General features: G+C 42.5%; 1 protein-coding gene and 1 pseudogene across 1 annotated transcript; one reads left to right on the top strand and one right to left on the bottom strand.

Annotated features, from left to right (window-relative positions):
• The window catches only part of LOC110507078, a 3,469-nt pseudogene extending 1,039 nt beyond the window's left edge, over positions 1-2,430 (top strand).
• A 3,298-nt stretch (positions 2,431-5,728) lies between these two features.
• LOC110507616 (transmembrane protein 255B) lies at positions 5,729-42,301 on the bottom strand. The gene is made up of 9 exons (XM_021587716.2): positions 41,988-42,301; positions 40,765-40,907; positions 38,038-38,100; positions 26,923-27,012; positions 24,230-24,310; positions 23,946-24,031; positions 17,768-17,927; positions 8,652-8,768; positions 5,729-6,240 (listed from the first exon to the last, which is right to left on the bottom strand). The coding sequence occupies exons 1-9, from the start codon at positions 42,046-42,048 to the stop codon at positions 6,094-6,096; spliced, it is 948 nt and encodes a 315-aa protein (XP_021443391.1). The 5' UTR covers positions 42,049-42,301; the 3' UTR covers positions 5,729-6,093.
• Positions 42,302-66,458: the final 24,157 nt, after the last annotated feature.

The raw sequence follows: 66,458 nt of genomic DNA, 5'->3' as shown, positions 1-66,458 counted from the left end.
ATTGTGCGCCGCCCTATGGGACTCCCAATCACGACCGGTTGTGACACAGCCTGGGTCACTCAAACACACATGCATGCATGCCCACACCCACACACACACACAGCAGCAGGTCACAAAGAAGTCTCTCACACACACACACTCCTGCCTCCATGGAGTCTGGGAACTGACTTGATTAGCCCAATGCTCGCATGTTGTGATGTCATGCCAAACATGAAGAGGTCAAACTTTCCGAAAGAGGCTTTGTTCAAATGATGTCACTGTCAGCATGCCATACTTTAAGATGATTTAACTCCTGGAAATCCAGCCACATATATACATGAACAGATCTCTGTTGGACTTCAACACATATTCTTTCTGCTGTGTGGAACAAACCCTGACTTTTACCTTTTACATCTTTTTAAGGCACAAACAGATGTGTTGCTGTTTCCTTTTGCAGGTTGTTTTGTTGATACCGATTGTTGATCTGGCATTCGCTGTCTCTGTTTATGAAATTTGTATCCATTTGACAATGAGTTAACAATTTTTCTGGACCAACGGAGATCCTATTAAACCCAAATGAAGCATTACCTCCAATCCCTATCCGAACACAGCCTTATGGGGTGATATAAAGCAAAAACAATCTCTCCTGGGTAAGTTTGTATTCATCCATTGTTAGTGTTTCCTGTGCCCTAGGAACTGATGTTGCGTTTGAGGGGGACTCTATTCTAGTTGCACAGCTACCCCCAGGCCCTCTGCTCTGGTGAGAGTCAGTTCCTGCAGCTGCAGGTGAGGCCAGGACAGCTGGTGATTGGCATGGGTGTAACCAAGGCAACCATGAAGTTGACAGAGGGGACTATGAGCTCCTGAAGAGGGTGTTGAGCCAACCAGGGAGCATGGTATACCTGGGGGGCGGGCCAGGTGAGAATTGAGACTCAAATGACACCCTACTCCCTAGATAATGTACTACCCTAGGCCAGATACTTTCTCTTCCAATCCTATTCACACTGTCTTCCCATAACAACTGATCCTATTCCTCTTACTCTTTCACCATTCTACTCTTACACACTTAAGAAGGCCCCAAAGCCGAAACATCTGTGTACGCTATCCCTGATGCAGTGAAATGAATCAAATCTAAAATAATGTAACCTTTATGCAGCATATTTTTAAGTGTGGACCCATCACACCTTTTTACTATTCTACTCTTCCCAGACTCTCTCACCCTCAACCTTTCCTCTTATTTTCAGCTCTCTCCTTCGTTCCACCTCATTCTTCTTGTTTCATTCTTTCTCACATACCATGTCCCAGAATCATTCTCTCTATCTCCTCACCATCTATTGTCCACTACTACTGCCCTCCCACTTTGCATAATTTCAACCCACATCTCCTCTCCATTATTTTCATCTCGCTGTGTTCATGTTTCCTGGATCACCTCACAAATCAGATAAACTAATTATCCACGTTTCACCCCAGAATGACCATATGCTTCCTGGTCATGTGGTGACATATAACCAATACAAAAAGGGTGACTACAGTACGTTCAGATGTCAAAATAAATAGAAAGAAAGTGCATTCCTTCCTCCTTTAAATGATGATTGCAAGTTGTGCTCTACAGTACCTGTCCAGTCATGTCTCATCAGTGATTACTTCTAGGAAGGAAGGAAGGAAAGATGCACAACTCAGATACTTGAACAGGGCCTCTCTTTTACCTTTGACTGTGTCCAGAGGGGGAGTCCAGCTTCCACGGCTGTGTCCAGGCCAAGATCCAGGGTGTCAACGTCGACCTTGACATGGCAGAGGTCAAACACAGGGATGTCCGATCTCACAGCTGCACGGCCGCCCTCGACATCCGAGATGGGAAGTGGAGACGCTGTTACACAGCACTGCTTATAAGACGACATGAGACCACTTAAACCACTGTTTACTGTTTGGCCATTGTCTGTCTCTCAACGTTTCACTCTGTCTCATATGGCTATCTATGTAACATCTGTAACACATGTTACTGCAGAGTGCATTAATATTGTATTTTCTAATAGTTGTAATTTTATTTGTATTGAAGCATCTCTAACATGTGAGGGATGTTCATTTGAAGAACAAGCAAAGGATTGCATTTTCTTTGTGTAGATCGTTTGGTATAACTTTTTTGGCAAACTTTGGTACGTTACCACAAAACCACAGCATGGCCTCTCACTTTATTTGCTGCATATGTTTCTGTCATTTCCAGCAGAATTCCCCTCTGAGGTAAAGCTAAACGGTACAGCTGAATTACCATGTCCACTCTTAAGTCTGCGAATGGCAATAAAGCATTTGCTGCTTTTTATAGCTATTTGAGTAGCATTGCATTTTTTACAGACGTGCTCAAATGTGTTGGTCTCCTTACAGCTGATTGCATTGATGCTTAATTCCTCCTGAAAATTGATTAAATTAAAAGCTATTTTATCATATATACTTGCATGCCTTTGGTATGTCATAGAATAAAGCAAAGAAGCTGTGAAAAGAGATTAATTGCTGTTTATTCTACAAATACATTCTAAAATGGCCTGGACACATTTGTTTCTTTAATTAGTATCACACACACGTCTCCAATCATGTAATCAGTCATTCAGCCTATTTAAATGGAGTAAAGTAGTAACTGTGCTGTTTGGTGTCATTGTGTGCACCACACTGAACATGGACCAGAGTAAAGTAGTCACTGTGCTGTTTGGTGTCATTGTGGTCACCACACTGAACATGGACCAGAGTAAAGTAGTCACTGTGCTGTTTGGTATCATTGTGGTCACCACACTGAACATGGGCCAGAGTAAAGTAGTCACTGTGCTGTTTGGTATCATTGTGGTCACCACACTGAACATGGGCCAGAGTAAAGTAGTCACTGTGCTGTTTGGTGTCATTGTGTGCACCACACTGAACATGGGCCAGAGTAAAGTAGTCACTGGGCTGTTTGGTATCATTGTGGTCACCACACTGAACATGGGCCAGAGTAAAGTAGTCACTGTGCTGTTTGGTATCATTGTGGTCACCACACTGAACATGGGCCAGAGTAAAGTAGTCACTGTGCTGTTTGGTGTCATTGTGTGCACCACACTGAACACGGACCAGAGTAAAGTAGTCACTGTGCTGTTTGGTATCATTGTGTGCATAGCTACTACAACAATTGGATACCATGAAAAAGGGGTAAAAATTCACAACAAAAAAAAGTTAAGGTCCATGGAACTGCAGCCAAAACTGCAGCCAACCTCCCTGGGCGCGGCCGCAAGAGGAAAATCAACCCCAGATTGAACAGAAGGAGAGTGCGAATGATAGAAAAATAACCAAGGATAACTGCCAAAGAGATCCAAGGTGACTGTTGTCACAGGAACGTCAGTTTCTGATCGCACCATTCGGCGCTTTTTGAGTGAACGTGGACTCCATGGAAGAAGACCCAGGAGGACTCCACTTTTGAAAGAAAAACAAAGCCAGACTGGAATTTGCTAAAATGCATATTGACAAGCCACAATCTTTCTGGGAGAATGTCCTTTGGACAGATTAGTCAAAACTGGAGTTTTTTGGAAAGTCACATCAGCTCCATGTTCACAGATGGAAAAAATGAAGCTTTCATAGAAAAGAACACCATGCCTACAGGGATGGTCTGTGGCTGTTTCGCTGTGCCTGGCACAGGGTGCCTTGAACCTGTGCAGGACACAATAAAATCTCCAGAATGCCTTGATAGTCTTTAGAGAAACGTACTGCCCAGTGTCAGAAAGCTCTGTCTCAGTTGCAGGTCAATGGTCCTCCAACAGGATAATGTCCCAAAACAGGATAATGTCCCAAAACAGGATAATGTCCCAAGAATGGATAAGAACAAAACATTTGACTATTCTGAAGTGGCCTTCTGTGAGTCCTGATCTGAATCCTATCAAATATATATGGAAAGAGCTGAAACTTGCAGTCTGGAGAAGGCACCCATCAAACCTGAGACAGCTGGAGTAGTTTGCTCAGAAGAGTGGGCCAAACTACCTGTTAACAGGTGCAGGGGTCTCATTGAGAGCTACAGAAAACGTTTGATTGCAATGATTGCCTTTAAAGGTTGTGCAACAAAATATTAAGTTAAGGGTCCCATTTTTGTCCATGCTCTTTTCATGTTTAATTATTTACAATATTATGTTGAGTAAAAAAATAAAAAGCAAAGTCTGATTTCTATTAAATATGGTATAAACAATGGTAGACCACTGTGTTGTTATTTGACCCTGCTGGCCATCTATGAACATTTGAACATCTTGGCCATGTTCTGTTATAATCTCCACCCGGCACAGCCAGAAGAGGACTGGCCTGGTTCCTCTCTAGGTTTCTTCCTAGGTTCTGGCCTTTCTAGGGAGTTTTTCCTAGCCACTGTGCTTCTACAGCTGCATTGCTTGCTGTTTGGAGTTTTAGGCTGGGTTTCTGTACAGCACTTTGAGATATCAGCTGATGTAAGAAGGGCTTTATAAATCAATTTGATTTGGATGCCAATCACTTTTGTCAGTTAAGTTATTTCAGAGAATTGTGCATTCTTGTTTTTTGTGGCTGGGTGCCAATACATTTGAGCACGTCTGTATATGTTGTAATTTCCCCCAAAGCTGTCCAGATGGTCAAAAAACATTGTATTCTTTCTCACACTAAGTTCCTGAACCATTTCTTAATGTACTGTACGGATGAGATGCAAGTGTTCTGTGTATTACCTTATACTGCCTATGAAACTAACTAAAGCAAGACAGAAGCGCCTGAGACAGAACAACTACTCTATATTCTTCATTGACATGAGAGTGACATGAACACCAAAACACAAGGCACTCATCTTCTTACCAGACAGAAGCTCTCACATCCAGTTGCAGACCTGGATTCAAATTTAAATAATTTCAAATGCTTTAGCTGAGCTCGATTGAGCTTGCCTGGCGCAATGGAACCAATAGAATAGTCACGAAGGTGCAAAACCTGCCCACCTGGCACTCCAAGCAGGCTAAAGCAAACGTGCAAAGTATTTGAAATATTTCAAATAGTATTTGAACCAAGGTTTTCACAGTTGCCTGAGAAAGGGAGGAGTCTAAACCAATGTTCTTCTGTTTTATTTTTGTCCTGCGAAATTCTTTGAGCCCTGGTGAGGAAAGAGGTTTTTTTTATTTGGAAAGAAAAACCCCAGATAATTACTCCATCCATCTTCTGTTTGTACATTTCCACAGTAGTTTCAAGTGGAATTGTGCAAGCAAATTACATTTGGATTTTGGGTTTATTGGTTTTTAGCCCTCACGAGTGGAACGTTTTATGAATCTGTCTTCGCTCCTTAAAATCAAAGGTGTATGTGTGTGAGTATGTCTGTCTGTCAATCGGAGGGGACATCTTGGGGAATTTTGGAGAATTGTCTCAGCTCTGTACCTTGTGTTTCTGTAACCAGGGGAAGCACATGGCAAACAACATGTCTAAAGAAGGAAGAAAAGACACACAGAAGTTTCAGTTTGTGAGGTATGCATTGATTGGCTACGGGCTTGATACTTCCGGACACATCCCCCTCTATGCCTATTGGGCTCAAAGAAAGAACAAAGTTCTTATCACTTAACGAGTTTTGGGCCCTAATGAAATAAAGGTCAACAATGTTACGGCAATGAAGAGGCCAGGCAGGCAACATCAAGCAGCATCTCTAATGAATATGAGTGTCAGTGGGCAGCACAGAAGAACCTAGAACAGTATGGCTGTCGGTCCATTAGTTAATTTAATCAGAAAAACAGACTTAACTAACATGACTTGTTATTACTTTATTAGCAGATACAGTTGATTTTAAGATGTAGTATAAAAAAAGTACATGTATTTTGTCAAACCACACATTTCACAAAAGGTCTTAAATAATGAGCCTTTTCACTCGTTTGTAGAATGCACATCATAAGACCAAAATAATTGACAAATCATTTGAAATAGCTCAACGTATTTACATTTCATATACAGACATTTTACACCATACACAACAACTATTCTAAAATAAACTCCAAAATACAGATCCCCCTGGATGTCTTGTGACTGTCATGTCTAGGGCCAGGAGTGCCTGGAGGAAACTCCTGGCCCTAGTTGTATGACAAGTTGGCAACGGAACGCTGGAATAGGGAGGTTCATTCAGACAGAAAAGCTCTGTGGTTTGTAGGGCAGCAGGTTATAGAGCGGGGCGAAGGGAGGGGGGTTGGGGTCGGGACGGAGGGGTACTGATGGATCACTCTGGGGGAACTCCTTCCCTGCCGCTGGGGCAAAGTATAAGGAGGCTCTCTGAAAGACGGAACAGAACAGAAAACACAAGCTTAGTTGGATTCAGCTTAAACAATATTGTTCCATTTGCTAATTTGCTCCATTTATAACTACACTCTACTTCTAGGTAAAGAATAGGTACAAAAATATTTAGAATTGAAACCCATGACCAGTTTGAATGGATAAGCAAATAAACGTAATAGATGCCAAATCAAACTAATCTTCATTTTAGGGAAAAACAATATTGTTCTATTTGTAACTGCACTAAACTTGGGAATAATTACAAACAGCAGGCTTTGAACATCACCTCTTTGAGTGGACAAAGGATAAGAAAGAAAACAAAGTTTAAAAGATTCCAAATTAAAAAAATTAGATTCCAAATGGAGGTAGGTCTAATGTTTCTCAGACAAGTTCTTGTTTTCTGGGGGTTTAATGGTTGGACCGTGTTCTTGTTGGATGCATGAACCTGGTATGATCTACTAGGGCTACTTGGTGCTTTCTGCCTTTCAAGCAGCCAGTAGTTGCAAAGCTGGGTTTTAATTCAGAGGGTAAGGTAGACAGACGGTGGGCAGAGGAGGGGAGGGCAACAGGACAATATGGGATGGTAGAGGGAGCTGAGTCCTCCCAGAACATCCGTGAGTTTCCATCCAATGTACTGTATCTCACTCCTTTCTCTCCCCTAGGGTTTTACAAGACCAATTACCAGTAACAGGACGACTTGAGCTCAAGACCGAAACATAGTTGCTGTTGAAATATAGTGCATTTGGATAGTATTCAGACCCCTTCACCTTTTCCACATTTAGTTATGTTACAGCCTTAATCTAAAATGGGTCAAATAAAAAGGGCTTGTAAGTAAGCATTTCACTATAAGGTCTACACACCTGTTGCATTCGGCGCATGTGACAAATACAATTTGATCTGCAGAGAAGAATGGAAGAAACTCCCCAAATACAAGTGTGCCAAGCTTGTAGCGTCATACCAAAGATGACTCGAGACAGTAATCAGTGCCAAAGGTGCTTCAACAAAGTACTGATTTAAAGGGTCTGAATACTTATGTAAATGTGATTTATTTTATTTTTATTTTTTATACATTTGCAAACATTTAAAACATCTGTTTTGGCTTTGTCCTTATGGGGTAGTGTGTGTAGATCGATGAGGGGGGGGGGGGGGGATTCATCCATTTTAGAATAAGGCTGTATCGTAACAAAATGTGGAAAATGTCAAGAGGTCTGAACACTTTCCATATGCACTGTACATCTTTGGCGTCCTGGAAAAACCTTGGCAGGCTCTATTTTTGGCTGGTGTTAAGGCGGAGCTAGTGCCAAACGCATGCTCTTTGGCAATTTCGCATGCTCTATTTTCCAACCCTTGCACCAGCGTTGGTATTTTACCCTTCTTATATCAGCTTGCTTGCTCTGTGGGAGGAGTGGAGATATTTGAGATGTGCCAATTTCAAGCAGTGCTACTGGTGATACTTAAGACTCACCAAAAGCTGGTCTTAGCGGTAATGCAATTGGTTAAGTCAATAGACATTCCCGTTTTTTCTTTCTATTGGATATTATTATATTTTCTGATTGGCCAGTGAGTGGCCAAGTCTCGACACACCCACAACTTGTTTACTTACCAAAACTCGAGCCCGTTAGCTACTGCGCCAATCATTCTGATTGTGAAAATGGAAAAAATACAATCGGACACACCCTCAAACTTATAATGCTACTGCCAGATCTACCATTGCATTAGATGTATTAAAATAGAGCCCTGTATCTCCAGAAAGGAAAGTTTTCACAAACTGATTAGTTAAATATATTTTCAGATTGATTACCATACAGTCCCGGATATTCACAAGGTGTTTTGAGTGACTTTGATTAGTCTTAGAGTCATTCAACTTTCACTGCACATTTTTGTTTCTGTTTTTGTTTTTTTTTACACACATTGAAAGTAGTCATTCGCTTGAAAAAAATCTAAAAGGTTACAAGGAGATACAAGGTTTATCCAGGATGGCAATGATTTATTTCTACAACCTCCGCTTCAGTCTTGGGCTTAATTGATCTAGCAAAATCATGGCAGAGAAATGGGTCCGATTCATTATATAGAAACAGCAAATGTGTGTCATAAGCCTTACCTGTGTGGGTAGGCAAGCAGGGTTAGGGATAGGGACACACTTTTTCAGTAAAAGTCACTTCAACACTGAAGATTCAGTGGAAGCAGCAATTTTATTGTTGTGTTTTGCAATAAATAGGTTTCATGGTGTGTTTATCATGCAATTCATGTGGAAATAGTTTTTTTATGTGTTCAATATCTGTGAGAGATGTTTGCTTTGACACTTACCCAGTGGGGTTTTGCTCTTATCTGTTCCAATACTACTAACAGGAGTGGAGGGTGTGAGCAAACAGAATTACGAGTGTGTGTGTGTGTGTGTGTATGTGACTGACCGGGTAGAGGTGTTGGTGTCCTTTGTTGGTGTTGTCCATCAGCAGGGGGGCAGTGGGGGAGGAAAGACATCCACCCTCTGAGAGATGAGATGACAACAGGGTCACTGAGCTGCTCCTCTGTCAAACACATACACAAAGAGAGACACACACAAACACATTTTGGAATGTTGTGAAATGTGTTGTGATCCTCTTGTGTGTATTCTGAAATACACACACAATCACAAACACACATTACGGGTTGTGCTGGATATCTGAAATTATGTTGTCACCTGGTCTGGCATCAGCAGTCTGCCACATGGATGAACCCCCCCCCCCCCCCCCCCCCCCCCCAAAACACAAACGCACAAACAACCGCTTGTTCACACACCCTGACACGCTGCTCATCAACCAGAAGTGGTGGGGAGAGAGATTTATAGCGATGCCGTGTTGTTTGGATAAGACAGGAAGGGTTGGGGGATCCTGGGGTGGAAGGGGAGAGCTCAGATTTCCAAGAAACAATTATCTCTGACGTTGATGTGTGTCTTCCTGGGCTATGCCCTGCTGTGTCTCCCAGCTCTATCGTGCCACAACACAGAACATAAGCTCCTTCTTCTAATTCAATCAGGGCCGGTTAGCTGTTCTCTTTCTACTGGGGACATTTAACATAGGATGATCGCCAGAGAGATATCTTTCTTTCCTCTTAAGTGAGTCGTGACATTTCTAATCTGGATTGCCAGGAAACTAAAAGACACACTTTTGTATTCGATTTGATCATCAGAAAGGTATGAATATGTCTTTCCCAACCCCCATCCACTCCTTCAAAGCTTTGCTCGGATATGATAGCAGACAGACCTGGGTTCAAAAAAGATTGTAAATACTTGATCTGTGCTTGATTGAGCTTGCCTGGCTTAATGGACCGATAAAATAGTTCCAAAACTGTAAACCCTGCACATCTGGCACTCCAGGCAGGCTAAAAACAACACTGACAGTATTTGGACGATTTCATAGCAGAAGAACAATGATAGCAGAAGGTCTTGTAAAGTTTAACGGCTTCCCGGCCCACACCCCTACCGGCTCACACTGTTCCATCTTGACACCATATGTCCATAGGAGTCCTCCTGATACATCATCTGGGAGATTGTCTGTAATTTGATACCTCTGCTACTCTCCACAACTATCTCTTGCTGTGTTTGTCCTCACCAGAGGCTTCACCTCCACTCCTCTGGAACACAGTACACCTTGTATGGACTCACTGTACTCTACTGTATCAACACCAGTCTCAACAATAGCACTATAGGTGTCAGGTGCGTGAATGAGGACCCAAAAGCGAATTAACAAACAGAGTTTCTTTAATGATGAACAAACGTGGGCTCAGATGGACAGGTAGATTCCGACAGGACAGGACAAGGTTGCAGCAAACACGATGATAGTCTGGTTCAGGCATGAGACACACAAACAAGAATCCGACAAAGACAGGAGCAGAAACAGAGAGAGATATAGGGACCTAATCAGAGGGAAAAAGGGAACAGGTGGGAAAAGGGGTGAATGAGGTAGTCAGAGAAGACAAGGAACAGCTGGGGGAAAGAGGGACAGAAACGGTAACCTAGTACGACCAGCAGAGGGAGACAGGGTGAAAGGAAAGGACAGAAAGACACAACATGACAATACATGACAGTACCCCCCCACTCACCGAGCGCCTCCTGGCGCACTCGAGGAGGAAACCTGGCGGCAACGGAGGAAATCCTCGATCAGCGCACGGTCCAGCACGTCCCGAGAGGGAACCCAACTCCTCTCCTCAGGACCGTACCCCTCCCAATCTACGAGGTACTGGTGACCACGGCCCCGAGGACGCATGTCCAAAATCCTACGGACCCTGTAGATGGGTGCGCCCTCGACAAGGATGGGGGGGGGGGGGGGGGGGAAGACGAGCGGGGGCGCGAAGAACGGGCTTGATACAGGAGACATGGAAGACCGGGTGGACGCGACGAAGGTATCGCGGAAGAAGAAGTCGAACTGCGACAGGATTAATGACCCGAGAAATACGGAACGGACCAATGAACCGCGGGGTCAACTTGCGAGAAGCCGTCTTAAGGGGAAGGTTCTGAGGGGAGAGCCAAACTCTCTGACCGCGACAATATCTAGGACTCTTAGTTCTACGCTTATTAGCAGCCCTCACAGTCTGCGTCCTATAACGGCAAAGTGCAGACCTGACCCTCTTCCAGGTGCGCTCGCAACGTTGGACAAAAGCCTGAGCGGAGGGGACGCTGGACTCGGCGAACTGAGATGAGAACAGCGGAGGCTGGTACCCGAGGCTACTCTGAAAAGGAGATAGCCCGGTCGCAGACGAAGGAAGCGAGTGTGTGGGCGTATTCTGCCCAGGGGAGCTGTTCTGACCAAGACGCAGGGTTGCGAAAAGAAAGACTGCGTAAGATGCGACCAATAGTCTGATTGGCCCGTTCTGCTTGACCGTTAGACTGGGGGTGAAAGCCGGAAGAGAGACTGACGGAAGCCCCAATCAAACGGCAAAACTCCCTCCAAAATTGAGACGTGAATTGCGGACCTCTGTCCGAAACGACGTCTGACGGAAGGCCATGAATTCTGAAAACATTCTCGATGATGATTTGTGCCGTCTCTTTAGCAGAAGGAAGCTTAGCAAGGGGAATGAAATGAGCCGCCTTAGAGAACCTATCGACAACCGTAAGAATAACAGTCTTCCCCGCTGACGAAGGCAGTCCGGTGACGAAATCTAAGGCGATGTGAGACCACGGTCGAGAGGGAATGGGAAGCGGCCTGAGACGGCCGGCAGGAGGGGTGTTACCGGACTTAGTCTGCGCGCAGACCGAACAAGCAGCCACGAAACGACGCGTGTCATGCTCCCGGGTGGGCCACCAAAAACGCTGGCGAATGGAAGCAAGCGTACCCCGAACGCCAGGGTGGCCGGCTAACTTGGCAGAGTGAGCCCACTGAAGAACGGCCAGACGAGTAGGAACGGGAACGAAAAGAAGGTTCCTAGGACAAGCGCGCGGCGACGGAGTGTGAGTGAGCGCTTGCTTTACCTGCCTCTCAATTCCCCAGACAGTCAACCCGACAACACGCCCCTCAGGGAGAATCCCCTCGGGGTCAGTGGAGGCTACTGAAGAACTGAAGAGACGAGACAAAGCATCAGGCTTGGTGTTCTTAGAGCCCGGACGATAAGAAATCACGAACTCGAAACGAGCGAAAAACAGCGCCCAACGCGCCTGACGCGCATTAAGTCGTTTGGCAGAACGGATGTACTCAAGGTTCCTATGGTCAGTCCAAACGACAAAAGGAACGGTCGCCCCCTCCAACCACTGTCGCCATTCGCCTAGGGCTAACCGGATGGCGAGCAGTTCGCGGTTTCCCACATCATAGTTACGTTCCGACGGCGACAGGCGATGAGAAAAATACGCGCATGGGTGGACCTTGTCGTCAGAGAGGGAGCGCTGAGAAAGAATGGCTCCCACGCCCACCTCTGACGCGTCAACCTCGACAACGAACTGTCTAGAGACGTCAGGTGTAACAAGGATAGGAGCGGATGTAAAACGATTCTTGAGGAGATCAAAAGCTCCCTGGGCGGAAACGGACCACTTAAAGCACGTCTTGACAGAAGTAAGGGCTGTGAGAGGAGCTGCCACCTGACCGAAATTACGGATGAAACGACGATAGAAGTTCGCGAAGCCGAGAAAGCGCTGCAGCTCGACGCGTGACTTAGGGGCGGGCCAATCAATGACAGCTTGGACCTTAGCGGGATCCATCTTAATGCCTTCAGCGGAAATAACAGAACCGAGAAATGTGACGGAGGAGGCATGAAAAGTGCACTTCTCAGCCTTCACAAAAAGACAATTCTCTAAAAGGCGCTGGAGGACACGTCGAACGTGCTGAACATGAATCTGGAGTGACGGTGAAAAAAATCAGGATATCGTCAAGGTAAACGAAAACAAAGATGTTCAGCATGTCTCTCAGGACATCATTGACTAATGCCTGAAAGACAGCTGGAGCGTTAGCGAGGCCGAAAGGAAGAACCCGGTATTCAAAGTGCCCTAACGGAGTGTTAAACGCCGTCTTCCACTCGTCCCCCTCCCTGATGCGCACGAGATGGTAAGCGTTACGAAGGTCCAACTTAGTGAAAAACCTGGCTCCCTGCAGGATCTCGAAGGCTGAAGACATAAGAGGAAGCGGATAACGATTCTTCACTGTTATGTCATTCAGCCCTCGATAATCTATGCAGGGGCGCAGAGACCCGTCCTTCTTCTTGACAAAAAAAAACCCCGCTCCGGCGGGAGAGGAGGAGGGGACTATGGTACCGGCGTCAAGAGCTACAGACAAATAATCCTCGAGAGCCTTACGTTCGGGAGCCGACAGAGAGTATAGTCTACCCCGGGGGGGAGTGGTTCCCGGAAGGAGATCAATACTACAATCATACGACCGGTGTGGAGGAAGAGAGGTGGCCCTGGACCGACTGAACACCGTGCGCAGATCGTGATATTCCTCCGGCACCCCTGTCAAATCACCAGGCTCCTCCTGTGAAGAAGAGACAGAGGAAACAGGAGGGATAGCAGACATTAAACATTTCACATGACAAGAGACGTTCCAGGAGAGGATAGAATTACTAGACCAATTAATGGAAGGATTATGACAAACTAGCCAGGGATGGCCCAAAACAACAGGTGTAAAAGGTGAACGAAAAATTAAAAAAGAAATGGTTTCGCTATGATTACCAGAAACAGTGAGGGTTAAAGGTAGCGTCTCACGCTGAATCCTGGGGAGAGGACTACCATCCAGGGCGAACAAGGCCGTGGACTCCCTTAACTGTCTGAGAGGAATGTCATGTTCCCGAGCCCAGGTCTCGTCCATAAAACAGCCCTCCGCCCCAGAGTCTATTAAGGCACTGCAGGAAGCTGACGAACCGGTCCAGCGTAGATGGACCGACAAGGTAGTGCAGGATCTTGAAGGAGAGACAGGAGTAGTAGCGCTCACCAGTAGCCCTCCGCTTACTGATGAGCTCTGGCTTTTACTGGACATGAAGTGACAAAATGACCAGCAGAACCGCAATAGAGACAGAGGCGGTTGGTGATTCTCCGTTCCCTCTCCTTAGTCGAGATGCGGATACCTCCCAGCTGCATAGGCTCAGCTCCCGAGCCGGCAGAGGAAGATGGTAGTGATGCGGAGAGGGGGGCAACGGAGAACGCGAGCTCCTTTCCACGAGCTCGGTGACGAAGATCAACCCGTCGCTCAATGCGAATAGCGAGTTCAATCAAGGAATCCACGCTGGAAGGAACCTCCCGGGAGAGAATCTCATCCTTTACCTCTGCGCGGAGACCCTCCAGAAGACGAGCGAGCAAAGCCGGCTCGTTCCAGCCACTGGAGGCAGCAAGAGTGCGAAACTCAATAGAGTAGTCTGTTATGGATCGATTGCCTTGACATAGGGAAGACAGGGCCCTGGAAGCCTCCTCCCCAAAAACAGATCGATCAAAAACCCGTATCATCTCCTCCTTAAAGTCCTGATACTGGTTAGTACACTCAGCCCTTGCCTCCCAGGTTGCCGTGCCCCACTCACGAGCCCGTCCAGTAAGGAGAGATATGACGTAGGCGACACGAGCAGTGCTCCTGGCGTAAGTGTTGGGCTGGAGAGAAAACACAATATCACACTGGGTGAGGAACGAGCGGCATTCAGTGGGCTCCCCAGAGTAACACGGCGGGTTATTGATTCTGGGCTCCGGAGATTCGAAAGCCCTGGAAGTGGCCGGTGGATCGAGGCGGAGATGGTGAACCTGTTCTGTGAGGTTGGAGACTTGGGTGGCCAGGGTCTCAACGGCATGTCGAGCAGCAGACAATTCCTGCTCGTGTCTGCCTAGCATCGCTCCCTGGATCTCGACGGCTGAGTGGAGAGGATCCGAAGTCGCTGGGTCCATTCTTGGTCGGATTCTTCTGTCAGGTGCGTGAATGAGGACCCAAAAGCGAATTAACAAACAGAGTTTCTTTAATGATGAACACACGTGGGCTCAGATGGACAGGTAGATTCCGACAGGACAGGACAAGGTTGCAGCAAACACGATGATAGTCTGGTTCAGGCATGAGACACACAAACAAGAATCCGACAAAGACAGGAGCAGAAACAGAGAGAGATATAGGGACCTAATCAGAGGGAAAAAGGGAACAGGTGGGAAAAGGGGTGAATGAGGTAGTCAGAGAAGACAAGGAACAGCTGGGGGAAAGAGGGACAGAAACGGTAACCTAGTACGACCAGCAGAGGGAGACAGGGTGAAAGGAAAGGACAGAAAGACACAACATGACAATACATGACAATAGGTGCAATCAAGCAACAGTTATGCAATTTGCCTCCACTCACTTAAAGGAACCGATACTCTAGATCCTTCATCGCTCAAGTCAAAAGTTGTGCACTATAATAGGGAATAGGGCTTCAAACACATAAAGCACTTCAAGTGAGTTGTGTTTTCAGATCTCAGAGGCCTTCTATTGGGATAAGTCCATGTCCCAGGTCATCTCTTTTGTAGATTCATCTCGATCAAATGGAAAAGATAAGCACTCTGGGCTCCCGAGTGGCGCAGCAGTCTAAGGCACTGCCTCTCAGTGCTAGAGGCGTCACTACAGACCCTGGTTAGATTCCAGCCTGTATCACAACCGGCCGTGATTGGGAGTCCCATAGGACAGCACACAATTGGCCCAGCGTCGTCCAGGTTAAGTCGTCATTGGAAATAAGAATTTATTCTAACTGACTTGCCTAGTTAAATAAATAAAATTAAATAAATAAATGTAACTTCCTCTTTGTTGTGCTTATGTTTTCCATTCATTTGATGTTGAGGAGGCACATACAGTGGGGCAAAAAAGTATTTAGTCAGCCACCAATTGTGCAAGTTCTCCCACTTAAAAAGATGAGAGAGGCCTGTAATTTTCATCATAGGTACACTTCAACTATGACAGACAAAATAAGAAAAAAAAATCCAGAAAATCACATTGTAGGATTTTTTATGAATTTATTTGCAAATTATGGTGGAAAATAAGTATTTGGTCAATAACAAAAGTTTACCTCAATACTTTGTTATATACCCTTTGTTGGCAATGACAGAGGTCAAACGTTTTCTGTAAGTCTTCACAAGGTTTTCACACACTGTTGCTGGTATTTTGGCCCATAACTCCATGCAGATCTCCTCTAGAGCAGTGATGTTTTGGGGCTGTTGCTGGGCAACACAGACTTTCAACTCCCTCCAAAGATTTTCTATGGGGTTGAGATCTGGAGACTGGCTAGGCCACTCCAGGACATTGAAATGCTTCTTACGAAGCCACTCCTTCGTTGCCCGGGCGGTGTGTTTGGGATCATTGTCATGCTGAAAGACCCAGCCACGTTTCATCTTCAATGCCCTTGCTGATGGAAGGAGGTTTTCACTCAAAATCTCACGATACATGGCCCCATTCATTCTTTCCTTTACACGGATCAGTCGTCCTGGTCCCTTTGCAGAAAAACAGCCCCAAAGCATGATGTTTCCACCCCCATGCTTCACAGTAGGTATGGTGTTCTTTGGATGCAACTCAGCATTCTTTGTCCTCCAAACACAACGAGTTGAGTTTTTACCAAAAAGTTATATTTTGGTTTCATCTGAACATATGACATTCTCCCAATCTTCTTCTGGATCATCCAAATGCTCTCTAGCAAACTTCAGATGGGCCTGGACATGTACTGGCTTAAGCAGGGGGACACGTCTGGCACTGCAGGATTTGAGTCCCTGGCGGCGTAGTGTGTTACTGATGGTAGGCTTTGTTACTTTGGTCCCAGCTCTGCAGGTCATTCACTAGGTCCCCCTGTGTGGTTCTAGGATTTTTGCTCACCGTTCTTGTGATCATTTTGACCCCACGGTGTGAGATCTTGCATGGAGCTCCAGATCGAGGGAGATTATCAGTGGTCTTGTATGTCTTCCATTTCCTAATAATTGCTCCCACAGTTGACTTCTTCAAACCAAGCTGCTTACCTATTGCAGATTCAGTCTTCCCAGCCTGGTGCAGGTCTACAATTTTGTTTCTGGTGTCCTTTGACAGCTCTTTGGTCTTGGCCATAGTGGAGTTTGGAGTGTGACTGTTTGAGGTTGTGGACAGGTGTCTTTTATACTGATAACAAGTTCAAACAGGTGCCATTAATACAGGTAACGAGTGGAGGACAGAGGAGCCTCTTAAATAAGAAGTTACAGGTCTGTGAGAGCCAGAAATCTTGCTTGTTTGTAGGTGACCAAATACTTATTTTCCACTATAATTTGCAAAGAAATTCATTAAAAATCCTACAATGTGATTTTCTGGATATTTTTTTCTCATTTTGTCTGTCATAGTTGAACTGTACCTATGATGAAAATTACAGGCCTCTCTCATCTTTTTAAGTGGGAGAACTTGCACAATTGGTGGCTGACTAAATACTTTTTTTGCCCCATTGTAGCTGGATCTACACAACCTGAAAACATCTGAGAAACTTTGAATTTGGAGTGTAATTTCCCTAAAATGTCCCTATAATGAATAACATCCTTGATTCAATCCATAGAGCTGAAGACCTGAACTGCAGCGCGATAGAAATTTAAAGGCAATGTTCCCGCGTTCGCAGAGACTGCATTTATGGTAAACGCTTAATACAGTATGTCGGCTCAATCGAAAATTATTTTGAAATTTAAATCGCACTACAGCTCAGACCTTCAGCGCTACGAATTGAATCAAGTCCAATATTAACCTGTGAGCCCGAGGAATGTACCCATATAAATAACACGGCAAAGTATTTCAGAACCATGGACAGCTACAGTTAGCCAGTGCAGGAGAAAGGCGCAAAGGTGAAAGGTGTCCCGCACCCAACACCGCTCATTATGAGCTGTTGCCACACACCTGTGGGCTACTGAGAATAATGTTTGGAATGGTCAGGAACAGGCCTGCAGGGCAAGAGAATGCCACCTGATTTTGATTATTTTTCCCAATCCCCTTTCTCCAGGTTTAATACAATATGGAATAAATCATATCCAGATTTTAACTGCAAGTACTGATTAAGACTCCTGATAGTACACCACAAACCTTTAAGCATTGCACAAGTACATTTGCGTGTAATTTTAGCCACAGTCTGTCTCTCTCACCTGGTCCTTGATGCTTCCCAGCACAGCAGTGGTCAGGATACCCAGGAAGAAGGCCACCAGGTTGAGGCTGGTCAGCACCCAGATCAACACGTACAGGGACAGCACGTCCCCGCAGCTCCGCACACCCACAAACTCATAGTAGTTGTTCATGTAGCCCCCACTACAAGACAGGACAACAGAATGTCACTAACAACAAATCCTTTAACAATAGTATTATATTTATGCTATTAATATGCCATTCATAGAATAACATTAGACTACTTTATAAAGCTATACTATTAAGCTAGTATGAAAGGAGTTGGGCAGGACCAGGAGTTCTCGCAGACCATTGTTTTTTATTTAACCTTTATTTTGACAGGGAAGTCATACTGAGACCAGGGTCTCTTTTTCAAATACAATATACAAAATTAGAAAACATATTAAGAAAAAGACACATTCATCAACATAGAGGTCATTACTCTGAACGGACCAAGTGAGACCAGTGCCCTCGTTTATAAATATTTTCTTAGATTTATACTTGAAGTTAGTCGTAAGATAATTTCCGACAGTGTGCTTACGTTGGATTCATAAAACATACTGAGCATAAAAAAACCTTGCTTACGCAGCTTCTAAGAAGCACATTTGTAACTTACACACCTGTGATCTATAAATCTCAAATTAACTTTGAATTGACGGCACCTGAACGTGCCTTACAATCAGCGATTTCCCCTTATAGAATGCTAGCACAAATGAGGGTTTAGTCAGGAATAGCCACGGACCGAAAGAGAAAAGCAAACTTTTTGGAAGTCGAGATCCTGGCGATGGTAGAGGAGATTGAAGACAGGCAACACGTATTATTCAGTGGACTAAATAGTGGGTTGGCAAACAAAGCCAAACAGGTATCTTGGGAGTGTGTCGCCGCTGCAATGAACAACGTGGGGCAGCAAGACAGAACTGTGGCTGATGTGAAAAAGAAATGGTCTGACCTTAAAACTGCAAGGGATAAAAAGAATCGCCATACATAACCAGCAGGAAAATCACCTACGTCAAGTCTAGACTTGGCATAGAGATAAGATCATTTCCACGTCAAAGTAAGGTTTCATAAATAACTACTTATATGTGGTTTTCTGCATAAGTCATACTTAAGATCAAAATTGATTGTAAGTCCGTTTTATAAATGAGGCCCCAGAGCATCCACATAAAGGGCACAACAAAAACTAAAATCAGCTTTCCCCAACTCTGTGGAGACCGAAGGGGCCTCCAGTGTTATTCAAGCCTGAGACCGGGTTTGGTCATTTGTCATTCAAGTCTAAATTGAATTAATGATGATAGATACATAAGAAGTCTCTGCATGAGTGCTTTTGTAGATAAACACATTAAAATGTTGCTCTCTCCTTACATACAAAGAGGCCCAACTATTGCTGTTACGGTGACATATTACCGCCACACTGGCGTTCACGAGTCATGACGGCAGTCAAATTCCATGTGACCGTTTAGTCACGGTAATTAGGCTTCTCCAAGCTCTGATGCTGCTGATGGTTATTAGTGGCCTACCGAACTTGCTAACTGCGACCAAACTTGCTAACTGGACTCTATTGTCCCTCTAATCACTCTGACATCAATGCAAATGTATTTGAAAATCTAATCACACTTCATGAGAGCCCATGAGCTCATGTTGCGCAACATTTCTATAGGCTATGCAATTGCGTGAGAAAACAGAGTGATGGTCTCTATTAAAAAGAGGTGGATCCCATCAGCTTTCTATAGGCTAGGCTTACTATATTTATTTCTCAACTTCCTAATATTAAGCACATTGCTTCTCTTTACAACAGGAGTATAGCCTACCTGGCTGGAATGAAAATGAACCACGGGAAAAGTGTCCTCCATTCGCTTTTTAAGTGCATAGATGACATGTATTTTTGCCTCTGCCCCTGTTTCGAGACAGGTGCATAGTAATGTCCCATTCTAAATCAAAACACATTTCACACATATATTATTTAGTATATGTAAAAACAAGATTAAATCAAGAACAGTCTGAAGGCTGACAATATTAGCCTTTCACTTGTGAATGATGCCCAGCTAGTGTGCAGTAAGGCAAGAAACAACGCATGCCTTTTTTTTTGCAATTTTTTCAAATCATAGTCGCACACCTCATGTAGTCTTGCCCATGGGCCTATATGTTTTTATAAGGTTTGTATCGCAGCTAAAGTGGCCAAATAACGTCTTAACATTAAGCACATTAATCTGCTTTACAACAGGTGTAGAGACTAACTGGCATACATAGGCAGTGTGTGAGTTTCAAGTTTGGGGAAGATCATTTTCACCATAAAAATGCACCTTTATAATAAACACATAGTCACGTTTGCAGTCACTTTTGAGAATGGTGTTTTCCCACTAATTGATTGCATTTTGGAATATTGGCGCTTATAGCCTACTGCCATATGCACATTGCTGCACTTATAATGTGAAAGAATAGACTAACAGTTTATCAACATTTTAAGCTAAACGTTCTGATCTGTTGCGTCAGCCACATTGCTCACATGTTTTTTTATGCTAGTGGTTCTATTCATTTGGGATCTATTGCATCCCACAACTGTCCCAGACTATGTTTGGAATATTTATTTCTTGCACAGAATAGGTCAACTTTTGCACAATTGGGATAGTAGATCTCCTGACATGCCAATGATGTGTCGTGATACTGTGTTGTTTGATGAAGACATTGTCTGTATAGTTTTTTGGGCTTTTTCCCCCAGCATTGTCCCAGCCATATCCACGGCATCAGGAAGAATTAAGTCCTCCACAATAGTACGGGGCTTGCCTGTCCTAGCCACTCGGTAGCTCACCATATAAGACGCTTCTAGCACCTTCTTATTAATGGTATCGGTTGCTATTATACAGGTCTTACTACTTGAAAATCGTCTTAATTCTCGCTCAAAAAACTCCCGTGGCTTATTTTTCAAATGAGCATGTTTTGTTTCTAAATGTCTGCGCAAGAGTGAAGGTTTCATCGAGCTGTGAGATAGTACTTTTGTACATAAAACACACTGTTGCTGAGGAAAGGCACTACTCCCAATATACACTACCATTCAAAGGTTTGGGGTCAATTAGAAATGTCATTAAAAAAAAAAAGAAAAACACATTTTTTGTCCATTAAAATAACATAACGTTTATCAGAAAAACAGTGTAGACTGTTAATGTTGTAAATCACTATTGTAGCTGGAAACGGCAGATTTTTTATGGAATATCTACATTGGTGTACAGAGGCCCATTATCAGCAACCATCACTCCTGTGTTCCAATGGCACGCTGTGTTAGCTAATCCAAGTTTATAATTTTAAAAGGCTAATTGATCATTAGAAAACCCTTTTGCAATTATGTTAGCACAGCTGAAAATGGTTGTTTCTGATTAAAGAAGCAATAAATCTGGCCTTCATTAGACTAGTTGAGTATCTGGAGCATCAGCATTTGTAGGTTCGACTACAGGCTCAAAATGGACAGAAACAAAGAGCTTTCTTCTGAAACTCGTCAGTCTATTCTTGTTCTGGAAAATGAAGGCTATTCCATGGGAGAAATTACCAAGAAACTGAAGATCTTGTACAACGCTGTACACTAATTCCTTCACAGAACAGCGCAAACTGTCTCTAACCAGAATAGAAAGAGGAGTGGGAGGCCCCGGTGCAAAACTGAGCAAGAGGACAAGTGCATTAGAGTGTCTAGTTTGAGAAACAGACACCTCACAAGTCCTCCACTGGCAGCTTCATTAAATAGTACCCGCAAAACACCAGTCTCAACGTCAACAGTGATTAGGCGACTCTGGGATGCTGGCCTGCTGGGGACAATAAAAGGCCAGTCTTAAATGTGCAGTTTTGTAACACAACACAATGCCACAGATGTCTCAAGTTGAGGGAGCGTGCAATTGGCATGCTGACTGCAGGAATGTCCACGGCAGAGAGTATGGCAGAGAGAAAGCAGAGGACGTTCTCACTGTATTGATCCTGCCTGCACATACACTATACGAGCCGGAGATTACCAACTTGGTGCTGTAGAAGCAAGCAGTAAATTGCAGAGCAGTGAGCCAAAACACCGGTCAACAAGTTAAAGAAAGACAGGTAGTAGAAGCATTCGCTTACCAACGAGCAGCGAGGTGTGAATGAGCGTGGAGTGAAGGAGCAGTGAATGATGTCTCATGAGGGCAGTGGGAAGAGAGATGAGTTGGTCTGTACACCATTCAACCTGGCTAGGAAACCCTCAGCGCTACTTTGAGCCTACTTCAGCTTAAATAGGGCACAATCACTCCATACCTTATCATCGTGATACAGTGCCTTGCGAAAGTATTCAGCCCCCTTGAACTTTGCGACCTTTTGCCACATTTCAGGCTTTAAACATAAATATATAAAACTGTATTTTTTTGTGAAGAATCAACAACAAGTGGGACACAATCATGAAGTGGAACGACATTTATTGGATATTTCAAACTTTTTTAACAAATCAAAAACTGAAAAATTGGGCGTGCAAAATTATTCAGCCCCCTTAAGTTAATACTTTGTAGCGCCACCTTTTGCTGCGATTACAGCTGTAAGTCGCTTGGGGTATGTCTCTATCAGTTTTGCACATCGAGAGACTGACATTTTTTCCCATTCCTCCTTGCAAAACAGCTCGAGCTCAGTGAGGTTGGATGGAGAGCATTTGTGAACAGCAGTTTTCAGTTCTTTCCACAGATTCTCGATTGGATTCAGGTCTGGACTTTGACTTGGCCATTCTAACACCTGGATATGTTTATTTTTGAACCATTCCATTGTAGATTTTGCTTTATGTTTTGGATCATTGTCTTGTTGGAAGACAAATCTCCGTCCCAGTCTCAGGTCTTTTGCAGACTCCATCAGGTTTTCTTCCAGAATGGTCCTGTATTTGGCTCCATCCTTCTTCCCATCAATTTTAACCATCTTCCCTGTCCCTGCTGAAGAAAAGCAGGCCCAAACCATGATGCTGCCACCACCATGTTTGACAGTGGGGATGGTGTGTTCAGCTGTGTTGCTTTTACGCCAAACATAACGTTTTGCATTGTTGCCAAAAAGTTCAATTTTGGTTTCATCTGACCAGAGCAGCTTCTTCCACATGTTTGGTGTGTCTCCCAGGTGGCTTGTGGCAAACTTTAAACAACACTTTTTATGGATATCTTTAAGAAATGGCTTTCTTCTTGCCACTCTTCCATAAAGGCCAGATTTGTGCAATATACGACTGATTGTTGTCCTATGGACAGAGTCTCCCACCTCAGCTGTAGATCTCTGCAGTTCATCCAGAGTGATCATGGGCCTCTTGGCTGCATCTCTGATCAGTCTTCTCCTTGTATGAGCTGAAAGTTTAGAGGGACGGCCAGGTCTTGGTAGATTTGCAGTGGTCTGATACTCCTTCCATTTCAATATTATCGCTTGCACAGTGCTCCTTGGGATGTTTAAAGCTTGGGAAATATTTTTGTATCCAAATCCGGCTTTACACTTCTTCACAACAGTATCTCGGACCTGCCTGGTGTGTTCCTTGTTCTTCATGATGCTCTCTGCGCTTTTAACGGACCTCTGAGACTATCACAGTGCAGGTGCATTTATACGGAGACTTGATTACACACAGGTGGATTGTATTTATCATCATTAGTCATTTAGGTCAACATTGGATCATTCAGAGATCCTCACTGAACTTCTGGAGAGAGTTTGCTGCACTGAAAGTAAAGGGGCTGAATAATTTTGCACGCCCAATTTTTCAGTTTTTGATTTTTTAAAAAAGTTTGAAATATCCAATAAATGTCGTTCCACTTCATGATTGTGTCCCACTTGTTGTTGATTCTTCACAAAAAAATACAGTTTTATATCTTTATGTTTGAAGCCTGAAATGTGGCAAAAGGTCACAAAGTTCAAGGGGGCCGAATACTTTCGCAAGGCACTGTAGCTAATGTGTGAAGAGCATTCTGGCACAAAATGCCTTCCAAGCATCACACAGGTGGGTAGGTGGGTTCTACACATTGCTGATGTGAGGGGTGAGTTACCACATATACTGTATATAAAGTTATTTTAGTTAGATGATTAAAGTTAGTTAGATTATTACCGGTTGGATCTGCAACTTATCAGACTTGCTTTCAATGAGAAATCTGTTGGGTCGTACACAAAGCTACATGATGGATCTTTAATGTATGTGCATCTTTGACTCACTTGGCACAGTCATAAAGGTCGCAGCAGTAGCAGGTCCCACTGCGCACCTTCATAGTACATGACTCTGTGAGACCCTGGCACGGCACCTGCAAGAGGAGGCAGACACTCTAATCAACAGTATTGAGTGACAGGCACAGTACAAGCAGAGATTAGTCAAAGGTGATAGACCCCTCCCGTAAAATATATTTTCCCCCTGCCAGACAGTATGTACTACACATATTTTCAGAATTGGACAGGATAGCTAACACAGTAAGTCATATTGCTATGCGTGCAGTTGTACTTACAGAGGCATAGTAATTCTCATAGATGTAGCTATTTCCACTTGTGTAAAACTGGCATCTCCCTGCTTTCAGAGGACGGACATCCTGGTGTGGGACAGACAGAGAGACATGATATCGTAATGCATGAGAGAATTGAATAGACTGCAGTTGTATGGTTTAAACACAGCTGCAATGACTCCATCCAATTCCAGCACATCCCTTTTGAATAGCATTTGCCAATTAGACTCCATATCGTTCTGGCATTGTAAAGATCTCCTATAAAACAGATGATGGATTCAGAGAGGGAATGGGCAAGGGAATGGGCAAGACAAAATATTTAAGTGCCTTTGAGCGGGGTATGGTAGTAGGTTCCAGGCGCACCGGTTTGAGTCTGTCAAGAACTGCAACGCTGCTGGGTTTTTCCACTCTTGACAGTTTCCCGTGTGTATCACGACCCAAAGGACATCCAGTGATACAACTATGGGAAGCATTGGAGTCAACACGGGCCAGCATCCCTGTGGAAAGCTTTACACAACCTGTAGAGTCCATGCCCTGATGAATTGAGGCTGCTCTGAGGGCAAACGGGAGTGTAACTCAATATTAGGAAGGTGTTCCTAATGTTTTGAACACTCAATGTATACTGTGGTGTAAAGTGCTTAAGTAAAAATACTTTAAAGTACTACTTAAGTCGTTTTTTGTGGGTATCTGTACCGTACTATTTATATTTTTGACAACTTTGAATTTTATTTTCACTACATTCCTAAAAAAAAGAATGTACTTTTTACTCCATACATTTTCCATGACACCAAAAGTACTTGTTACATTTCGAATGCTCATCCCTACTGCCTCTGATCTGGACTCACTAAACACAAATGCATAATTTGTCCATTTTGTCTGAGTGTTGGAGTGTGCCCCTGGCTATCCGTACATTTTAAAAACAAGAAAATGGTACCGTCTGCTTGGATTAATATAAAGAATTTCAAATAATTTATACTTTTACTTTTGATACTTAAGTATATTTTAGCAATTACATTTACTTTTGATACTAAAGTATATTTAGAACCAAATACTTTTAGACTTTTATTGAAGTAGTATTTTACCGGGTGACTTTCACTTTTACCTGAGTAACTTTCTATTAAGGTATCCATAATTTTACTCAAATTTGACAATTGGGTACTTTTTCCCACCACTGAGTATATACTGGAATCAGAAGATGGATGTAAAATATATATACTAAGGCATTGTAAACAGATAGTAGTTATGTACTACGCTGTTCAACACATACTGTAGATAAGTATATCAACAAGTTGGACACTACGTTGGAACAAGTCAAGTCAACTCTGTTATTGACATTTGTAAGTACCGAATGCATACATATGAAGGATGTTTATTTGATCACCCAGTTGCAGGAGAACCTTCCTGAAAGCAGTAAATGTAAAACTTTTAGTGCAATTTCCACTTTTAAATTTCAGACTTAATTTTCTCTTATGAAAAATGTATCAACCCCCACAACAATGTTGATGAATTCTAATCCACATAATAATTTACATTTCCTTTTGCTGCAGGATTACCTTCCTGCTGTAGCAAATATGCTCAAATTAAGATCCTGCATCTGTACAGTGCATTGGAATGTTTGTGACAAAAGCTAGCATATTATGTTACGTCTAGTCTATGAGACCAGGCTGCTATACCCAAAGACTTACTTCTGTCTGCTTTGGCTATATTCATTCTTGCTCACAGTTTAGAGAAAAACAGAAGAAATGCAGAATTTACATAATTAAACATTGCATAAGAAAACCCTCACTTAGACACATAATACATGGCATATTGACAAACCTTGTTCATTTGGAGGTGTTATTGGTGCTTTGAATTTTACAATTCAATCTCTGTTTCTTTAAATGTTTTTAATGGGGTTTTGATAGAGGCAAACAGTCCTAGCTGAAGCTTTGGGATCAATGGTCTAATAAAATAACTTGCTTGCTGGGTTTCCCAGCCCTCCTTCCACTACATACTAACACAGACACAGATGCCGTAGATAGATAGATAGATAGATAGACAGACAGACAGACAGACAGACAGACAGACAGACAGGCGTAGGCACAATTCTGGACCATGGGTCATTTGCATCTTGGCATTTCCCTCGAAATGTACACATTAAGATTATATTGCAATGTCATTGTGTCCCAGAAGACCCATGTATTGATCCACTTTGAAATGTAAATGTGTTTAAAGTTTATTGCAAGTATTGAAGCTATATTGTGCTATGGATGGCAAACGGAACATTCGATCTTGTGTGAAATTTTCGGTTGGGTTGACACATTGAAATGGGAGAGGACGCTCTCTCATGACCACACTCATCTACAGGGAGTGAGACTCAATCCAAACTGCTTTCAACATTACAGACAGGGTGGGTCAATCTCCATCCACACACGATGAAACACTCATGCATGAACACTAATATTACAGCTATTCTCACAAACACTCTCATGCACGACATCAAGATCAGAGACTGGGGGAAGAGAAACTGAGATCAAGCCCTACTACTAACTGAGTAAATGAGAAATAAATGAGTTTTTCCCCCCTAAGATTGCTATTTTCACTCTGAATGAGAAATAAATTAGCTTTAAGTAAGATTTTCATTTACGGTCACAATTGTCTCAAACCCCCTGTGATCTTGTTGAGTTGAAAGACACACGTGGAGCAGCAACGTTACTCACCACGTTGAAAACAATGAAGACGCCATCCACCACCAGACACAGGAAGGAGGCAATGATCCCGAAGCTGAGGAAAACAATGGCCGCCACAAGCTGGAGAGAAAGGGAATAAGACATTATTAGAAAAGATAGAAACATACATACATGACTGAGCACATGCTAGTCGGACTAATGTTCAACAACAAAACTAGGAAGACAGTACACTGTATATATCCTCCCAAGTGGGTTGTAGCAATCCCACTGGGCACCAACATCAAGTCATCGTCTACTCCGCGTTGGTTCAAGGTCATTTACATGAAATGGCGTGGAAACAACGTTGATCCAACCAGTGTGTGCCCAGAAGACCAAATTATTGTTACAATAAACACACTTGGGAGCCTATATTGATTTAAGACATTATGTCAGACAAAGTGCAAACAGCTGTGTCAAAGCAAACTTTCACTCAACTCAAGTGAAAAGAGAGAGACGCAGGTTGAACGGTATGATGATGATTCAAATATGATTAAAAGAGAAACACAGTATGAAGGAACACAGAGAAACACATGTAAAAAAGCACAACTGTTTATGGTCAAAAGCATGTTATGTGCCCAGTGCCATTTAACCCAAGCTCTGTTGAGTAAAAACAGACTTCCTTTTTTAACATAATAGTATTTACTTGCAACCCATGACTGGTTTCTGTCTTGTCTGACAGTTCAGCTACCCTATCCTAACATCTAACTTGAGATCAGTTGTGTGAAATACAGTATAAGCAATCATATTCCATTGTCGAGGAACATTTTTCATCTTAATCCAAGTTGCTGGTACAAGAGTCTACTTAAACAACAAATCCACTCAGATCCACTCAGGAGATTCACTCGGTTTTCTTGGTCATCTCTGATCATCTCACATGGTCCCTAAAAGTTGTCTGGCTGTGAAATTATGTCCAAAATAGCTGAGTAGATTCAACAAAATGTCACCCAGTGTTAACACAATATCCCCACTGAGACAGAGAGCGAGAGAAAGAGAGAGAGAGAGAGAGAGAGAGAGAGAGAAAGAAAGAGAGAGAGAGAGAGAGAAAGAGAGAGAGAGAGAGAGAGAGAGAGAGAGAGAGAGAGAGAGAGAGAGAGAGAGAAAGAAAGAGAGAGAGAAAGACAGAGAAAGAAAGAGAGAGAAAGACAGAGAAAGAAAGAGAGAGAGAGAGAGAGAGAGAGAGAGAGAGAGAGAGAAAGAGAGAGAGCGAGAGAGAGAGAAAGAAAGAAAGAGAGAAAGAAAGAGAGAGAGAGAGAGAAAGAAAGAGAGAGAGAAAGAAAGAAAGAGAGAGAGAGAGAGAAAGAAAGAGAGAGAGAGAGAGCGAGAGAAAGAAAGAAAGAAAGAAAGAAAGAAAGAAAGAAAGAAAGAAAGAAAGAAGAGAGAGAAGGAGGATATGAAGGAGCTGTGGCCGCCAGCAGAGAAAAATAAACAGATGCGGGAAGATTTGTGGGAAGATTTTCAATGTTGTTTCCATGTCATTTCAAAAAATATATATTTCTGATGAAGTTGGATCAATGTGGAAAACTGATTTGATTGCAAAAAGTCATCAACGTCAGGGAGTTTCATATTTTTTTCACCCAACTTTTAACTTAAATCGAATGACATGGTGGGGGAAAAAATTACTTTGCAATCACGTAATTGACATATCAACAAAATATAAATCAAGACTAGACGTTGAAATTATATTTGTGCCCAGTGGGTAGGCAGCAAATTGAAGAAAACTGTCTGAAATTGGAAGGAACTACAGTACATTGACTTGCCTTCAGAAAGTATTCATACCCCTTGACTTATTACACATTTTGTTGCGTTACAGACTGAATTCAAAATGGATGAAATAAATAAAAAAATCACCCATCTACACATAATACCCCATAATGACAAAGCAAAAACATGTTTTTATAAATTTTTGCAAATGTATTGAAAATAAAATACAGAAATACAGTGGGGCAAAAAGTATTTAGTCAGCCACCAATTGTGCAAGTTCTCCCACTTAAAAAGATGAGGCCTGTAATTTTCATCATAGGTACACTTCAACTATGACAGACAAAATAAGAAAAAAAATCCAGAAAATGAAGTGTACCTACAGTGCCTTGCGAAAGTATTCGACCCCCTTGAACTTTGCGACCTTTTGCCACATTTCAGGCTTCAAACATAAAGATATAAAACTGTATTTTTTTGTGAAGAATCAACAACAAGTGGGACACAATCATGAAGTGGAACGACATTTATTGGATATTTCAAACTTTTTTAACAAATCAAAAACTGAAAAATTGGGCGTGCAAAATTATTCAGCCCCCTTAAGTTAATACTTTGTAGCGCCACCTGTTTCTGCAATTACAGCTGTAAGTCGCTTGGGGTATGTCTCTATCAGTTTTGCACATCGAGAGACTGACATTTTTTCCCATTCCTCCTTGCAAAACAGCTCGAGCTCAGTGAAGTTGGATGGAGAGCATTTGTGAACAGCAGTTTTCAGTTCTTTCCACAGATTCTCGATTGGATTCAGGTCTGGACTTTGACTTGGCCATTCTAACACCTGGATATGTTTATTTTTGAACCATTCCATTGTAGATTTTGCTTTATGTTTTGGATCATTGTCTTGTTGGAAGACAAATCTCCGTCCCAGTCTCAGGTCTTTTGCAGACTCCATCAGGTTTTCTTCCAGAATGGTCCTGTATTTGGCTCCATCCATCTTCCCATCAATTTTAACCATCTTCCCTGTCCCTGCTGAAGAAAAGCAGGCCCAAACCATGATGCTGCCACCACCATGTTTGACAGTGGGGATGGTGTGTTCAGCTGTGTTGCTTTTACGCCAAACATAACGTTTTGCATTGTTGTCAAAAAGTTCAATTTTGGTTTCATCTGACCAGAGCACCTTCTTCCACATGTTTGGTGTGTCTCCCTGGTGGCTTGTGGCAAACTTTAAATTACACTTTTTATGGATATCTTTAAGAAATGGCTTTCTTCTTGCCACTCTTCCATAAAGGCCAGATTTGTGCAATATACGACTGATTGTTGTCCTATGGACAGAGTCTCCCACCTCAGCTGTAGATCTCTGCAGTTCATCCAGAGTGATCATGGGCCTCTTGGCTGCATCTCTGATCAGTCTTCTCCTTGTATGAGCTGAAAGTTTAGAGGGACGGCCAGGTCTTGGTAGATTTGCAGTGGTCTGATACTCCTTCCATTTCAATATTATCGCTTGCACAGTGCTCCTTGGGATGTTTAAAGCTTGGGAAATCTTTTTGTATCCAAATCCGGCTTTAAACTTCTTCACAGCAGTATCTCGGACCTGCCTGGTGTGTTCCTTGTTCTTCATGATGCTCTCTGCGCTTTTAATGGACCTCTGAGACTATCACAGTGCAGGTGCATTTATACAGAGACTTGATTACACACAGGTGGATTGTATTTATCATCATTAGTCATTTAGGTCAACATTGGATCATTCAGAGATCCTCACTGAACTTCTGGAGAGAGTTTGCTGCACTGAAAGTAAAGGGGCTGAATAATTTTGCACGCCCAATTTTTCAGTTTTTGATTTGTTAAAAAAGTTTGAAATATACAATAAATGTCGTTCCACTTCATGATTGTGTCCCACTTGTTGATTCTTCACAAAAAAATACAGTTTTATATCTTTATGTTTGAAGCCTGAAATGTGGCAAAAGGTCGCAAAGTTCAAGGGGGCCGAATACTTTCGCAAGGCACTGTATGATGAAAATTACAGGCCTCTCTCATCTTTTTAAGTGGGAGAACTTGCACAATTGGTGGCTGACTAAATACTTTTTTGCCCCACTGTATCTAATACTTTGTAGAAGCACCTTTGGCAGCAATTACTGATGTGAGTCTTTCTGGGTAAGTCTCTAAGAGCTTTCCACGGCCGGATTGTGCACTATTTGCCCATTATTCTTTTCAACATTATTCAAGCTCTGTCAAATTGGTTGTTGGTCATTGCTAGACAAACAATTTTGTCCTGCTGAAAGGTATATCCCAGTGTCTGGTTGAAAGCAGACTAAACCAGGTTTCCCTCTAGTATTTTGCCTGTGCTTATCTCCATTCCAATAAAAAAAAAATATCCTGGAAAAACTCACATCCTTAACGATTACAAGCATACCTATAACCAATGTTCCCTCAAAAAAAATGTGGGCACTGAGCAAACTTCAGGTCTGCTGAGCGCAAACGTGAACGTTTTGAACATTTTGTGCAACTTCTGCCGTGCATTTACTGTGAACACTGAGGCTGTACCCGCTTTAAGTTACAGTTATAACAGTGGCCAAGTAGGCAAATGTGGCTATTTGATCATAATGAAGGCCTATCAAATGGAGAAAATGCATCTCATAACATTTTAACATGGAAATAGCTGTTCTATCATTCAGCCTACAGTAGCAGACAATGAGTGGTGTTCAATGTAGGCCTTCATTCCATGAGACTTTTGAAAACAATATATAATAACCTGTCTATCCACTTGTCCTTCAGACCAGATGGTGACTGAGATGTTATTGTTTGAGGCAAAAAAAACACTTTACAAAATTAAATGCATTATTATTCCCATACCATTATTACAGAGAATCAGACAAAGGATGCTACCCTTTGCCTATTGGCTACTTAGCTTATTCAAGCCTGTCTCAAAATACAACACTGCCTATTACAGACTACAACGGAAAGCACAGCCGAGAGCTGCCCAGTGACACAAGCCTAACAGACAAGCTAAATAACTTCTATGCTCGCTTCGAAGCAAGTAACACTGAAACATGCATGGGAGCATCAGCTGTTACGGACAACTGTGTCCTCACGCTCTCCCCAGCCGATGTGAGTAAGACCTTTATACAGGTCAACATTCACAAGGCCTCAGGTCCAGACGGATTACCAGGACGGGTACTCCGAGCATGCGCTGACTAACTGGCAAGTGTCTTCACTGACATTTTCAACATGTCCCTGTCTGAGTCTGTAATACCAACATGTTTCAAGCAGACCACCATAGTCCCTGTGCCCAAGAACACTAAGGTAACCTGCCTAAAGGACTACCGACCCGTAGCACTCACATCTGTAGCAATAAAATGCTTTGAAAGGCTGGTCATGGCTCATATCAATACCATTATCCCAGAAACCCCAGACCCACTCCAATTTACATACCGCACCAACAGATCCACAGATGATGCAATCTTTATTGCACTCCACACTGCCCTTTCACACCTGGACCAAAATTAACACCTGTGTGAGAATGCTGTTCATTGACTACAGCTCAGCGTTCAACACCATGGTGCCCTCAAAGCTCATCACTAAGCTAAGGACCCTGGGACTTAACACCTCCCTCTGCAAATGGATCCTGGACTTCCTGACGGGCCACCCCAGGTGGTAAGGGTAGGTAACAACACATACTCCACACTTATCCTCAACACGAGGGCCCCTCAGGGCATCATCATTAAGTTTGCTGATGATCAGTGGTAGGCCTGATCACTGACAACGATGTGACAGCCTATAGGGAGGTCAGAGACCTGACTGTGTGGTGCAAGTACAACAACCTCTGCCTCAACGTGATCAAGACAAAGGAGATGATTGTGGACTACAGGAAAAGTAGGACCGAGCACGCCCCCATTCTCATCAACGGGGCTACAGTGGAGCAGGTTGAGAGCTTCAAGTTACTTGGTGTCCACATCACCAACAAACTAACATTGCCCAAGCACACCAAGACAGTCGTGAAGAGGGCACAACAAAGCTTCCTGCCATCTAGGACCTCTATACCAGGCGGTGTCAAAGGAAGGACCTAAAAATTGTCAAAGACTCCAGCCACCCTAGTCATAGACTGTTCTCTCTGCTACCGCACGGCAAGCAGCACTGGAGCGCCAAGTCTAGGTCCAAGAGGCTTCTAAACAGCTTCTACCCCCAAGTCATAAGACTCCTGAATAGCTCATCAAATGGCTATCTAGACTAAGGACCCTTAGTCCCCCCCCCCCCCCCCCCCCCCTACGCTGCTGCTACTTTCTGTTATTATCTATGCATTGTCACTTTAATAACTCTACCTACATGTACATATTACCCCGACACTGGTGCCCCCGCACATTGACTCTGTACCGGTACCCCTGTATATAGCCCCGCTTTAATTATTTGTTATTCTTATCTCTTACTTTTTTTTAGGTATTTTCTTAAAACTGCAAATGTACACACAAATGTACACACAAATGTACACACCTGGCTGGCTACATGCAGCTCTTAGAAGCGCATCTACTCATGCTGTAAACACAGACCAGTTCAAAGTGACTGACACAGATCCATATATGGCAATGGTGTATTTGCATATAGGGATTCTGCAGCTCTGATTGATTATGGCGCACCGGTCTGTGTAGAGTATAGGCCTCAGTCGTGCCTGTCAATGCAATTGAATCCTACTCCAATGCGTTCTGCCTACACAAGAATCTCTTGCATAGTTTGCTTTGTTTCAGTATGTTGCATTGAAAGCGGCTAATATCGCGTTCATTTCGTTCACCATTCGCACAGTAGAGGGGAACGTTGATAATGTTAACTAAAGGGGGAAACTAGAAAGTTGAGTGAAGTTCAATCTCGTGCTTCTCTGCGCAGGCTGATATTTATTTTGCACGGCAGTCCTGGGGGAGCTGCACGCCTGCTCACATGCGCAGCTTAGAGGGAACATTGCCCGTAACATGATGCAGCCACCACTATGTTTGAAAATATGGAAATTGGTTGACAGTATCATGTTGTATTGGATTTGCCCCAAACATAACACTTTGTATTCAAGACAAAATGTGAATTGTTTTGCCACATTTTTTGCAGTATTACTTTAGTGACTTATTCAGTTTGGGAATACTTTTTTTATTCTGTACATGCTTCCTTCTTTTCACTCTGTCAATTAGGTTAGTATTGTGGAGTAACTACAATGCTGTTGATCCATCCTCAGTTTTCTCCTATCACAGCCATTCAACTCTGTAACTATTTTAAAGGCACCATTGGCCTGGCAACTGAGTTAGGAAGGGCGCCTGTATCTTTTCAGTGACTGGGTATATTGATACACCATCCAAAGTGTAATTAATAACTTCACCATGCACAAAGGGATATACAATGTCTGCCTATTCTTTTTTTTAACCCATCTACCAATATGTGCCCTTTTTTTGTGAGGCATTGGAAAACCTCCCTGGTCTTTGTGGTTGAATCTGTGTTTGAAATTCACTACTCGACTGAGGGACCTTACAGATAATTGTACGTGTGGGGTACAGAGATGAGGTAGTCATTCAAAAATCATGTTAAACACTATTACAGCACACCGTGTGAGTCGATGCAACGTATTATGTGACATGTTAAGCAGATTCTTACTCCTGAACTTATTTAGGCTTGTCATAACAAAAAGGTTGAATACTTATTGCCGCAAGACATTTCAGCTTTTCATTTTTAATTCATGTGTAAAAATGGCTAAAAACATAATTCCACTTTGACATTATGGGGTATTGTGTCTCAATTTAATCCATTTTAAATTCAGGATGGTACACAACAAAATGTGGAAACGGTCAAGGGGTGTAAATACTTTCTGAAGGCACTGAATATACACTGAGTGTACAAATTATTACGAACATCTTCCTAATATTGCCCTCAGAACAGCCTCAATTCGTCTGGGCATGGTCTACAAGGTGTTGAAAGCGTTCCACAGGGATGCTGGCCCTAGTTGACTCCAACCCTTCCCACAGTTGTGTCAAGTTGGCTGGATGTCCTTTGGGTGGTGGAACATTCTTGATACACACAGGAAACTGTTGAACATGAAAAACCCAGTTGCGTTGCAGTTCTTGACAGACTCAAACCGGTGCGCCTGGCACCTACTACCATACCCCGTTCAAAGGCACTTAAATCTTTTGTCTTAACCATTCCCTCTCTGAATGGCACACAATCCATGTCTCAATTGTATCAAGGCATACAAATCTTTCTTTAACTTGTCTCCTCCCCTTCATCTACATTGACGGAAGTGGATTTGACAGGTGACATGTATAAGAGCTCATAACTTTCACCAGGATTCACATGTTCAGTCTATGTAATTGAAAGAGCAGGTGTTCCTCATGTTTTGTACACTTAGTGTGTATATGTATAAAACATTGTTTTTTCCCCCTCTTTTGTTAATGAATATTACTAACAGAAACCGATTAAATGATTTTGGCCAAGGGATCACTGGAATAAGTTTAAAGGGTGTAATAAAATACAATGTAATATTATGAATCTATCATTTATGGTATTAACACTGGGCAACATGGACCTGGGAGACACTGGGATATTTGTAAAAAATACATTTTTAAAATACACCTGGTAAGTTTTCTCTCTGCCTCATTTGTAGAATTGCAGGAAATTAGCTTGAAAACTGCAATTCCAAGAGGCGAACCTTTAAAATGTTCCTTCCCAGGGCCCGAAACTTGGTTAGTCAAATTCATTGTAAAACTCCTATTTTCTTTATCTCACTTGAGTTGTGTTCTGATTATGAGGGGGTCCCCGATTAATTTGCTATTACAATAGGTGTCCCCAGTCCCAAAAGTTTGAGAACCCCTGCCCTAATAAACACTACCCTAGCCTCAGAGACCGCTCGTAGCAGAAATATTTAGCCATGGGCTAACCTCTGCACATCGTCAATGGTCTGTGATCTCTGATGGGAGATGAGCCTAAGTCAGTAAGTAAGTAGCCTAAACTAAACCAGGGTGGTCTGGCAGGACTGGAGCCCTGGTAGCCATTCTGGCCAATGAGCTAGTCCGTGACAGCCACTGAGGTAATGTCGAGTATATGAAAATATCAGTTTAACAGATAGCTGGTCTATCTTGGACATGACTACAGACATGATTAGAATTAGACAAAATAACAGTTGCCTGTTATACTGAACAAAAATATAAACGCAACATGGAAAAATGTCATTGATTTTACTGAAATAAATTAATTAGGTCTTAATCTATGGATTTCACATGACTTGGGAATACAGCTAAGCATCTCTTGGCCATAGATAGCTTTTTTTTTTTTAAATGGGCCTCACAATGGGCCTCAGGATCTTGTCACGGTATTTCTGTGCATTCAAATTGCCATCGATAAAATGCAATTGTGTTCATTGTCCATAGCTTATGCCTGCCCATACCATAACCCCCCGACCACCATGGGGCACTCTGTTCACAAAGTTGACATCGGCTAACTGCTCGTCCACACAACAACATACACGTGGTCTGCGGTTGTGAGGCTAGTTGGACGTACTGACAAATTCTATAAAACGACGTTGGAGGCAGCTTCTGGTAGAGAAATTAACATTAAATTCTCTGGCAACAGCTCTGGTGGATATTCCTGGAGTCATCATGCCAATTGCACTCTCCCTCAAAACTTGAGACATCTGTGGCATTGTGTTGTGTGACAAAACTGCCCATTTTCGAGTGGCCATTCATGGTCCCCAGCACAAGGTGCACCTGTGTAATTATCATACTGTTTAATCAGATTCCTGATATGCCACACCAGTCAGGGTGATTTTGGTGATTATGGAACATTTCTGAGATCTTTTATTCAGCTCATGAAACATAGGACCAACACTTCACGTTGCGATTATATTTTTGTTCAGTGTAATAATAACTGGCCGACCACACTCTCTACCCCCCCCCCCCCCCCCCCCCCCAATCTCTGTTTACCTACATTGAAGTATCATTAAAAAGGCTTCTTTAACATTTATTATGATTTTGATTTTAATTTCTTATAAGATTCCAAGAACCGTAACAAGACACAGAAATGAGCAGGTGAGAATAATTAGCAGCAGACTGCTTTACTTCATATTACAAGCTCACTAAAGTTTACAGTTTTTCTAAATTCCAAGAAAACTGTGGTAAAATGTATTGATAACAGAACAACAGCTAACAAATACCCATCTGGAATAATTTTAAAGAATCATTAATGAACTATTGTTTGTTTGTTTTTGTTTTTGTGTGTGCGTGCGTGCGTGCGTGCGTGCGTGTGTGTGTGTGTGCGCGTGTGCACTGCAGGCATTGACATCCTTTCCAAGCCAGGCACATTTACTCCTCTATGCTGGGGTCCCGTTCTCTCTCCATCTCCCTGTCTTACCTCGACCTAACAAGTTGCTTTCTGTTTATACACTCAGCACCTCTCTCCTTTTTCACAATGTTTTCCTCTGCTGGATAAAATGAGATGGGATGGTATGGAGAAGCCCCACACGTACACATCAATCAATATCCTTATCCACTATACATGCATGCACACACACACACACACACACACACACACCACACACACACTACTCTGTCCATCTTCTCTAACTTGTTAAAGACTAGTCCTGCTGTGTGAGGTGGAGAGTCAACCCAACCGAACAGAGTACCATGGGATGTGGTTTGGACTGGAAAGACAGAGTTGGCCATGCTGAGTCTGTTGACTTGAGCTGGTTGAAGATCAGGTTCTATAATTTTGTATTATATTGATTGGTGTGTAAAAGATTGGAATGCTCAATCCTGAATTCTACCTTATAAACAGTGTTTTTGGTTGCAGCGATTATAAGGGCATATGTTTCACTTCAAATAACAGCTGGCTGCAATTATTTAAATATTTCTAGACATAGATCTTTCAATACTATTATCCAATGAGTTTTAGGGTTTTTCCTTTTATATTTTACAGGCCAGACCATATTTCTGGCTTTTACACAAAACAGAGGTTGTGGCTGTGGCTTGGATACCACACCACTCTCTATGCTTAATCATCCCCACTCTCTATGACAGATAAAATAAAATAAAAAGACAATTAACTGAAAGATGCAATATGGAAATACTCTGAAACCAAAACTCAACCCCAAGTAACCTCTTATAAAACAACTAATTTGGTCATTAGCCCTGTAAACACTGTGCCTTATTTCTTAACAAATGGTCCACTATCCGTTAAATCAGGTGTTATAGTGTTGGGATGGGAAGAAAAGCCTGCACACAGCCTGCAGTTACCCAAATCAATCTCTGCTGTGCATGGATGCAATTATAACCAAGAGGATGAACGAGAGAGATGGATCAGGCAAGAACATTATGGGATAAGCAGAGGAAGAGAGAGAGACCATTCAGGAGGAAGGTTAGTACAAATGTGACAAATGAGTGAGAAGTAGCAGAAAGGTACCAGCTGTTTTCGGTTTTCCTCCAGGCAGAGTCCAAGAACACCCAGGAAGGATCCAAACGCCAACTGCAGAGATCAAATAGAACAGCCACTGTTAGAGAGATGCCAGCGGTTGGCTCTTATTGTAGAGAACTTTATGCACTATTAAAAACCATGTAAAGTCAAGAGATAAATAACAACTCCGTTCACTGATGTTATTGTTATGCAAAGATTATCCCCTGGTGGACTACTACTACTACAGAATTGGAAGTGTCAATGAACTGTGCAGTTGAATCACTAATGTACCCACAAATCAGAATTGAGTTGCGGTGATCCAGCAGAAGAAATGCCAAGGTTTAAAACATGGACATAATAGAAAATGCACCTGTTAACAACATGGCTGTGGTGCCGTAGAACTCTCGGAAAGGAATGGGATGTGTGGGATAACGAGTAGCAGTAGTTCTGGTGTTTTGGGTTTTTCATCACTGGTTATTTGGACAAATGGCAATTTCGCAGTTGTTAGCATATTTTGAATTTCCGAAGGGAAGGGGACATTCGGGCCGTAACTTGCAAAGAGAGAAGGTGGAGCACCTCGTTCTAGCATCTCTTAATCCAATCTCTTAACACATATGGACCCACAACTTAATCGAGCAGCTGACCAATTACACAAAACTTTAGTTCTGGGTTAAACGAGATTATACACTTGGAAATGATCTGTCTTTAAATGTATATACAGTGCCTTGCGAAAGTATTCGGCCCCCTTGAACTTTGCGACCTTTTGCCACATTTCAGGCTTCAAACATAAAGATATAAAACTGTATTTTTTTGTGAAGAATCAACAACAAGTGGGACACAATCATGAAGTGGAACAACATTTATTGGATATTTCAAACTTTTTTAACAAATCAAAAACTGAAAAATTGGGCGTGCAAAATTATTCAGCCCCCTTAAGTTAATACTTTGTAGCGCCACCTTTTGCTGCGATTACAGCTGTAAGTCGCTTGGGGTATGTCTCTATCAGTTTTGCACATCGAGAGACTGACATTTTTCCCATTCCTCCTTGCAAAACAGCTCGAGCTCAGTGAGGTTGGATGGAGAGCATTTGTGAACAGCAGTTTTCAGTTCTTTCCACAGATTCTCGATTGGATTCAGGTCTGGACTTTGACTTGGCCATTCTAACACCTGGATATGTTTATTTTTGAACCATTCCATTGTAGATTTTGCTTTATGTTTTGGATCATTGTCTTGTTGGAAGACAAATCTCCGTCCCAGTCTCAGGTCTTTTGCAGACTCCATCAGGTTTTCTTCCAGAATGGTCCTGTATTTGACTCCATCCATCTTCCCATCAATTTTAACCATCTTCCCTGTCCCTGCTGAAGAAAAGCAGGCCCAAACCATGATGCTGCCACCACCATGTTTGACAGTGGGGATGGTGTGTTCAGCTGTGTTGCTTTTACGCCAAACATAACGTTTTGCATTGTTGCCAAAAAGTTCAATTTTGGTTTCATCTGACCAGAGCACCTTCTTCCACATGTTTGGTGTGTCTCCCAGGTGGCTTGTGGCAAACTTTAAACAACACTTTTTATGGATATCTTTAAGAAATGGCTTTCTTCTTGCCACTCTTCCATAAAGGCCAGATTTGTGCAATATACAACTGATTGTTGTCCTATGGACAGAGTCTCCCACCTCAGCTGTAGATCTCTGCAATTCATCCAGAGTGATCATGGGCCTCTTGGCTGCATCTCTGATCAGTCTTCTCCTTGTATGAGCTGAAAGTTTAGAGGGACGGCCAGGTCTTGGTAGATTTGCAGTGGTCTGATACTCCTTCCATTTCAATATTATCGCTTGCACAGTGCTCCTTGGGATGTTTAAAGCTTGGGAAATCTTTTTGTATCCAAATCCGGCTTTAAACTTCTTCACAACAGTATCTCGGACCTGCCTGGTGTGTTCCTTGTTCTTCATGATGCTCTCTGCGCTTTTAACGGACCTCTGAGACTATCACAGTGCAGGTGCATTTATACGGAGACTTGATTACACACAGGTGGATTGTATTTATCATCATTAGTCATTTAGGTCAACATTGGATCATTCAGAGATCCTCACTGAACTTCTGGAGAGAGTTTGCTGCACTGAAAGTAAAGGGGCTGAATAATTTTGCACGCCCAATTTTTCAGTTTTTGATTTGTTAAAAAAGTTTGAAATATCCAATAAATGTCGTTCCACTTCATGATTGTGTCCCACTTGTTGTTGATTCTTCACAAAAAAATACAGTTTTATATCTTTATGTTTGAAGCCTGAAATGTGGCAAAAGGTCGCAAAGTTCAAGGGGGCCGAATACTTTCGCAAGGCACTGTAAAATCTACTGGAAATATTCACTGGCTGTGATGCAAATAACAGCTGAAATATACAGTATGTTGTTTGTCTGTCATGTGCGATAAGATCAGGGTTTGTTCTCACGACATTTATGAGACTTTAATTGTCATTTGGAAGACATCTTGTTTTGCGGACAACGACTCACAAACCACAGTTTCCCCATCTGTCAATCATTTCTGGAGACCTGCCTTCTTGGCATTGCAACTTCTTTATTTTCTTAAGGTCTGTGTTGTTTTTTTTATGACAAAAAGAGAGAACATTTGTGAAAATGTGTTTGTTGTTATTAATAGTTAATTTATGTGTATAGTGAGTAATTTTCAACAAAATGGCAGATGAACATAAGTATGATGATGATGATAATGATGAAGATGTACTTACAATGACTCCAGAGGTGTATCCGGTGATGCTGAGGCTCTCTGTGCGAGTGGTGGTGTAGATCCCCAGAATGACCAGGACCAGGGACAGACAGAGCATGACCAGTACCAGCCATATCGCCATCCTGTTCCTCCTCTTCATCAGTTCTGAACCCACAGATGCATAATCAGTCACAATACCATTTCACTGTACAATGTATACCTAGTCCAGGTGAGTTAAAGAAGGGTTAACACTTGGGGTCCTAGGAGGATAACCAGAAGGGGCCCACTAAGATTTGTCCTCAGTATCCACATTGGCCCCACATGTGATTGCCATGTTGGGTTTTATGTGGGCTCAAATTGGGCTTCATACCCACGTGTGGGGCCAACCTGGATCCTGAGGAAAAAAACGTTTTGGATCCCAGTTGGGTTTTACTCATGGGGCCTGAGGAAAAGCCATTCACTAACCCATTTGGGCCCCACATGGAAATGTTGGATGGGACCATTTATGATAAAAACAAAATAAAAAGTGACTTTACTGAGAATCTTGCACAGAGAGGGAGCAGATATGGTCCAGTCCATGATTTACTTTTTCAAAATAATATAGATTATTAATATGATGGTAATAATAACATTTAAAAATATATTAGGCCTAATTTATTGTGCTTACTGTCACACTGAAAAGGCAGTGTAGATCATACATATTAAAAACTCTCAGACAGAGAATAACTCCACATCTGTAAAACAGCTCTACCAAGTCTGCAAATCGATAATTAGCCAGTATAATAACCACAATAGGCTGAATTCTAATTTGCGATCAGTGCATGTAAAAATCTCCTAACGAGATCAATACTTGAGTTACACGTCAGTAAGTCTTCTTTCTATTGGCAGGTCTCAAATTACAACAATGTAAATCTTAAAAAATGAAATGTAAAACCTGCAAATAGATGTCATATTTTCTTTATTTGATTAATGATTAGGCAAAGCTGCTTTGGGGATTATAGGCTAGGTCAAAATCCTGCACACATAATGTTTTTAAATAAGCATATAACTTACATAGTTTTCATGTACACAGACAAAAATCACTTGCATTTTCCTTCACCAAAACGAAATCCTTTCAACTAAGCTATTTAATTGTTGCTGTCATAATTTACAAAGCGTAATATGGTAAAAAAATATATAAAAAAAATCTAAATCGTCGGCCTAAGTCAAGTACAGTAGTTTACACTAATTCGCAGTATAGCCTACCTGCTTGACTGAGAGCGGGCTTCTCCCGATCCGCTGCGTCCCGAATGGCTCCGGTTGTCATGCTCCCCAAACGGATGCTCCACGGAGTAGTATAATATCCACAATATCCCTGAGTGAGCCAATGCGCTACGTCTACTGTGATTATATCAGAATACCTCCGCACGGTCTGTTGCGCATGGAGCTCTTCAAATGTTTTATAAGAGCACTGCGCGCACGGTTGGCCAACTTGTTACCAAATATGCACGCGTAAAATCCCGCTCCTAGTAGGCTACAGCTGCGATGATGCGCTGCTCACTTGTTACAAAAGGACTAGGCTAATAATGGGCGTTTTCTTCTTATGTCATTGAATCTTACTGTGAATGCTTTTATGGTTTATTCAATTGTCCGGTTAAAAAAACAACCGCTAATCTTATGAGAAATTGCATGGGCTATTTTTTACACTCCTACATTACTATACCTTGAGATGTTTAAACTAAAATTAAGATGAACCTGCATGTGTTTTAGATTAAACATCATGTATCTATTAGTCGTGGATGTTTCTTTGTTTTTGATATTTTAATTATGAATCTAGATGGATGAGATTGCATGGACAGAAACTAGATTTAGACATGAGTACCGCTGATTTCCCTTGTTTGGGAGAAACACTCATAATTTTCAGAGTAATACAACGCAATAATGTGGACCATTAAACATCATTATTAAATATGTTCAGCTAAGCTGCAGTTCATGTCAACATGCATACATTTTTTATCCATGCATTTGTAATTTTGAATGGGAAAAACTCTAGGCCCAATTGGTACAACCTACCTAGTAGGTCTCAGTCTCAGAGTTGTTGTTCCTGGCCATGCTGGGTCATGTAATGTATGTAATATCTTATGCAATACCTAGATGTGCACAATGTTACATTTTTCAGTACATCTAAAGGATGTAATTTTCACTTTATGGGTGATTAGGGTTGCAAAACTACCAGTAATTTACCAAAGTTACCAGCATTTTCAGACACTTTGATAATTAACAGGCAATCTATGGTAACTTTGGTCATTTATACTTGAATAACTAATATTTTCATATAAAGTATTAATTTTGTATATCCGTATTGTCCATGAATATCTAGTGGATCAAACATATAGTTAAAATAGCCTAATTAATGAACAAAGCATCTAATCAACAATGGCATTATTTTCTATTCACTCCAACTCTTCCAACTATAGACTTATTTCGCAACTGCCACCAGTTCATCACCAAAATATTTGCAACAAAGACATTAATATAGCTAGTTAAATAAATAATTGGTTAAAAATATAAAGGATATTTAAAGCTGAAACCTAAATATTAAACACCAATGGTATTCACTAAGTAGATTAGTTATATTTAGGATCATGTTTTACAGTTTTATCGTTCTATTATATATTTTTTGTATTATATTTTTTTATGGGCTATATATACAGTGGGGCAAAAAAGTATTTAGTATACTTATTTTATACTTATTTTCCACCATAATTTGCAAATACATTCATTAAAAATCCTACAATGTGATTTTCTGGATTTTTTTCTTCTAATTTTGTCTGTCATAGTTGAAGTGTACCTATGATGAAAATTACAGGCCTCTCTCATCTTTTTAAGTGGGAGAACTTGCAGAATTGGTGGCTGACTAAATACTTTTTTTGCCCCACTGTATATTGTACCTGTGATAAAGCCAAACAGGGGGCGGAGATAATCATACACTGGATAATCTGAAGTACCCAAAAAGCCCACTAGATGTCATCTGACAACTTTCAAGGATTTTATGTAATTTACTCATAATTCTGGTGTTTGAACAGGAGCTGTGTATCGGCGCCTCAAATGTTCAACTGCTTGAGTTCCTGTTCCTCTGAGAATATAAGCTCAAAAGTATTGTCAGAATGAATATATTTCCACAGCTGAATATCTGTAGACATAGGAGGGCTATCCATATCAACATGAAATTATATTTACAGACACTAGCATTTTTTCCCCCCTGGCTGAGTATATAGAGAAATATGCTGTCTCTTACTGAAATCCCTTGTGAAACCTAACTAGCGAACCATCCATTGATCACATTTAAACATAAATTATCTGGGCTCCCGAAAGGACTGATCGCTATAATATATAAACACCTTTTGGAAAGCTCATATTCTGAGCTAACCATTAAAAAGTATAGTCCACAGATCTAATTGAATCTGAACAACCCTTTAACTGGAACAGAATATGAATAAATATGACCTTAGCATCCAGTAATCCAAAACCTCCATTTATTATTTTTAGTTTGTTCACAGATTATATTTAACACCAAGGAAATGATTCACGATGAAATTGGCACCGACTCCCAATTGTTCATAGTGTCTGCTAAATCAGGTACACATTCCTTCATATGATGTGGGCGTGCCCTGCAGTTAAATGCTTCTGGATCAAAGTTACAAAATACATTTTTAAGCGCATGAATTCAATGCTTTGCATCTACTATGTTACAGTTGAAGTCGGATGTTTACATACACTTAGGTTGGAGTCATTAAAACTCGTTTTTCAACTACTCCACAAATTTCTTGTTAACAAACTATAGTTCTGGCAAGTTGGTTAGGACATCTACTTTGTGCATGACACAAGTCATTTTTCCAACAATTGTTTACAGACAGATAATTTCACTTATAATTCACTGTATCACAATTCCAGTGGGTCAAAAGTTTACATACACTAAATTGACTGTGCCTTATAACAGCTTGGAAAATTCCAGAAAACAATGTCATGATTTTAGAAGTTTCTGATAGGCTAATTGACATAATTTGAGTCAATTGGAGGTCTACCCCTGTGGATGTATTTTAAGGCCTAACTTCAAACTCAGTGCCTCTTCGCTTCACATCATGAGAAAATCAAAAGAAATCAGCCAAGATCCCAGAAAAAATAATTGTAGACCTCCACAAGTCTGGTTCATCCTTGGGAGCAATTTCCAAATGCCTGAAGGCACCACGTTCATCTGTAAAAACAATAGTAAGTAGGTATAAACACCATGGGACCACGCAGCCATCATCCGGCTCAGGAAGGAGACGTGTTCTGTCTCCTAGAGATGAATGTACTTCGGTGCAAAAAGTGCAAATCAATCCCAGAACAACAGCAAAGGACCTAGTGAAGAAGCTGGAGGAAACATGTACAAAAGTATCTATATCCACAGTAAAACGAGTCCTATATCGACATAACCTGAAAGGCCGTTCAGCAAGGAAGAAGCCACTGCTCCAAAACCGGCATAAAAAAAGCCAGACTACAGTTTGCAACTGCACATGGGGACAAATATTATACTTTTTGGAGAAATGTCCTCAGGTCTGATGAAATAAAAATATAACTGTTTTGGCCATAATGACCATCGTTATGTTTGGAGGAAAAAGGGGGAGGCCTGCAAGCCGAAGAACACCATCCCAACCGTGAAGCACAGGGGTGGCAGCATCATGTTGTGGGGTTGCTTTGCTGCAGGAGGGACTGGTGCACTTCACAAAATAGATGGCATCATAAGGAATTTAAAATTATGTGGATATATTGAAGCAACATCTCAAGACATCAGTCAGGAAGTTAAAGCATGGTCGCAAATGGGTCTTCCAAATGGACAATGACCCCAAGCATACTTACAAAGTTGTGGCAAAATGGCTTAAAGACAACAAAGTCAAGGTATTGGAGTGGCCATCACAAAGCCCTGACCTCAATCCTGTAGAATATTTGTGGGCAGAAATGAAAAAGCGTATGCGAGCAAGGATACCTACAAACCTGACTCAGTTACACCAGCTCGAAGGGCACCTATTGGTAGATGGGTATAAAAAAGCAGACATTGAATTTCCCTTTGAGCATGGTGAAGTTATTACACTTTGGATGGACAACCAGAACTTTCTAACTCAGTTGCCGGTGAGGAAGGAAACCGCTCAGGAATTTCACCATGAGGCCAATGGTGACTTTCAAACAGTTACATTGGCTGTGACAGGTGAAAACTGAGGATGGATCAATACATTTGAGGTTACTACACAATAATAACCGTCAGTGCCTTCAGAAAGTATTCAGACCCCTTGACGTTTTCCACATTTTGTTACGTTACAAACTTATCCTAAAATTGATTAAATACTTTTTTCCCTCATCAATCTACACACAATACCCCAGAATGACAAAGCAAAAACAGGTTTTTAGAATCACATTTACATAAGTATTCAGACCCTTTACTCAATACTTTGTTGAAGCACCTTTGCCAGCCATTACAGCCTCGAGTCTTCCAAGCTATAAGCTTGGCACACCTGGATTTAGGGAGTTTCTCCCATTTTTTTCTGCAGATCCTCTCAAGTTCTGTCAGGTTGGATGGGGAGTGTTGCTGCATAGCTATTTCCAGGTCTCTTTAGAGATGTTCAATTGGGTTCAAGTCCGGGCTCTGGCTGGGCCACTCAAGGACATTCAGAGACTTTTCCCAAAGCCACTCCTGCATTGTCTTGGCTGTGTGCTTAGGGTCGTTGCCCTGTTGGAAGGTGAACCTTCGCCCCAGTCTGAGGTCCTGAGTGCTCTGGAGCAGGTTTTCATCAAGGATTTCTCTGTACTTTGCTCCATTCATCTTTCCCTCTAACCTGACTAATCTCCCAGTCCCTGCCACTGAATAACATCCCTACAGCATGATGCTGCCACCACCATGCTTCACCGTAGGGATGGTGCTAGGTTTCCTCCAGACGTGATGCTTGGCATTCAGGCCAAAGAGTTCAATCTTGGTTTCATCAGAGCAGAGAATCTTGTTTCTCATGGTTTGAGAGTCTTTAGGTGCCTTTTGGCCAGCTCAAAGTGGGTTGTTATGTTTATTTTACTGAGGAGTAGCTTCCGTCTGGCCACTCTACCATAAAGGCCTGATTGGTGGAGTACTGCAGAGATGGTTGTCCTTCTGGAAAGTTCTCCCATCTCCACAGAGCTCTGTCAGAGTGACCATTGGGTTCTTGGTCACCTCCCTGACCAAGACCCTTTTCCCCTGATTGCTCAGTTTGGCCGGGTGGCCAGCTCTAGGAAGAGTCTTGGTGGTTCCAGACTTCTTCCATTTGAGAATGATATAGGCCACTGTGTTCTTGGGGACCTTCAATGCTGCAGAAATGTTTTGGTACCCTTCCCCAGATCTGTGCCTCGACACAATCCTGTCTTCAGATCTCTAAAGACAATTCCTTCAACCTCATGGCTTGTTTTTTGCTCTGACATGCATTGTCAACAGTGGGACCTTATACAGACAGGTGTGTGCCTTTCCAAATCATGTCTAATCAATTGAATTTACCACAGGTGGACTCCAGTCAAGTTGTAGAAATATCTCAAGGATGATCAATAGAAACAGGATGCACCTGAGTTCAATTTCGAGTCTCATAGCAAAGGGGTATTGTGTGTAGATTGCTGAGGATTCATATTTATTTCATCAATTTTAGAATGAGGCTGTAATGTAACAAAATGTGGAAAAAGTCAAGGGGTCTGAATACTTCCTGAAGGCGCTGTAAATGAAAGAGTGAAAAGATTCCAAAACATGAATCCTGTTTGCAATAAGGTACTAAAGTAAAACAAACAAAACATTTGCAAACAATTAACTTTATGTCCTGAATAGACACATCACTGAGTCCCACTTCATATTTTCAAGCATAGTGGTGGCTGCATTATGTTATGGATATGCTTGTCATCGGCAAGGACTGAGGAGTTTATTTAGGATAAAAGAAATGGAAAAAAGCTAAGCACAGGCAAAATCCTAGAGGAAAACCTGGTTCAGTCTGCTTTCCAACAGACACTGGGAGACAAATTCACCTTTCAGCAGCAATACCCTAAAACACAAGGCCAAAAATACTCTGGAGTTGCTTACCAAGTCAACATTGAATGTTCCTGAATGGCCTAGTTACCATTTTGACTTTAATCGGTTTGAAAATGGCTATCTAGCAATGATCCACAACGAACTTGACAGAGCTTGAAGAATTTTAAAAATAATAATGTGCAAATATTGTACAATCCAGGTGTGCAAAGACTAACAGCTGTAATCACTGCCAAAGGTGATTTTAACATGTATTGACTCAGGGATGTGAAGACTTGTGTAAATTGCTACTTACGTAAATTTGCATATGCAAAAAATGTTTCCACTTTGTCATTATGGGGTATTGGAAGAAAATATTTAATCCATTTAGAATTTAGGCTATAACACATAACAATGTGGAATAAGTTAAGGGTATGAATAAAGGTTCATTAAAGGCACAAAATAAAAAATGAATACTTTCTGAATGGACTTTATATACCTATTTGTATCTTTTCTGACTTCTTTGCTTTCAGGCCCATGGGGAGTAGTGGCATGGGGAGGGTGGCTGGTCTGAGGGGTGATTGATGGGGAGGGGTGGGAAACATGGTTTCCGGAAGTAGGTAGTATTGGGGGGGGTTGGATGGTTGGCTGGATGGGGTTGGGGGAATGGGATGGGAAGTTGGGGATGGAGGCCTACTTCTTTTTTGTTTACCTTTCCTGCTTAAATCAAATGTATTATTACTTAACTCTGTATGTATTGTTTAATAGGCGTTGTTTCTTATTTTGAGTGGCAGTCTACGGGTACAAAAAACTTAACCGCAAGGCCATGGATTATTCATTTGTAGAGATAAATTGCGATCTGGTCAATGTGGTTCTGGACATTGTTAATGCTGAGATAAACTGGACATCGGGAGTGTGAAGAGCGCCATTTCTGGGATTTTTAAAATTCATATCCAAATATATTCCAAAAATTGTCAATCGTCTGACTTGGCTGCACATCTTGTTGCAGGAGGATCCATATGGCAATATGAGAGCAGCAGCTGCCTGTCTGCCAGGGTCTAGGACTTTCACACTGAAATAATCACTGCTGGCCCTATGTGATCCCTATCGCATCTCTGTTGAGGATGCTGAATTAACTGTGTATATTCAGCAACTGCGTCGGAAAGCCAGGTGGAGGGCAGGAATTCCCATCCCTTATTGAAGTTTTGGACAGCTGCAGCCCTGGCATTTTCCTCTTCTGCACTACAGAACATATGAAAACATTCATCAGATCTTGCATGCTGACCGCATGTCTCAACAATCTAGCCCTGTCATTTGAAAGGGAACTCGGTGACTCTTTGGACTATGATGAAATAATCTCCATCTTCAACACCAAGCCTAGGTGCCTTGTGTTATAAAACATGAAACGCACAAGAAAGGTAAGTCTGAATACTGTTTATTTATGTCTGCCTTGGTAGGACAGGCCACGTTTATGTTTGCTGTTTCAAGTCATCTACTGTATTCACACCTACCGTGTTTTTAGGCTATGTATAATGATTTCATGTTTCGTGCCTGAATGTCTATACAGTAGTGTTTGCTTATTCAAAGTGAGCTATTCATTTCATACCCGCCATACAGTTCAAGATATAGGCCTAATGTGTCTGTATTGTATTCTGCATGTCTGTTTTCATATGGCAAAAAATGTGTACTTTCCATTCTTCCTTGCTTCTTTCTGCAGTAAGCTGTTTGCGAATATTCCAATCCAATGCCACACTGACGTCTGGACGATGCGCTGATCATGGCCCTAAATCCACCTGTTGTGCCTGTACTGTAGAATGTTCCTTTGAGTTGGGAGTGGTTATCTGATCAGATAATATGTTGATTATTTCATGACATTTGGACTGTCGAACTGAATACTTCATCCATTATCTGTATTTTGTGAGTATAATTTTTCCCATTTTATCACTGCACTTGTCTGCTGCTGTAGAATCTCTCTCTCTCTCTCTCTCTGAATTTGCAGGTGATAGACATGTTGTATAATTCATTATGTTTGTTTACTGTCGGACTCGGACACAGTAGGCCTGTTTAGTCAGTGGTGTTGTCGTAAGCGGTTGTGTAGTTGCGCAATTGCACTGCCTATTTGGCAATGACAATGGGTTTGTTAGATAAGGGAGATTTGTAGTGTTTATTGGTCACATTTATTATGTGTAATGTGTTAAATTATCTCATTTTCATTTAAATATGTTGGGTTATTCTTGTGGGAACATTTTTGCCCAGCCACTTTTACATACACCCAGCCACACATCCATTTCTGCCTACACAGCTGGCCACCACACCATGATGAGTTGCCATGATAATATGCGAAAATCCTCTGCTTTGCTTCCATGGCTTTGCTTCCATGGCTTTGCTGTGGTTTTGTGATATGTTCCCAGTGTCTGTGATTATTTATAAATGTATAATTCACTTTAGTCATTGTACTTTAGTCATTGCTTTGGTCTGTGTTTTCAATTTATCAGACAACAATGTGAGGAATAGGCCTATTTTTGTCCCCCTTCCCCCCAATGTGCCCTCCAAATTGTTCTAAAAGGTTCTGCTGCTGGTGAAGCATGTGACAATAACAGAAAATGCATGTTTAAAGGATGGCTCACAGCCTAACTTGTCTACTCATGTTCCACACAACATGGTGACACGTAATTAATACATCATGATTTATGGCTATTTCAGGCCTATTTCAGACCATCTGTTTTGCACATGCTGATCGAGTAGTAGTTGGATTATACGACTAGGATGCCTGGGCAACTCCCCGTTCATGATAGATGTTGGACCTAGCCTAGGCCTACCTTGTTGTGTTGTAGCCTGTAACTGGAAGATTTACCGTTGCCACTAGAGCTGCATAGTTTAGGCTATGCTACTGCTTGCTTCTCTGCGTCGCTGTCGCGCCATTTGAGGAGCCGCGAAGTTGCATGCAGGTGCTGGCTTACACTATGTCCCGGGCGTAAAATGATTAAGCCTTATGGGTCTGTGTACATGCGAATAATGTATTTACTGCGTTACAACGGAGCAATCAGCAGCGTTTTTCGAAGAACTGGAAAATTGCTTGTTTTTGTTATCTTGTTTTTTTTACTTTATATTTACATTTTCACAAGTGGGTGGAGTTAAATGTGGAATGCTTGTCATTGGTCAAATGCACAGCCAACCATTCCTGTCCTTTCAAAATAGCAGTTAACATTTCTAACTTCATTCTATTAATCTACTATCTATTAATAGCTATTAATTCATACATTAATGCCAAGATAAAGTGATATTTCTCCAATTATATTCTAGATTTAAAATGATAAGATAGTCACAAAAATTATAGTGTTTATCGACCTATTCATGAACTGCTGTTACGTTTTTTCCCCTGTTAAAACAGGCAGAGCAAAACAGTTAGCATAATCTCATGGGAGCTGCACGGCTAAAAACACAATGGGTCTTCATTAATTCAACTACAGTGCCCTCAGAATGTATGCATACCCCTTAACTTATTCCACATTTTGTTGTGTTCACACAATACCCATAATGACCAAATGTAAACATGTTTTACATTTTTTTTGCAAATATATTGAAAATTAAATACAGAAATATCTCCTTTTTACAAGTATTCACACCCCTGAGTCAATACATGTTACAATCTCCTAACAGTGATTAGAGTTGCTGTCTTTCAGAGTCTCTAAGAGCTTTGCACACCTGGATTGTACAATATTTGCACATTACTATTATTTTAATTCTTCAAGCTTTGTCAAGTTGGTTGTTGATCATTGTTAGACAACCATTTTCAAGTCTTGCCATAGAATTTCAAGCCGATTTGAGTCAAAACTGTAAATAGGCCACTCATGAACATTCAATGTTGTCTTGGTAAGCAACTCCAGTGTATATTTGGCCTTGTGTTTTAGGTTATTGCCCTGCTGAAAGGTGAATTTATCTCCCAGTGTCTGGTAGAAAGCAGACTGAAACAGGTTTTCATCTAGGATTTTGCCTGTGCTTAGCTCCATTACATTTATTTTTACCCTAAAAAAAAATATGTTGTCCTTGCAGATGACAAGCATAGCCATAACATGAAGCAGCCACCACCATGCTTGAAAATGTGAAGAGTGGGACTCAGTGATGTGTTGGATTTTCCGCAAACATAATTCTTTGTATTCAGGACATATAGTTCCTTTCTTTGCCATAACTTGTGCAGTTTTAATTTAGTGCCTTGTTGCAGACAGGATGCATGCTATGGAACATGTTTAGGCCAGTTACAAAAAAATCTCAATTTAACCATTTTAAATTCAGGCTGTAACAAAATAAAATGTGGAAAAAGTCAAGGGGTGTGAATACTTTCTGAAGGCACTATAGATGAGCCATGACTAGAATTCAATATATACATAAAAAGTGAGTAAAACAGTATGTAAACATTATTAAAGTGTCCAGTGTTCAATGAACATAGGGCAGCAGGGTAGAGTACCAGGTGATAGTCACTGTTACTAGCCGGCTAAGGTTTAGGACAGGTTACTGGGCGTAGGCCGGCTAGAGGTGACTGCTTAACAGTCTGATGGCTTGGAGATAGAATCTGTTAATCAGTCTCTTGGTCTCAGCTTTGTTGCATCTGTACGGTCTCCTCCTAGATGGTAGCAGGGTGAACAGGCCGTGGCTCAGGTGGCTGAGTTCCTTGATGATCTTTTTATCCTTCCTGTGACACAGGGTGCTGTAGATGTCCTGGAGGGCAGGCAGTTTCTTTACCTCACTGTCTGAGTGAAGGGACAATTTCGGGTTGTCAGTGATGTGTACGCAGAGGAACTTGAAGCTTTTGACCCTCTCCACTGCGGCCCTGTCTACAGTGGGGCAAAAAAGTATTTAGTCAGTCACCAATTGTGCAAGTTCTCCCACTTAAAAAGATGAGAGAGGCCTGTAATTTACATCATAGGTACACTTCAACTATGACAGACAAAATGAGAAAAAAAATCCAGAAAATCACATTGTAGGATTTTTTATGAATTTATTTGCAAATTATGGTGGTAAATAAGTATTTGGTCACCTACAAACAAGCAAGATTTCTGGCTCTCACAGACCTGTAACTTCTTCTTTAAGAGGCTCCTCTGTCCTCCACTCGTTACCTGTATTAATGGCACCTGTTTGAACTTGTTATCAGTATAAAAGACACCGGTCCACAACCTCAAACAGTCACACTCCAAACTCTACTATGGCCAAGACCAAAGAGCTGTCAAAGGACACCAGAAACAAAATTGTAGACCTGCACCAGGCTGGGAAGACTGAATCTGCAATAGGTAAGCAGCTTGGTTTGAAGAAATCAACTGTGGGAGCAATTATTAGGAAATGGAAGACATACAAGACCACTGATAATCTCCTTCGATCTGGGGCTCCACGCAAGATCTCACCCCACGGGGGGGACCTAGTGAATGACCTGCAGAGAGCTGGGACCAAAGTAACAAAGCCTACCATCAGTAACATACTACGCCGCCAGGGACTTAAATCCTGCAGTGCCAGACGTGTCCCCCTGCTTAAGCCAGTACATGTCCAGGCCCGTCTGAAGTTTGCTAGAGACCATTTGGATGATCCAGAAGAAGATTGGGAGAATGTCATATGGTCAGATGAAACCAAAATATAACTTTTTGGTAAAAACTCAAATCGTCGTGTTTGGAGGACAAAGAATGCTGAGTTGCATCCAAAGAACACCATACCTACTGTGAAGCATGGGCGTGGAAACATCATGCTTTGGGGTTCATGTTTTTCTGCAAAGGGACCAGGATGACTGATCCGTGTAAAGGAAAGAATGAATGTATCATGAGATTTTGAGTGAAAACCCCCTTCCATCAGCAAGGGCATTGAAGATTAAATGTGGCTGGGTCTTTCAGCATGACAATGATCCCAAACACACTGCCCGGGCAACGAAGGAGTGGCCTAGCCAGTCTCCAGATCTCAACCCCATAGAAAATCTTTGGAGGGATTTGAAAGTCTGTGTTGCCCAGCAACAGCCCCAAAACATCACTGCTCTAGAGGAGATCTGCATGGAGGAATGGGCCAAAATACCAGCAAAAGTGTTACAGTTAAGACTTACAGAAAACGTTTGACCTCTGTCATTGCCAACAAAGGGTATATAACAAAGTAATGAGAAACTTTTGTTATTGACCAAATACTTATTTTTCACCATATTTTGCAAATAAATTCATTAAAAATCGGGGATTGGGGCGTGCTCTCTCTGCTGTCCACAATCAGCTCTTTTATTTTGTTGACGTTGAGGGAGAAATTATTTTTCTGCCAGGGCTCTCACCTTATCATTGTAGGCTGTCTCATCATTGTTGGTAATCAGGCCTACTACTGTTGTGTCATCAGCAAACCTGGCAATTGAGTTGGAGACGTGTGTGGCCACACAGTCATGAGTGAACATGGAGTACAAGAGGGGCTGAGCACACACCCAAGTGGGGCCCCAGCGTGGCGGAGGTGCTGTTGCCTACCTTCACCACTTGGTGTCAGCCCGTAAGGAAGTCCAGGACCCAGTTGCACAGGGAGGGGTTCAGACCCAGGTCCCTGAGCTTATTGATGAGCTTGGAGGGAACTATGGCGTTGAAGGCTGAGCTGTAGTCGATGCATAACATTCTTACACAGGTATTTCTCTTGTCCAGGTGGGATAGAGCAGGTCAATGGCGATTGCGTCGTCCATGGATCTGTTGTGAGGTATGTGAATTATAGTGGATTTAGGTTGTTGGGTAAGATGGAGGTGATATGGTCCTTAGCTAGCCTCTAAAAGCACTTCATGATGACATAAGTGAGTGCTACGGGGCAATAGTCATTTCGTTCAGTTACCTTTGCGTTCTTGGGTACAGGAAAAATGGTGGACATCTTGAAACAAGTGAGGACAACAGACTGGGAAATGGATACCAGCCAGCTGGCATAAACATGCTCTGAGGATGCGGCTTGGGATGCTGCCTGGGCCGGCAGCCTTGCGAGGGTTAACACGCTTAAATGACTTACTCACGTCAGCCAAGGCGAACGAGAGCACACAGTACTCGTGAGCATCGAGGGCCTGCGTCGGCGGCTAGATGTTGTTTTCCTCGAAGTGGGAAAAGAAGGTGTTTAGCTTGTCCAGGAGCAATGCTTTGATGTTTGCAACGTCCCGGACACATCTTGTGTCTAAGCCATTGAATTGCGACTCCACTTTGTCCCTGTACTGTCATTTTGCCTCTTTGATTGCCTTACAGAGGTCATAGCTGGTCTGTTTGTAAACAACCATGTTACCCGTCACCTTTCCATGGTCATGCTGTGGTTTGCGCTTTCAGTTTTCCACGAATGCGGCAATCTGCCTACGATTTTTGGTTTGGATTTAAAGTTTTAATCGTCACAGTGGGATTAACATCCTCTATGCATTTCCTGATGAACCCAGTCACTGAATCAATGCATACGTCGATACTATTCTCAGAGGCGAACTGGAACATTTCCCAATCCTCGTGATCAATTAATCTTGAAGCATAGATTCCGATTGTTCAGACCAATTGTGAACAGTTCTTACCATGGGTGTTTCCCATTTAAGTTTCTGCCTTTAATTGAGGAGGAGCAGAATGGAGGCGGGATTCTGATTGCAGAAGTCAGGGCAGGTAGGGCCTTGTAGCCATCCTGGAAAGTGAGAGTAGCAATGATCCAAAGTTTGTGATGCGCATGTAGCACAGGAGATGTGTTGATAGAACCTCGGTAGCGTTTTCCTTAGATTTCCATTTGTATTTTTTTTTTTTAATTATTTTATATTTTACCCCTTTTTCTCCCCAATTTCGTGGTATCCAATTGTTGTAGTAGCTACTATCTTGTCTCATTGCTACAACTCCCGTACGGGCTCAGATACACAACCCAACCAGCCGTACTGCTTCTTAACACAGCGCGCGTCCAACCCGGAAGCCAGCCGCACCAATGTGTCGGAGGCTACACCGTGCACCTGGCAACCTTGGTTAGCACGCACTGCACCCGGCCCGCCACAGGAGTCACTGGTGTGCGATGAGACAAGGAGATCCCTACCGACCAATCCCTCCCTAACCCGGACAACGCTAGGCCAATTGTGCGTCGCCCCACGGACCTCCCGGTCGCGGACGGTTACGACAGAGCCTGGGCACGAACCCAGGGACTCTGATGGCACAGCTGGCGCCCTTAACCACTGCGCCACCCGGGAGGCCCAGATTTCAATTTTTAAAGTTCCCAGCTACAATAAATGTGGCTTCCAGTTTGCACATAGTCCAGTGTAGTTCCTTGAGAACCGTCGCGATTCCGTAAAACAGAGTATGTTACCGTTCCTGATGTCTCTCTGGAAGGAGATCAGCGCCCTGAGCTCATCTACTTTATTGACCAGGGCTGAACGTTAGCGAGTAATATACTCTGAAGCGGTATATGGTATGCACGCCACCTGAGTCTGACTAGGACTTCCTCGGCGTTTTGAATAGAGCTGCCTCTGGAAGTTCAAACAAAGGATCCATGTCAGGGATATTGAATTTCTGCTCTAATGTCTGGTGAGTGATCACCGCTCTAATGTCAAAAAGTTATTTACGGCTGTAGGTAATAATACAAGAAACATTCTGAGCAAATAATGTAAGAGATAGGAGCTAGAAACAGGGCAACCGTGTCTGTCGGCGCCATCTTGTCATTATTCTGTTTCTTGTTGTTCAACAAAAAAGCAAACTGTTTACAGTGCTTTTGTTACGTTACAGCCTTATTATTTCCCTCATCAATCTACACACGATACACTATAATAATGAAGCGCCATTTTAGACATTTTTGCAAATGTATTAAAAATAAAAAACAGAAATACCTTATTACATAAGTATTCAGATCCTTCATATGAGACTCGGAAATTGAACTCCGGTACATCCTGTTTCCATTGATCATCCTTGAGATATTTCTATAACTTGATTGGAGTCCACCTGTGGTAAATTAAATAGATTTGGAAAGGCATCTAAGTGTCTATATAAGGTCCCACAGTTAACAATGTTTGTCAGAGTAAAAAGCAAGCCATGAGGTCAAAGGAATTGTCTGTAGAACTCTGAGACAGGATTGTGTTGAGGCACAGATCTGGGGAAGGGTACCAAAACATGTCTGCAGCACATTAAAGGTCCCCAAGAACAGCCAAGACAACACAGGAGTGGCTTTGGGACAAGTCTCTGAATGTCCTTGAGTGGCCCAGCCAGAGCCCGGACTTGAACCCGATCGAACATCCCCATCTAACCTGACATAACTTGAGAGGATCTGCAGTGAAGAATGGGAGAAACTCCCCAAATATAAGTGTGCCAAGCTTGTAGCGTCATACACAAGAAGACTCTGCTTCAACAAAGTACTGAGTAAATGTATAACATTTCTAAAAACCTGTTTTTGCTTTGTCATTATGGGGCATTGTGTGTAGATTGATGAGAGGAAAAAATACAATTTAATCCATTTTGGAATAAGCCTGTAATTTAACAAAATGTGGAAAAAGTCAAAGGGTCTAAATACTTCCCCGAAGGCACTGTATGTGGTTTGATTTCAGATTAAAATCCAATAAACAAGGAATTACTAATTTCTCGTTTTTATCTTGTCATCTAATAGGAAATATTAATTGGCCAAAACGTACAGTGCCTTGCGAAAGTATTCGGCCCCCTTGAACTTTGCGACCTTTTGCCACATTTCAGGCTTCAAACATAAAGATATAAAACTGTATTTTTTTTGTGAAGAATCAACAACAAGTGGGACACAATCATGAAGTGGAACGACATTTATTGGATATTTCAAACTTTTTTAACAAATTAAAAACGGAAAAATTGGGCGTGCAAAATTATTCAGCCCCTTTACTTTCAGTGCAGCAAACTCTCTCCAGAAGTTCAGTGAGGATCTCTGAATGATCCAATGTTGACCTAAATGACTAATGATGATAAATACAATCCACCTGTGTGTAATCAAGTCTCCGTATAAATGCACCTGCACTGTGATAGTCTCAGAGGTCCGTTAAAAGCGCAGAGAGCATCATGAAGAACAAGGAACACACCAGGCAGGTCCGAGATACTGTTGTGAAGAAGTTTAAAGCTGGATTTGGATACAAAAAGATTTCCCAAGCTTTAAACATCCCAAGGAGCACTGTGCAAGCGATAATATTGAAATGGAAGGAGTATCAGACCACTGCAAATCTACCAAGACCTGGCCGTCCCTCTAAACTTTCAGCTCATACAAGGAGAAGACTGATCAGAGATGCAGCCAAGAGGCCCATGATCACTCTGGATGAACTGCAGAGATCTACAGCTGAGGTGGGAGACTCTGTCCATAGGACAACAATCATATTGCACAAATCTGGCCTTTATGGAAGAGTGGCAAGAAGAAAGCCATTTCTTAAAGATATCCATAAAAAGTGTCGTTTAAAGTTTGCCACAAGCCACCTGGGAGACATGTGGAAGAAGGTGCTCTGGTCAGATGAAACCAAAATTGAACTTTTTGGCAACAATGCAAAACGTTATGTTTGGCGTAAAAGCAACACAGCTGAACACACCATCCCCACTGTCAAACATGGTGGTGGCAGCATCATGGTTTGGGCCTGCTTTTCTTCAGCAGGGACAGGGAAGATGGTTAAAATTGATGGGAATATGGATGGAGCCAAATACAGGACCATTCTGGAAGAAAACCTGATGGAGTCTGCAAAAGACCTGAGACTGGGACGGAGATTTGTCTTCCAACAAGACAATGATCCAAAACATAAAGCAAAATCTACAATGGAATGGTTCAAAAATAAACATATCCAGGTGTTAGAATGGCCAAGTCAAAGTCCAGACCTGAATCCAATCGAGAATCTGTGGAAAGAACTGAAAACTGCTGTTCACAAATGCTCTCCATCCAACCTCACTGAGCTTGAGCTGTTTTGCAAGGAAGAATGGGAAAAAAGTTCAGTCTCTCGATGTGCAAAACTGATAGAGACATACCCCAAGCGACTTACAGCTGTAATCGCAGCAAAAGGTGGCGCTACAAAGTATTAACTTAAGGGGGCTGAATAATTTTGCACGCCCAATTTTTCCGTTTTTGATTTGTTAAAAAAGTTTGAAATATCCAATAAATGTCGTTCCACTTCATGATTGTGTCCCACTTGTTGTTGATTCTTCACAAAAAAATACAGTTTTATATCTTTATGTTTGAAGACTGAAATGTGGCAAAAGGTCGCAAAGTTCAAGGGGGCCGAATACTTTCGCAAGGCACTGTACATGGACCTAAAATGTACACTGATCTACTCTGCTGATTAGTCTACTCCATTTTAACGCAGGAAAGGAACGATCTAATATTATCAAAACTTTTCTGGAAATAGACAACATCAATGTCCATGAAGGCTGAGATATCACAAAATAACACTCTGCCTTTGCACCTAGGGTATACGAATTCCCTCATTAGAGACATAACATGTAATTGCTGCTGTATGTATGTACACAGAGTGTATAAAACATTAACATACACTTACCAGGTGAATCCAGGTGAAAGCTATGATCCCTTATTTATGTCACTTGTTAAATCCACTTCAATCAGTGTAGATGAAGGGGAGGAGGCAGGTTAAAGAAGGATTTTTAAGCCTTGAGACAATTAAGATGTGGATTGTGTATGTGTGCCATTCAGAAGGTGAATGTGCAAGACAAAATATTTAAGTGCCTTTGAAAGGCTATGGTAGTAGGTGCCAGGCACACCGGTTTTTGTAAAGAACTGCAACACTGTGTATATCAAGAATGATCCACCACCCAAAGGACATTCAGTCAACTTCATGTGGGAAGCATTGGAGTCAACATGTTGGAGTCAACATGGGCCAGCATCCCTGTGGAATGTTTTCGACACCTTCTCAGCAACATTTAAATTTTTTTTTTTTTTTTACATTTGATAAAAGTACAGACTCAGAGCTACAAAAGGGTATATCATACACTGCAGTTGAGGAGCAATGGGAAAGTAATTCTGCTTTGAAAGCTGATTAACTTGTAACCCCACGTTTGAGAAAATGGCCTTTGAATATTTTTGGTACACCTACTGGAGAGCTCTTTTTTGTCTACACCTATTTAGGAACGTTCACACCCTCTTAAGCCTTTGCCCCACCCATCTCCTTAAGGATTCACGTGAGTCCATGTGCTAAACAGAGTGAGTAAGGTAGGATAGTAAACCATCAAAGATTAAGACTAAAAGTGGTGAAAATAGTAGCCTACAATAAAATTGATCTAGTCCGTGGCCTATATCCTAATCTGACTTTGGTGCAGGTCATGTTGTTCTCCACATTACCATCTCTGGTAAACACGCACTAAATCTAATAAAATTAAAGTTGATTTGTCACACGCACCGGATACAGAAGTTGTAAACAGTAAAGTGAAATGGTCACTTGCATATTTGCATAGAAGCAGTATCAAAAATAGAAAGTATAAAGATAAATATATTTAGTAAATATTGTGTAATTATTAGATGATGCTTATTTGTTTAGTAGTGTAACAGTATTGCTTCCGTCCCACTCCTCGCCCCTACCTGGGCTCGAACCAGGGACTCTCTGCACACATTGACAACTGACACCCACGAAGCATAGTTACCCATCGCGCCACAAAAGCCACGGCCCTTGCAGAGCAAGGGGAACAACTACTTCAGGTCTCAGAGCGAGTGACGTCACCCGATTGAAACGCTATTAGCGCGCACCACCGCTAACTAGCTAGCCATTTCACATCGGTTACAATAGCAATATCAAGATTGTACTGAGTTACAGTTCAGTCAATTGAAATAAATTCATTAGACTCTAATCTATGGATTTCAAGTGACTGAGCAGGGGTACAGCCATGGGTGGGCCTTGGAGGGCATAGGACAACCCCCTTTGGGAGCCAGGTACACCCACTGGGGATTAGCCCAGCCAATCAGAATGAGTTTGTCCCTACAAAAGGGCTTTATTACAGACATAAATACTATTACAGCCACCCCCCAGACAATCTCGCAGGTGAAGAAGCCTGATGTTGAGGTCCTGGGCTAGCGTTGATACACATACTGCCAAAATCTACAAAACGACATTGGAGGCTGCTTATAAACTCAGCAAAAAAAGAAACGGCCCTTTTTCAGGACCCTGCATTTCAAAGATAATTCGTAAAAATCCAAATAACTTCACAGATCTTCATTGTAAAGGGTTTAAACACTGTTTCCCATGCTTGTTCAATGAAACATAAACATTTAATGAACATGCACCTGTGGAATGGTTGTTAAGACACTAACAGCTTACAGACGGTAGGCAATTAAGGTCAGAGTAATGAAAACTTAAGACAATTTAAGAGGCCTTTCTACACCAAAAGAAAGATGTCCAGGGTCCCTTTTCATCTGTGTGAACGTGTCTTAGGCATTCTGCAAGGAGGCATGAGGACTGCAGATGTGGCCAGGGCAATAAATTGCAATGTCCGTACTGTGAGACGCCTAAGACAGCGCTACAGGGAGACAGGATGGACAGCTGATCGTCTTCACAGTGGCAGACCACATGCACAGGATCGGTACATCCGAACATCACACCTGCGGGACAGGTACAGGATGGCAACAACAACTGCCAAAGTTACACCAGGAATGCACAATCCCTTCATCAGTGCTCAGACTGTCTGCAATAGGGTGAGAGAGGCTGGACTGAGGGCTTGTAGGCCTGTTGTAAGGCAGGTCCCTGTACAGCTACGCCCAAAGATGACGTAGCAGTGCAGATGTGGTTTGTCGTCCTCTCGTTTACTTTTTATATTTTTCATATTTTATATATATTTACATTTATTTTTCAATCTTTTTTCAATTTTGAAATTAAATATACCTCCCGGTATATCCGGTAACCCGCCTCACTCAATGTGACACAGATCTGCTATTTTTTTTATACCTTATAGCCAAAACTTTCATCAGAAGCTAGCCATCAGAAGCTAACCAACTAATTAGCTACTAGCTATTTAGTCATTGTTAGCCACTGCTAGCGGCCTTTACCCTCTGCATAGGCACCAGACGTATTTTAGCCTGGATAATACCTGCCAGCCTCGGACTGTTTTTCTCCACTACAACACCGGATTCCTGCCGTAAACCATGGACCATTACTCCTGATCATCACAGCTAGCTAGTTGCCACCGAATGACCCAGCCCCGAAGCTAGCCCTGAGCCAGGCGCATCTCCCAGCTAGCAAATTAAATTACTACAACTACAATACCTCTTTCGCCATCTGGCCTGGTCCCTTCGTCGACACGGCGCCGCGTCGTACCTCCACGACGGGTCCTCAGACGTAATTCCATCCGCTGTGCCTTCAACCGGCCTTTGCCGGACGTCGGAGCAGACGCTTCTACTCACCTCGGCCTGCTAACTTTAAACGCTGTGTCTCCCGCCTGCTAGCGTAGCAACGACTACCCGCAGCTTCCTTGTTCCATCTATTGCTGTTCACTGGACCCTATGATCACTTGGCCACATAGCTGATGCCTGCTGGACTGTTCAATTATCACAGTACTCCACTTTGTTTACTTTTGTTTATCTGTCGGCCCTGGCCCCGAACTTGGGCCCTGTGTGTAGTTAACCGACCCTCTCTGCCCATTCATCACCATTTTACCTGTTGTTGTTGTCTTAGCTGATTAGCTGTTGTTGTCTTACCCATTGTTGTCTTAGCTAGCTCTCCCAATCAACACCTGTGCTTGCTTTATGCCTCACTTTACGTCTCTCTCAAATGTCAATATGCCTTGTATACTGTTGTTTAAGATAGTTATCATTGTTTTACTTTACTGCGGAGCCCCTAGTCCCACTGTACATGCCTCAGATACCTCCTTTGTCCCACCTCCCACACATGCGGTGACCTCTCCCAGTATAACCAGCGTGTCCAGAGATGCAGCCTCTCTTATCATCACTCAGTGCCTGGGCTTACCTCCACTGTACCCGCACCCCACCATACCCCTGTCTGCACATTATGCCTGAAATATATTCTACCACACTGTTAAAATATTTTTATGAAGGTTTACGATAAATCATTAAATCATTCTACCCTGAAACTTAACCATTAGGGATTAGAGGTTATGTAGCATGGACAATGAGTAATTAAAAATAATAAACACAAGTCCAACAAAGTTGGACCTGGGAAGAGAGGAATGTATGTGTGTGCCGAAAGAAAACAAAGAGGGGCCTTAACCTATGTTTGAACTGACCCGGATATAACTCTGGGGCGATAAGATAGGACAGGGAGAGCCCCTCCAGGTTTCCCTTATTTGGGGGGGAATGGAACTGTCAGCTGAGTGGTAATATACTGTGGTGAGACTTCAGGAGAAAAAGATAGAATCCAAATGTTAGTGTGTATATATGTGCGTAGGTTAAGAGAATGTTATAAAAGGAACGTCTTTGTAAACGCACAAGAGAGCTCTCGCAAATAAACTTGGATTTGATCAATTGTGAGCTGGGAATACTCTCGGTTTCATTTAAAACCAGAGCTTTACAAACTCTGGGTTGCAGACCGATTAAGATCATTTACATTTATGAACATTGATTACAAAATTCTATAATCACACACCCAGAAATCTGCTCCTTTTATCCTCTGTCCCCAACGCACTAGACACCAGTTTTGCTAGCCTCCTACTCCTCCTCTGTTCCTCGGTGAAGTGGAGGTTAACCCAGGCCCTGCGTGTCCCCAAGCACTCTCATTTGTTGACTTCTGTAATCGAAAAAGCCTTGGTTTCATGCGAGTAGCTGCGGGGGGGGGGGGGGGGGAGCTGTTGGACGAGGTTGGAGTAGCCAGGCGGAAGGCATGGCCAGCCGTTGAGAAATGCTTGTTGAAGTTTTCGATAATCATGGATTTATCGGTGGTGACCGTGTTACCTGCACTGAGGCTAGGTAACACGGTCACCACCGATAAATCCATGATTATCGAAAACTTCAACAAGCATTTCTCAACGGCTGGCCATGCCTTCCGCCTGGCTACTCCAACCTCGTCCAACAGCTCCCCCCCCCCCCCCCGCAGCTACTCGCCCAAGCCTCTCCAGGTTCTCCTTTACCCAAATCCAGATAGCAGATGTTCTGAAAGAGCTGCAAAACCTGGACCCGTACAAATCAGCTGGGCTTGACAATCTGGACCCTCTATTCCTGAAACTATCTGCCGCCATTGTCGCAACCCCTATTACCAGCCTGTTCAACCTCTCTTTCATATCGTCTGAGATCCCCAAGGATTGGAAAGCTGCCGCAGTCATCCCCCTCTTCAAAGGGGGCGACACCCTGGACCCAAACTGTTACAGACCAATATCCATCCTGCCCTGCCTATCTAAGGTCTTCGAAAGCCAAGTCAACAAACAGATCACTGACCATCTTGAATCCCACCGTACCTTCTCCGCTGTGCAATCTGGTTTCCGAGCCGGTCACGGGTGTACCTCAGCCACGCTCAAGGTACTAAACGATATCATAACCGCCATCGATAAAAGACAGTACTGTGCAGCCGTCTTCATAGACCTTGCCAAGGCTTTCGACTCTGTCAATCACCGTATTCTTATCGGCAGACTCAGTAGCCTCGGTTTTTCGGATGACTGCCTTGCCTGGTTCACCAATTACTTTGCAGACAGAGTTCAGTGTGTCAAATCGGAGGGCATGCTGTCCGGTCCTCTGGCAGTCTCTATGGGGGTGCCACAGGGTTCAATTCTCGGGCCGACTCTTTTCTCTGTATATATCAATGATGTTTCTCATGCTGCGGGCGATTCCCTGATCCACCTCTACGCAGACGACACCATTCTATATACTTCCGGCCCGTCCTTGGACACTGTGCTATCTAACCTCCAAACGAGCTTCAATGCCATACAGCACTCCTTCCGTGGCCTCCAACTGCTCTTAAACGCTAGTAAAACCAAATGCATGCTTTTCAACCGTTCGCTGCCTGCACCCGCACGCCTGACCAGCATCACCACCCTGGATGGTTCCGACCTTGAATATGTGGACATCTATAAGTACCTAGGTGTCTGGCTAGACTCTAAACTCTCCTTCCAGACCCATATCAAACATCTCCAATCGAAAATCAAATCAAGAGTCGGCTTTCTATTCCGCAACAAAGCCTCCTTCACTCACGCCGCCAAACTTACCCTAGTAAAACTGACTATCCTACCGATCCTCGACTTCGGCGATGTCATCTACAAAATTGCTTCCAACACTCTACTCAGCAAACTGGATGCAGTTTATCACAGTGCCATCCGTTTTGTCACTAAAGCACCTTATACCACCCACCACTGCGACTTGTATGCTCTAGTCGGCTGGCCCTCGCTACATATTCGTCGCCAGACCCACTGGCTCCAGGTCATCTACAAGTCCATGCTAGGTAAAGCTCCGCCTTATCTCAGTTCACTGGTTACGATGGCAACACCCATCCGTAGCACGCGCTCCAGCAGGTGTATCTCACTGATCATCCCTAAAGCCAACACCTAATTTGGCCGCCTTTCGTTCCAGTTCTCTGCTGCCTGTGATTGGAACGAATTGCAAAAATCGCTGAAGTTGGAGACTTTTATCTCCCTCACCAACTTCAAACATCTGCTATCTGAGCAGCTAACCGATCGCTGCAGCTGTACATAGTCTATTGGTAAATAGCCCACCCATTTTCACCTACCTCATCCCCATACTGTTTTTATTTATTTATTTTTCTGCTCTTTTGCACACCAATATCTCTATCTCTACCTTTACATAACCATCTGATCATTTATCACTCCAGTGTTAATCTGCATAATTGTAATTATTTGCCTACCTTCTCATGCCTTTTGCACACAATGTATATATAGACTCCCCTTTTTTCTACTGTGTTATTGACTTGTTAATTGTTTACTCCATGTGTAACTCTGTGTTGTCTGTTCACACTGCTATGCCTTATCTTGGCCAGGTCGCAGTTGCAAATGAGAACTTGTTCTCAACTAGCCTACCTGGTTAAATAAAGGTGAAATAAAAAAATAAAAAAATAAAAAAATGCATGTTAACATCAGAAGCCTCCTCCCTGAGTTTGTTTTACTCACTGCTTTAGCACACTCCGTCAACCCTGATGTCCTTGCCGTGTCTAAATCCTGGCTTAAGAAGGCCACCAAAAATTCTGAGATTTCTATACCCAACTCCAACATTTTCCATCAAGATAGCACTGTCAAAGGGGGAGGAGTTGCAATCTACTGCAGAGATAGCTTGCAAAGTTCTGTCATGCTATCCAGGTCTATGCCCAAACAGTTCGAGCTTCTAATTTAAAAAATGAATCTCTCCAGAAATAAGTCTCTCACTGTTCCCGCCTGTTATAGACCCCCCTCAATTCCCAGCTGTGCCCTGGACACCATATGTGAATTGATTGCCCCCCATCTATCTTCAGAGTTCGTTCTGTTAGGTGACCTAAACTGGGATATGCTTAAGACCCCAGCGGTCCTACGATCTAAGCTATATGCCCTCAATCTGACACAAATTATCAAGGAAACCACCAGGTACAACCCTAAAACCGTAAACATGAGCACCCTCATAGATATTATCCTGCCCAACTTGCCCTCGAAATACACCTCTGCTGTTTTCAATCCGGATCTCAGCTATCACTGCCTCATTGCCTGCGGTCAGACGACCACCCCTCACTGTCAAACGCTCCCTAAAACACTTCTGCAAGCAGGCCTTTCTAATCGACCTGGCCCGGGTACCCTGAAAGGATATTGACATCAGTCGAGGATGCCTGGTCGTTCTTTAAAAGTAATTTCCTCACCATCTTAAAT

Source organism: Oncorhynchus mykiss, chromosome 27 (assembly GCF_013265735.2).
Source record: "Oncorhynchus mykiss isolate Arlee chromosome 27, USDA_OmykA_1.1, whole genome shotgun sequence".
Classification (NCBI taxonomy): Eukaryota; Metazoa; Chordata; class Actinopteri; order Salmoniformes; family Salmonidae; genus Oncorhynchus; species Oncorhynchus mykiss.
The sequence above is the reverse complement of the archived record's forward strand: the minus strand, read 5'-3'. Positions and strand labels throughout refer to the sequence as shown.

Coding starts and splice junctions, on each gene's coding strand:
- LOC110507616 (XM_021587716.2), bottom strand. CDS start 42,048: ATGACAACCGGAGCCATTCGGGACGCAGCGGATCGGGAGAAGCCCGCT. Junction 38,101..40,764: donor GATACACCTCTGGAGTCATT/GTAAGTACATCT, acceptor TGATCTCTGCAG/TTGGCGTTTGGATCCTTCCT. Junction 6,241..8,651: donor GACACCAACACCTCTACCCG/GTCAGTCACATA, acceptor TCCGTCTTTCAG/AGAGCCTCCTTATACTTTGC.